Below are 72089 nucleotides of genomic sequence, written 5' to 3'. Positions count from 1 at the left end.
AAATATTTTTTCTAAACACCTTATTAAATATATTTAATTTTAGAAAAAAGATGTAGAAGAAATGGAAAAAATTGAAATTCAAAGAAGTATTGAAATGGCAAGTGAGCTGCCTGATGAGCTTTTTAAATTAGATACTTTCCCAAATTTTGAGTTTTAACAGTACTTGTTTTACGTTTGGTTTTTTTAATAACTAAAAGCAGCTTGTTAAGTTTTATTAAGTATAACTTTTTTTTTACATATACTATTTTTGTGTCTTAAGTTTTTTTATGTTATAACTTGACTTATAGTCTGCAATACTTATTTTCTATCTGAAAAGAACTCCTTTTTTGTTATATTTGTCATACCCTAGATTAGCTCAATAAATTTTAGGTTTCTCAAACTAAATGTACATGATTCTATTTGACTAATTTGTGTACTTTTTAATGGAGTTGTTTTTTTTTTTATATCTATAATAAAAAGTTAAAAAATAAAGTTTTATTATAGTTTAATGAAGTTCAAATTTTATTGCTTATGATTTTTTTTGAGCATCTTTCTTATTATTTTTATATTAAATTTGGTACTTAAAAGAGTAAAACAGTACTTTTGAATTTTCAAGGAAAGAACTTATTTGATTCAGATTAGTTTTAAAGTTTTATTTTTTTTATTGTTGAAATTGTTCATGAAGTGTAGACTTTATGTAAGAATAAATTTTTAAAACTTCAACGAGTTATAATGAGTTGCAAAACACTTATAAGCCAGGAAGGAAGTTCCAAATAAACTTAATCATAATAATTGACAAAGTTAATAAATTACATTGAAAAGTTTAAACTATTAAAACCTAACTTGAAGCAATGAAAAATAATAAATACACATATTATAATATAATTTTTCAAAATATAGATTTAATCATTTGCTAACAAAAGATCCTAGTGAAACAAACTCACTGGAATATATATAAAAACAAATTGTACAGTAATCTTCCTTTATTGTGCCAACATATGCTTCTGTGTGTTGATTCGTTAACACACAGAAACATATGTTGGTACAACAAAGGAAGATTACTGTATAATTAGTTTTTATTCATATTATAATATAGCATTTTGTATATATCAGCTAACTTAATAGATACAGGGTAGCTGTGATTAATGCGTAAAAATAACCTAACGTTCCTTTTTTTCTATAAAGTAGTTTATATAATTTTTGATATGTAGAGATAACAAAAAAAAGCCCTTCTAAGCGAAAAAATAAACTACAGCTTTAAGTTCAAATATATCTTTGTTTTATGCACAACCCTTTATAAAAATATACATTTTTGCAGTTTTTGTACAAATTATAATAAAATTCAGAGTTTTTTACTTTTAATTTAATGTAAAAGTTTATATAAAAATTTAAAAGCTTTACAAACTTATCAAATAATTGAAGCGTAATAGTAAATAAATGCGAACATGTAACGTTTAATGACAATTTAAAAAGGCGAAACACCGCAACTCTAAGTTGAACATTCATTAAAACTAAAGAGAATAAATGTTGGTTCTTTCTGTTCGAATCTTGCGGTCTATACTTTATAGCCTAGATTGGCCACTGATCAGTACACTAAAAACATTTTTTTTCAGAAAAAATTAAATAATATTTTTGCTTATGTATATTGCTTGAACAAAAAAAAAAGCGCTCAAAAATTTAGTCCAAGGACCTAGTTTACGAAAAAACCTTTCGGTTATTGAAGTTAGTTTATTTTTTAACTATAAGTATATAAGTTAGTATATTTTTTGTGGAAAGTTACTTTTTACTTCACCAAATTAACTTGATATTGATTTAATAAATCAAAGAAGTTTCAACGAAAGTTAGGACAATTTGACTGAAAATATTTATGGGAACGGGTCACAAATGCACGGAGTATTTTTTGTAAGAAGCGTCATTTTTGTACGAGCTCCAATAGTTCTAATTTAGAACTTTTACAACTTGAAACATTTTTCTTTAAAACGTTCTTTTCCAATAAATAAAAATTAGTTTTTAGGTCTTAAAACTTCACTTTTTAAAATAAAATAAAGTGCTAAAGTGTTTATCCGTGCAAAAGTGACGCTTATTTCTGGCACCTGCACATTCTATATCTGGGAACGGGTCTAAATTGCACTAAGACAAAATTGCACGAGTGCACAAATTTGCACGAAGCGTAATTTACACGAGGGAACAAAATTGACGTAGACGATTATGCACAAAGGGTTAATTTTTGCACGAGAGTAAAAAAATACAGAAAAATAAAACAAAAAAAAAATTAAATAGAAAAAAAAAGTAATGACCGAGTATAAGGGTTAGGGGTAACAGTGATAGTAAAATATGATAAAAAATTGAAAAATAAAACAAAAGTTTCAAAAAAAACTTACCGACCGAGGGTAAAGGTTAGGAGTAACAGTGATGGCAAAAGAAAGAAACTAAATTGAAAAAAAACAATAAAAAAAAACATTTAACCCGTGCAAACCGTTATGGTGCAAAATTGACCCTTCTTTCAAAAGTATCTTCGTGCAATTTTATGCCCTCGTGCAAAATTGTCTTCGTGCAAAAATATATTCGTGCAATTTTTTGCATACGTGCAAGTTTTACAGTTACCCTCTATATATATTTGACATCAACTTAAAAGAATGGATGTCGATTTGTGTGCAACTAAAAGATTTTTCGATTTTGTTGAAATGTTTTCTGTATGACTGCTTAAGTTGACTATAAAAAACTACTCAACTGACTGTGTAAAAACCTTAGTTAAATAATAATAAAAGTATAGAAGTATTTTCAAATTTAGTCAGTTTTATAACAAAAATATACTTTTCTCTCCACTATGTATTTTACCCTCAGCCAGAGCATGCTACGCTTGCTTGGTCATGTTCTGAGGATGGGCAACGAGCAAATCCAAAAGTTTCTGTTTCACAACAAGCTGGTCGTTGGCAGACGCAACCGTGGTCGGCCGACTTTGTTTTGAGGCGTCTGTAAGCACGAACTAAAAGAGTTTAAAATTTGTCACTCATGAATGGGAGTATATTACAACTGGCTGTCTTCTACCAACAAAAGACTTAATAAAAGAGAAAATAAATACATTAAGAAATTCAAAAAGATAGAACAATAATAACAAATACTATATTATTTTTGTTTATGTTTAATATTTTACTATTACGGAACGGATCTAAAGTCAAAACATCAGTATAAAAATTTTTATTCAGTCGGTTAAAGTTAAAAAATACTGTTGAAATTAGACTTCTACGTCTACGCATAAAGACAAGCTTTTTTATATTTTAGCGAACTCTGTTGTGCTTTTGAAAATAATATATTATATACAATGCGTAACTTAAAAAATTACTGCGGCGGAGTTTTATTTTATTAACACTATCTTAGCGTATTAGATGGGAACATACTATTTTTTTTTTAATATAGAAAAACCAAGTTAAATAAAGATTATCAAAAATAGTAGTTTTAACTGTTTAAAAGTTGTAGCATTCAGTCACGTTTATCAATATAGTTTCATTTAAAAGGTTAATTCTAACACTTTATAAATAAGTTAGAAAATGTACAACAAACATAATCAATTCTGAAAATATGAAATGCTACTATGTTATTGTTTCAACACAATTTTATAGAGTAAGTTTTTGAAAAGTTTTATTTTTGACAGCCGTAAGTAATAGTACAACCAAGTGAAATTCAAAGAAAAGTCCAGTCAAAATTTTTAAGTCAAAGTATTAACATTTAACTGTTTAATATAAAGGTTTATAGTTACTTTTTCGTTTTTTTTTTCTTAAAAATATTCATTTAATTTGTTTTGGTTATTCTCTGACTATCAAAGTGGCATACACAGGAGGTAGATAAAAAACTGTAAGCAAACATATCTTCAAAGGTTAGATCAGGGATCGGCAGCCTTTTGTGAATCGCGGGCCAATTTTTTAAGAATAAATCGCTCTTGGGCCACACTCTTTAGAGAAAAGTCTTTGAGGGTCGGACTTATTTTAAATAGTTGTAATAATTCTTATAAAATTACTGTTTCAAATAAAAAATAAGATAAAATAAGCAAAAATAAAGCACAAGTAAAAAGCATTTATTGAATTAAAAGCCTAATTCTAAGTTTTATTATAAAACCTTTTATATTTATCGCCCGCGGGCTGCAGTTTGCTGACCCCCGTATTAGATGAATACAAGAATATCTCACAAAATATTTGCTTATATTTTACTTTGGCTTGTAATTTTTAGTTTTTATGTTTAACAAAAATAACTACTTATAAATATAGTATAAAGTACTTTTACTAATTAAAATACTAAAATGACTTAAAAACTTGAATTAAGTTTAGTTCTTTACAAAGTTTAAACCAAATTTATGCTTTAAACCTAACTAAACAAATAAAACATTACCATAAAGTTAAATATATGCTACAAAAAAATATATATCTGAAAAAAGGTTCAAAATTTTCCTTAAGTTAAAAATTTTTGGTAGGATTTTTGAGATAAAATATAATAAATAGGCCCTAATAAATAATGAAATTTATACTACATATAAACATTTCCTATTTTTAAGAGTTAAGAAATGTATTTTTTGAGAAGATAAAAGTTTCTTAAGTAATATTTAAAACATTTTTAACATATATACTTTTATTGTCCTGGACAAGACCTTAAAAGGTATCCAAGTGGTGTACGACTCATTCACCGAAGGTTTTTTTCGTGCACCAGATCTTAGAACCAATTATTTTGTGCTCTTTTTTTTTTTGTTGTTCAATAAACAATAATATTCAAAAGAAATTATCAAAGCTATAGTTAATCGTTGTTATTTATATATAACTTACTTATTTAGCCTAATGACGTTAAAACTAATGATAAATTTAACCAATTTTTTTGATAACTGCAAACACTATCTTAAGTTTTTAATAGAGTTTAGTAGGAAATTAAGTAGAAATTCCGTATACTTTTATTATTTATGTACTACTGTATACAACTAAACTTAAAGAACAACATTATTATTTTTTAAATATTAATTATTGATACGTCACTATAAGTTTAAGTTGGTATTTGAAACAGTATTAAAGTTTTATATGTTGTGATTATTCGAAAACTAATAAAATTATTTCAACTTCTAGAGGAAAAATTATATTAATCAAATTCTTTCAAGATATTTTGAAGCAGACTTAGTTTCGGTCAAAGACCTCTTCAGTTCATATTTAAAAAATTCTAGAAAGTCATGGAAACAGTGCTGAAACAAAAAAAAAAAAACAAATAGTATTTACTTAAAAACAAATCTTTACTTATGAAACAAAACTAATTAAATTTTTATTTAACGGTTGAACGTATGTTACAGTTTGAATTTATAATTCAAAATGCTAATAAAACAGTATGGTTAAAAAGTTGTTAACAAATACAGTGTGGCTAAAATCTTATTAAAATTTTGTGAAGAAAACTTTTTAAGCACAACTAAGTATGTAATTAAAAGCTCTAAATGAAATATGTTTACAAGAAAATAAAAATAAAAAAATTACAAGTTTAAAAACATACAAACTTCTTAACTAGCTTAAAAAACTATAAAAACCTGTGAAGTTCTTAAAGATTATTTGAAAATAAGATCCGGAACCTAATAAAAAACAGATGGATTCTGATATTATGAATCCAAAAGATTACTGAGTTTACTTTACTCGTTTCAGCTCCTTACAATTTTCAAAACTATGTTTTTGTTACTAAGTATATTATCACTAAGAAAATTCGAGAAGGTTAAAGCTTTTACAGCTCTTTGGCGTCTTATTAGTTGATAACAATTCATTTAAGATAATTGTATCTTACAGTTTTAAAAATAGAAAACTTTAAACATTTTCTTTAAAATAATATATTTCCACACTTTCACCTTCTTAGTATTCTGAAAGATTGTATTTTGAAACTGTTAACTTGTAAAGATAAACAAATGCTGCCAAAGACCAGCGAAAAATTTTTAATTCTCCACCACATCTTGAAAAAACTAGAACATTTTTTTGTAAATTAAGAGTGTAGATATGTCTTTTGGAATCGTAGTACATATTTAAAAAGTTTTCCAGATAATTCTTTCCCGTTTTTTTTGTAATAATTAAAGTTGAATGTAAGTTTTTTCTTGTTACAATTGTACATACTTTTCTATTTTTATGATGGGTCCATTATTTTCACTTGTACTTCGTTTTACTAATCTAAACAGTTGTGATAGTTAATGTTTTATTTGGCTTTTGTAACTGTAAAAGTTTACTTTTACAACTGAAATTGTATTGTTATTGTTAAATTTTCTACGTACTTTGTTTTATTTTTAAAGCAGTTGTCAAAGTCGAAATATAGGTTATTTTATTTTACAGCATACAAATAAAAAATTACAAGTTTATGTAAATTTAAATTGTTATCATAGCAAAAAAATTAAACTGAGATTTATGTATGTAGCTTAAATTTTTCTCCATAGCGTAACGTATAATTTTTGTTCGTTATTCTAGTACACTTAGGTGATACATATCCTTTAGTTAAAATGATAAGAAATTAGCTTAAAACTCGATTAAAAAGTAAAGTAATATAAAAAACCACTACAATATATAGTTTATATATGTATTTATAATACAAAAAAACAACTAATTTTCGTATTGTTTACTTAGTTTCAACGATACGTATCTTTAGAACGAAATAAAGTACATACATAGCAAAATTTTTAAAGAACCATACAAAAAAACCACATAATGACGTTTCAAATAAAATTGAATAATTTTAGTTAGCCTATTTTGAAAACAACATGTGTACAAGTCAACTTTTTTTTTTTCTTTGTTTGTTTTTAGTTTTATTTAATTGCTATTTGTTGTTATTGATTAGTGACTTTTGTTGTTTTAAAATACATGTTTTGATTGTGGAGACAGGGCTGCTGCCTTTCTTAACTTTTATTTAGTGATAAATCTTTTTAAATTTTTCCAGTTTCGTACTTTTCTAAGCAACACAAATGGCATGTTTTGTTGTTTTTCGGTTTTGTTTTAGTTCTGCAGAGTATTTACCATATTAAATTATAGTCTTTATTTGCGTCTTTTAAATCCCATATATAGTTCGATAATTCGGTATTGTGTCTTTTTAATTTGTTAGTAAAGCTTGCCTTATGGTTGCTATATCTGTTTTTAAATGTTGTACTAGTTGAGCCTACGTAAAAATTTGTTATATTATCTGTTTTTATAGTAGCTCGGTAGATTTTTTTTTGATAGGCAGTTATTGTGTAAAGGGCTTTTTTTTCCTGCAGTTGCAGGTTTTTTCTTGTTGTTTGAAGTTTAGGTTGTTTAATATTTTGTTATTGTGTTTAAGAATTTTTGTTTTGAAATTTCCCATACAACTATAAGGAATTTTGAGTGTGTTCATGTTAGAAATTTTGTGGTATTGGTGTATTGTGTCGAAGTGTTTATTTACCAAGTTTAAGAATTCTTTGCCTATTTTAGTTGCTACAATTAGGGAAAAAGGTAGGTTGAAATAAAAAACCTTTTTTTTTTCCTTTATTGTTGTTTCATTTGCTTTTTGGTATGTTAGATTGAAATTGTAGTCAGCGGATTTTAGTGCTGATTGATAATTATGTTTTATATGGTTAGATCAGGGGTCGGCAAACTGCGGCCCGCGGGCCAATTGCGGCCCGCGAAGGGTAAATCTGCGGCCCGCGAGCACGTTATTTTTTTGAATGGAATGCGGCCCGCGAAAGAAAATTTTGTGGCCCGCGAGCATGTAAAAGTGGCCCGCTGAGCAAAAATATATTTCAAGTAAAATTTTTTTCGGTAATTCGATTTAATTTGATTATTTTGGTTTTAAGTCTCTGTATAACATTTAAAAATAATTAGAAGAAGTTACTACTTTAGTTTAAACATGTGAAAAAGACAGATTAGCATTCTAACAGGATATTTTTCTGAGTTTTATAATAACTTCTTCTTACAACAACAAGTAGTTATCTGAAAAAAGGGTTTAAAGAGTGCTTGAATTTTATAAGTTAGTTATGTTATACCTATTTATTAAATAAACTAAATGCAAATGTTTTCCATTTTGTACAAAAGTAATGCACAGTAATTAACTAAAGTGTCATTTCTTTTTAGCTTAGATATTCTTTTCAATATTTTTTATACCTAAGTTTCTTTTATATATTTTTTATTTGTAAATGTAATGTTTTAGTGTAAAAACATTTGAAATAACAAAGTAATAAAAAAAAAAGGTTTATTTAAGTTTTGTTTTGACACATTTTAATTTTTTAGAAGTTTTCTTTGCACTTAAATTAATTTATATGCACTCCAACTTAAAAAGATGCTCAGTATTTAAAGCACTATTTATAAAATACTTAAGTAAGTTTAAGTTTAGTTTATACATAATTTTCTAAGTTTGTTTTTTCTACATGTAATATCTAAATTTGTACAGACACATTTAAAACAGTATATATGACATAAACTAATATAGCTTTTGTTAAGTATACATTTTTCAAACATTTATTTTTTCAAACTAAGTTAACTTTTATGCTTTGCATATCAATACACACATTTGCTGTTTTTTGGAGCTACCTATTTAATATAAACTAGACTAGGGGTGGTTTATAAACATTGACACACACTCAGAATATCACTATTTGAAGACTTCAAATCTCAGGCCAACTAAGTCATTTTATAAGTTTTTGGCTAGAATTGTTTTTTGTATACAAAAATATCAGGAATGTTTTTATTAACTCAGGCTGGCTTTTTTGCTTGAAAAAGTGGCAAATTAAATTTATGATGTAAGTTTTGCTCAACCCAAAGTATTAGTTTCAGTTATGATGTATGTTAAACTTAAAAGACTTGCAGCTGATATAATTCAGAATATTATTTGTATTATTGTGTACATTTAAGTGTAAGCAATCAGTGTTACCAAAAAACATGAATCTCGGAAAAGCTTTAAACTTGAAAATTTATGCTTAAAAATTTTAGAAAAAAACTTGAATTTGAGAATTTTTGAAAAAGCCTAAAGTTTCAAACAATTTTTCATGTAAAGTAGTGAAATTTCGATTTGACACAAAAAATTTAGCAAATAAACATTTCTTTATTAAAAAATATAATAAAGTAGCTTAACAGTGTTTTTTAATATTGATATACTTTATAAGACACTTTTTAAACTTTAATTAAACTTTATACTAAAAATAAAAGAAGGAATTGTACTTCTAAAAACTTTACTTGTAAAATTTTACCGATTGTTGTGCTTCGTGTTTGAACTAAACCAATAAATTATACTAAAGTGTCAAAGTTAAAAAAACATCTCTAACAAAAATTCTCAGATGAGCAATAGTTTTTCTATCAGTGCTCTCATTTTAACATATTGATTAAATTCATAATTTGATTTATGCGACTTTATAATCTTAATGCATTTCCTAGTTAGGACTTTTTGTTGTCATTGAAGAAATAAACAAAAGTTTTTCATTACTGCCAACAAAAATTCTTTAAAAAAGTTTTCAATCATAAACGTTATCTCATTTTTAACAATAGACTTTGCTACTTTATAACTTGCCTTAACAACTTTTTTCTGATAATTCTGTAGTTACTGAAGATAATCATGTGCTTTGTTGGAACTGACTTTGGTGATTTGTTTTTTTATCGTTTCTCGCAATAACTCCTAACTAACGTTTTATTTTTGAGGCTCGTATTTTATTTTACAACTAATATTTTTAAATGCTTTATTCTATTTGCAGATAAAGAATTGCTGTAACGCTTAATAAAAAATTAGTTTTTCTCTTCGCTATAATTCAATAAAGTTTTGTTTCGTTAAAAACGTTTAAGAAAGTTAATTGTCCATTCCAGCTGACTTATATTTTTTAGCATGTAATTTGTTTACTGTTAATAAGTTTCGTTATTTCTTTATGTTGTGATCTTTGTTTTAACTGGGTTGCTACACAAACAGGCTATTTTAAAAGCTTGAAAACTCAGATGTGTGTGAAACATTTTTATTTCAAAAACTTTAAATAAATCTTAGAATTCCCAGAAGTTTTTATGACTGTAGTGTAATTTACTAATTGTAGTTTTTTCTTGTTTTCTTACACTTTGTGTACTTTTTAATGATGATGATATTCTTACTAGGTACTTAAGCTTGATATTCAACGATTTACTAGCTTTTTAAACTTTTAATGAACTTAGGCTGGTTTGATACTACTCAGACTTTTTTGCTTTTTAAGTGACAACCATGTAAAAAACTAGTTACTAATAAGATATTTTATTTAAGTATTCGAAAATTAATTATGTTAAAGAATTTGTTCTAGCTTTCTATAATACAAACAGGTATTAATTTTATTAAATTAACTAATTACTAAATTTTTTATTGAATGTAAACTATTAAACACGCAAAAACTTTTTTTTGAAGTTAATATTCTTAGAAATATGAAAAAAGGGGTTAATAATATAACAAGTATATAAAAGTAACTAATAAATTGTCTTTCAAGTTTTGTTTTTATAGAGAGTTAAATTGTATGTAAAATTACAAAAGTATTAAAATTAACTTATTAAGTGCTTATGAAAGTACATAGTTTATTAACACATAAGTATATTAGTCAATGTAAATTTTATTCAAATTTAATTTAACTTAATTTAAGTAGTCATTCAATGTATAGCTAAAAGTAATTTAAAATGATAAGGTGAATAAAAGTAAAACTTTTCTCTAGTGTGACTAAAACTAAAACAAAAAGATTATTCAAATGTCACTAAAACTAAAACTGCGGCCCGCGAAGACATTGTAAACTTGAAATTTGGCCCGCGACCACCAACTGCCTGCCGACCCCTGGGTTAGATGAATCTTCGTTACTTGATAAATTGTTTAGTCTTTCGTTAATAATTATAGGTTATTGTTTTAATATTTGATTAGGGTGGTTTGATTGGTTGCTCAAATAAAGGATATCCAAATTTGTTTTTCTAAATGGGATGTATGTACTGTAGGGTAAGTTTAATTCGATATCTAAAATGTCCGTTTGGATTAGATCTGCATCTACTGTTATTTTAAAACCCCATTAGTCAAAAATTTTGTGTAGTTCTTTTGTTGTGTTTTTAATTCTAGTTTATATACATATACAGTTTATTGAACTATGAAAAAACGCTCAAAATATTTGGTCCTAAGATCTGGTGCACGAAGAACCTTTCGGTTACCGAGTCGTGCACCACAGATACCTTTTAATGTCCTGTCCAGGACAATAAGAACACAAAAACCCCTCTATTTATATAATTTTAAGTAATACACATCTCATTGTTTTAAAAAGTTTGGTTTGAGAGTTTTAAGGAAGATTTAATTTTTCCAATTGAGTTCCTTAGAAGTTAGAACTCGCAAGCCGAATATTTGTAAACAATGTGATCTCGGTATAATATTTACAATTCAGTCTTTATGAAAAACTGTTTTTTACTAAACTTTTGGAAAATTATCATACCTAATTGAAATTTTATTATACTAATGTCAGAATTTATTATTTTTTCTGTTGAGTGCTAAAGGAACTAACTAATTTAACTTTTTTAGCTTTCAAAAAAAGTAAGAAGTATAAACATTATCTAATAAATATCAGTACCAAGACAATTTTTTTTAAAGCTAATATTATTATACTTGAAGTTGAGTTAGATAAAGTGGCAGTTGATATGTGTGCAGTGCATTAAAAAAAATCCTGATAAACTGAAATAATAATACAATAAAGTATTTATCGTTATTTTTATATAAAATTAGTAGAAAATAAATGTTAAGTAATTTCTGTAAACGTTTACTATGATAATAAAGTTTATATTTCTATTAATAGCATTTTTAAAATTCTAGACAACAGTTATTTTTTTATCTCATAATCTATTAAAATTTAACTATACATGATATAGTTTTATGCTTAAATGAAAAATGAATGCTAATAAATATCAAAATTGATTTTTATATATCTTATTAATTTCTTTTCCATTAAGTTTTATATAGCAGTTCAAACAAAGACTTCTCTCTACTGAGTTTTTCTTATTATAAAGTTGTTAATTTTTATATTGATATCAAATTGTAAGTTGAACAGTTCTAAAATATGTTTTGATGTTATCAATTTTCAATAAACGAAAGTCTTTGTTTCGTAATCGTAAAATATTTTTTTATAAACGAAATTAGTATTATATTTTGTAGATATGTTTGTATTTTAAGTTTGCCACTTTTCCTTGGCCTAACAGTATATGATTCTTTTTAGTAAACATGTTTGGGTTTTAAGTATACCATTCGATTACGCTATAAAACAGGTGTCGGTATTTTTTGTAAGTAACCGACTACTGACCGTATACAACAGAAAAGTGTCTTACGCAGGCCGCCATAATTTCGAAACTAAACTAATAACAAAGTAAGCTTATTAAAATCCAAAATTTAACTTGGTTTTAATCTAGTTAGCACCACTTACAATTGAATTAACCGATGCATTTTTATAATCTAAACTTTAGTTGAATTTTAACTCATTTTTTGATTCTACGATACTTCGGAGGCAAGGTGTTTCTGTTTGCAAGAATAAATTAGCCCTGAGGGTCGTATTTTTTCAATCAATGCTTTAAAATACCAAGATAATTGAAATGTATACTACAGTTACTGTTTTTATCAAATTAGACTAAAAAAAGAAAACAATTAAAGATAAGATATAAGGTTATATTCAGTAAATATTAAAAGCTATTGAGCAACTTTTTTAAATTGGATTTTTTTTATGTGTTTAATTAAGCAAAAAAAAAAAGGATATCTTAAAATTTCCCATATTTAAAAATTTTAAAAGATATTTTATAAAACACCTCTTGGCTAGACTATATTAGTTAAAACTAGTTATGCAACATACAAGTAAAAATATACATTGATCATTCTATCAATAAGTAGAGTAAGTAAGATAAGTATTGATTAATAACAGTACTTTTAGGCTATATTCGTTTAGTTTAAAACAATTTTAAATCAAAAGAATCTTAGTAAACAAAAACAGATGAATTAAAACGTGTTTGCTTAATTCACATAGACATACTAAAATAGTACATTTTAACTAACTAGGAATTTTTAAGCATTTTTATTGTTTTCACTTTTTTAACTTAAAAACAAAGTGATTGCAGCAGCTAGCAACCTTTTCAAAATAGAAACTAAAATAAAATTTTGTTTATTTTTAACAGCGGTTTAACGTATAAAGCTTATTTTTAAATATTTAATGTCAAATTAACTTTAGTAAATCAGTATTCAAATGAACTAAAACGTTATTTGTAATCGTTTTTTTACAGAGTAACTTTATATTAAATTACGATGTATAAATATAAGTTCTCAAGTAAACAAAAATCTTTAAATGTAGCAGCAGCAACTTTCCAAGAAATATTTTTAAGTATCGAATTTACACTTTGTTACGTCCAAAAATTTAATCTTAAAGTAAATCAAAATTAAAAATTTTAAGTTTTGTTTCTCTATTTTAAAATCATATTTTAGCTTATCTATGATCGAATGGCTTTGTTTGATTTGTACCTTTTATTACTTTTATTTTTATTACTTTTTTTTTATTACTTCACGCAGTTGGTGTATCGAATTAAAGTACAGTAGCTTGTTCTAAACATAAAACGTTTATGAAAACAAATAAAAAATAAAACATGCTTAGTTTGAATTGAAGTTTTATTTAATTAACTATTAGAAACTAAAATCTTAATTTTTGAAACTGCTATCAAAACAATATGCATTTAAATATTACTGAAATAAATGGTTTAAAAACTAATATAGTAATTATATTCTTTATCACAGTTTTTCTTTTGTATAATAAATACTTTTTCATAAAATTAAAATAGTTAAGTTAATTTTTTACTGTAAGTAGGGTATAAATGCAATAATAGTTTGTTGTAGCAAAACAGTGCAATTTTCTATTCAGTTGTGCAAACTACTTTGATGAAATAGATATTTTGAAAAATAAGTAGAAACTGCTTTAGAATATTACGTAGATAAAGTAGTAACTACTGGTTTTGATAGTTCTTTTTTACTCTGACATTTGTAGGGAGCTAGAAAAAAACTTAAAAGCCTCCGGTTTGTAGGCTAAAAAAGATTAAAAAATTATCAAAAAATGTTTGACTTATTAAAACAAAAAACAAACAAACAAAATAAACAAAAAATACTTAGAAATGTTTAAAATATGTTTAGTCATTCTAGAATTAAAACTGTTTATAAGCTAAAAAATTTTTTTTAATTGATTCTTATTTCACAGAAATGTATAACAAGAACAAAAAAGTAGTAGTCATTACTATGTTTACGTAAATTTTTGGTTTGTCAAGTTTTATTCTATGAAAATTATTCCAAGGTTTTGTAGCTATTCTCGAGAAATGTACAAAATTTAATAAAATACAGATAAAATATTATCGTTCATAAAGTTATTAATAATTTTTTTTTTATAGAGTTATTTTTCAATTATAATTACAAATTGTTAGCTTTAATAACAGAAAAATGTTTTTATTTATCACAAGTTATTCAAAAAAAAATTAATCAAGTACACGTAGTGTGGTAATCAAAGCACATAGACTCAATTTTTTTATATAAAATAAATAAAAACAACTAATGATATAATAATCTCTAATTAATAACTCTTAGTTTTTTTTAAAGATTTAGGACAGTAAAAATAAGCTTATGTGTAAGTTTTTTCAGTTTATAAACGTAAAATATACAATATAATGATACTATCAGCATACTAAACATGTTATTAATATTCTTCTTTAGTTCAAAATTTTAGCAGCTGCATATAAAACTTTAAAGTTGAGTTTTATTTTTAAATGTTTAAGTGTTAAGTTATACATTTTTCAAAATATTACTTCTTTCATTTTGTATTTTATACCTTGTTTTAAGTTATTTAATTTTAATACATTAATCAATTGTAACTAAACATAAACGATTTAATATACTCAACTAAAGTTTCTTACACTACTGTTTTATTTTAAGCTTACATAGTTTCTTTAACTTAATTTAGTTTGTATAAAAAATTGTATTTAAAACACAAATACTTTATCACACTATTAATATCTAAGTAAAAAATATAAAGTTTTCAGTATTAAAAATGTTAGTTTTAGTAAAATTATTAGAATTTTAAGCTTTATTTTAGACTATTAGTAAATTATTTTAGAAATAAGTAGTATAGTTTATAAACTGATTAACCTAATAATTAAAATGATTTTTTAGTTTACAGAATGTTTCATTACGGGAAAAAGTAATTAGGTTATTCAAAAAAACTCTTTAGGCTATTATAAAAATATAAACTATGAAACTTGTAATTTTTTTCTATATTCAACAACTTTTTGTATAAATATTAGGCTTAATTGTGTTTATTTTATTGTATTAAACATCTCAGAAGTAACATAAAGTATCAATGATTGTTACAAGCACAAATAATTATCATTAACTCATCTTTTGGTTTCTTGTTTTATGAAAGTATACTAAAAAATTATTTATCCTTTTTTTTCTTAAACAAATACTTAAACAAACCTCTATAAAATGTAAATAAACAATAACTAAAAATAATTATAGATTTATATAAATTACCGTAAATATAATTAAATGTTTACTTAAAATATCTTAATTTATAAATAATTTTTAAGCTAATTCAAAATTATCTTTTATTTATTAATATAAGTTAATTTTAAAAAACTAAAAATATTTTTACAAACGTAATAACAGTTTTACGCACTAACATAGCTTAACTTTCACATTATGACATTGATACTTTCTAAGTTTATTTAAAATAAACAAACTGAACCAACTCGATACTTTTCATCATCACTTAACACATAGTAGTCTTTTATAAATAAATATAATTTTTTTGCTTAATTCGAAAGTTTTATTTTTAACCTTAAAATATACGTAAAAACTAATACCTCGTTTTAAATAAAACTAATACAAATAAACTAATAGAAAATGATCAAGTTTTTTTATAAGTTACAAGATTAGTTTTAATTTTAAAACGTTTTAACAAAAAAATTTAAATGGTTTTATGTTTATATTTTGAAATATGTATTTTGAAATTTTATTATGAAGATTAAATAAATAAGTTTGAAAATTTAGTTTCATTCTACTTTAAGAATTTTATTATTCATATTGTTTACAGAAACACAAAAGTTTAAGATAAGTTTGCGATACTAATAATCTCTTAAAGTTATCAAAACTTTTATTAAAGCTTATGATGTATAGGAGTCATTACTTAAGATACGGATAATGTAAATGATTAATAACCTTTTTAAATAAATAGTGCTAAATTACACTCAAAATATAGTTTTGTTAAAGTCCATTTTTAACTTCAAGCTAATAATTAGATAGACAATATCTGGTTTATTAATTTTTACTTTAATCATTTTTTATAGAATATTAGTCGGAAAATACGACTCGTGGTCAGATCCTACCGTTTTTTTTTTCTTTTAATTTTTAGCAATCAATAATGCTAGATTAGGGGTGGGCAACGTACGGCCCGCGGGCCGGATCCGGCCCCCGGAGTCAAAATGACCGGCCCCCAAACCTTTTTTAAATTTAAACTGAATCCGGCCCGCTAGGCATTTTCAAAGCTTGTATGAAATCCTACAAGCCAATGTAAATATTACAAAATTTGTACAAAACCTTTTTTAAATAAATTTCACAAAATAAACTTTAATACTTAAACCTGAAAACGTTTTTAAAAATGGCTTTAAACTTTTGCAGTAATAAAAACACTCTTTTGTTATAGTACCTTGTTCTGTTTCAAGTTAGTTGAATTAATTCTTTCTCAAATTATCCAAAAAAATTGTTTGCTGAACTAACTTTGATGATCTTACCTATCATAATAATTTTCATAAAAATTACATGTAAAAAATTGATGTCTTTCCCAGATGTGTAGTGAGTTGTTCTTATAAATGTTAAGAAAAGTAGTTTTTAATAACATTGACACCTACTTTAAGTAAAACTGCTCAACTTTACATTTTAGTAGAATATTCCAATTAGAGACTGCAGTTTGCACTCTTTTCTGCTATTGATATTTTAATTAAGAAATTTTTGATTCATTAAATGGTTAAGTTTAATGATGATCAACTGATGCCAATATTTCAAAACAATATCTCATTAATTATGATTTGTTCAGGAAATTTATTTGTGTATGTTTGTAATAACAGTTTACAACCTAACAAAATTTTGAATGAATTTTTATAAATTTTTCTAAATAAAAAGATAGTAGTTTAATATTGGAATGTTTGTTAACTTCTGAGAATATTACTAATGTAGCCTCGAGCCAAGAATTACCAAAATTAGATAACTTCGAATAGTTAAAATTTTTTAATGTTTTAGTTTGAAATCTTAGGCTCGAGTAACTTTTAGTAAGTAAATTATTGTTTTTATAAGACTAACTAGTATTAATTCGGTCCAGAGTTGTAATAAATACAGAATTATGAGTACTTAAAAAAAAATAACTTAAAATTTTATACTTGAGAACTTTGGTAATTAATAAATTGATTAAAAATTTTAAAACACCAGATCAATTAGCATCCAGCCGGATCCAAGTATTTTGAAGTTAGTTCTTTTCGGATACGAACCTTGTCTAAAATTAGTATTTAGCTGGATCCGGATAACATTTTTTAATAAAGATCCGGATCTAAAAAAGAATCCAACTGAATCCCGTAGATCACTTACTCGAAATGCTCCGGCCCGCTGAGGACTAATTTTTTTTTGGATCCGGCCAGTCAATTATTTACGTTGCCCACCCCTCTGCTAGATTAATATTTGTTATATTTGAATTTCTTTTTTGAGAGTTTTGATTATATTTTAGTACAGCTTTACGAAATTACGATAACTTTTTAAAGCTGTTTTTAACATAACTGTGCGCAAAATATTTTTTTATAATGTGTGATCATTTGTTTATATAAGATTGTCGACAAATTTTATAGAAAACTGAGAACAGTACAAGTTAATAAAATCAAAAATAAACAAAAATAGTTTTAGTGTTTTATGCAAAGAAGGAAGCGAAATGAATTTGAATATTATTTATATTATTATATTATTTTTATTGGTCCAATTTGAAAGATTGTGCGATATAAGGTAGAAGATAAGTTAACTTTTTGATATGTTTATTTAATTCTTTTTTCTAAAGCAAATAAAATATCTACAATTTTTTTTATATATTTACGGTATAGGTTAATTAATAACTATAAAATTAGCATATTTTGTAGACATGCTTATGCTAAATGATGTGCTTAGAGTTTGTTTATTTTTGATATTAAGTTAGTGTGGATATTTTTCAAATTGAATCTTTTGTTTTGTTTGTACAATCAAAAACTTTTTAGTAATATGAAATGGTATCCGGCTGGAAGCAGATCTGTTTTTTAGTTCAACTACGGCCAGATCTGGTAAATCAATAACTAAAACTTTGTTCATATTGAGCAAGTAAAGTATTTTAAACATTTATCAAAAACAAAAGAATTAATTTATAAGCAACATTTTACTGTTTTGTGTTTTGCTAATTTTATTTTTTGAATGCTCCTTGTATTTACAAAGACTGTATACTGACTTTTCTAATAATGTTTCATAGCGGCTTAGCTGTTGGCTACTGTGTGCGGCAATGAATCGCAATGCTAGCCTCTCAACTGATGATAGGAAACAGTTTATCGCATCCGTTTATTAAATTTAGTATAGTTCATTGAACACAGTTTTACTACATTTCCTTCGTCCTCTTCGATCTGCTAAGTAGCTTTTTTCATCTTTAATTCAGTTTTTTGCTGGTCAAAGAGGGTCAAATGTTGTGATAAATTGTTAATTTTTCTCACTAACAAAAATTAAAAAAAAGTTTTTTTGGTTACTATAAGCAGTAGTTTTTATATTTCGTATGACTCTGAAGAATTCACGTTTATAATTTGTTTATATATTTTGATTATTTATAAAATATTTAAATCTATTATTTAATTAACTTAATGGTTTTGTTGTACTTTTAAAACGGTCTAACTAAGTAGTCTTAGTAAAGGCTTTCTAAAGTATTTCTATTTAAAAAAAAGTTTAAAAATATTGTAGGTTCAAAAAAACAAACGCTTTAATTCTTTTAAAAATAATATCATTTAGTATCTGTTTCATAAGTTACAAGTTTAATTAGTTATTAAATAGTTATCAGTTTTCTTCTTATGATCTACTAAAACTCAACATTGTTTGTTTAAACACTTTAATTATAATTCAAAAATATTTCACTTTTTATAAACAAACACAGCTTTACGAATGTTTACTTAAGTTAATGTTCTACACTTAATTAAAGTAATTTTATATTAACCATAATACTTCGCTACTCATATGCTTGAGTGGTCAAAAATAATTTCAAAGTTTATGTGAACTATTATAAGCATCAATAAAGTAAAAAACTAATAGTGTCAAAAGTATGTATTGATACATTTGATACCTACAAAAACTACTAAAAATTTTAATGTCAATTCTTTTTTTAATTTGAAAAAACTAACTAAAGTTATAAAAGTGAGTGTAAGAATAATTGCCACTTGTTGAGTTTTTATGAATCATTGAGTTGCATGCGCATATATAACTTAGTTATAAGTACTTTTTACAATACAAAAGCGAAGTTTTTAGCTTTTTTAGTTTTTAGTTAACATAAAGCAACAATTTCAATCAAGTTAGCACAATTTTTCCAATGGCTTTAGTTTAGTCTTTAATGTTTTTTTTTGTTCTTTTTGCTATGACTAACTTTACGTTTGATCGTTTCGTTATAGTTTTCAATAAAATTCACGAATGTTCTTTGATTTATACCTTTATTAACAGTTTTTTAACGTGCTTTTTTTTACACTGTATGTTCTTAAATATGTTCCTTTTCAAGATGTTATATCTCCAAATTTTAATTAGTTTTGTTTTAAAAAACAAAAAAAACTTAAAAACTTTTATATTTAATAACTTTTATATGTTCCTTTTCAAGATGTAATATCTCCAAATTTTAATTAGTTTTGTTTTAAAAAACAAAAAACGACTTAAAAACTTTTATATTTAATAACTTTAAATATTTTTTATATATTCTTTTAATGTTAAATGATAGTACTGTATTAAAATAGGTTATAAAAATGTTTTCAGAAAACAGAAGCCTGCAAAAACATGCAAAAAAAAGCCAAAGTTTCTTGTAGACCTTAATTAAAATATAGTTAAAAGTTAAAACTATTAATAACAACAAATATTTGGTTTAAAAATGCTTTGTAAAAACACTATGCATGAAAAAAAACTTAAAACTTTTTTCAAGTAAGAATACAGTTTTTTTAATAGTTACTTAAGAAAAAAAATTATTTACCACCAAAACATGATATTTTAAGCCGACTTTTTTAGGAAAATTCTCACCGATGATCACAATATAATCAAAAAAAAATTAAAGAATTTTTTTTCAGAGAGATCATAATGTGAACTAGAAAGTAATAAACATTTTACTTTTAAAAATATAGTATTTGTATTGCAAAAACATTGCAACAAACAAACAAGCGAAGAAACCAAGAAAATATTATAAAACAAAATTTCTACAACAGTAGCTCTTGTCGTTTTTATTAATTTAAATTAAGCATTGAGCATATTAAAAAGTACATAATAGTTAATATGCTTTATTTCTATATATTGTTTAATTGGATTTTTTTTTTCAAACTAAACAATCTATAAGCTGCGTAAAAATACAACTAATGTTAAAACAGCTTAGAGAATTGGTTTTGGTATATCTTGTTTTGTTTCTGTTTCACTTTCAGACAGAATAAAACTTGATAAAAAGTATGCTTCTTGTTGTTTAATTTATTGAATTTTTAAAATGCTTATTAATGTCAATAAACTAAAAAATAATAATTTTAGCTAAAAGTTAAAAAAATTGTTTTACGTTAATAAGATTGTTTATTATTTTAGTAGTTACTTAAATTACAACCATAAAATAAACATAGTTTATGAAACTTAACTGACACTGTTTAAAAGATTTATAACTATTATGTTTGGATTGCAACTGTTTATGCAACTTACAAACGAGCTATTTTAATATTTATACTAGATAAATATTTTTTATTGGACAAGTTTTACATTTGAGTTAACGATTTTAAATTTATTTAAACACGTAAAATTTATTTTTATTTGTTGAAGTTAGGGTCGGCTGTAGTGTTAAGGTTTTTATTTTTTTCTATTTTATAATGTTATGCAACTGATATAAGGTAACAGGACAGCAGTACATTAATAATGTTTAAACTTTTATACCGAACCTACTTAAACCAAAGTTTTAAATCTAAACCGTTACCATTAAACGTAAAAAGTTTTAATGAAAAAATTATAAATTAAAGTTTGAAATATACAGAAATCAACTTTTAGCTAACCAGAAGCGCCTTGATTTTGCAGCCTATAATTTTAGTTATAATAAAAAAACAACTTAACCTCAGTTGCATTATAAATAGTTTTAAATAGCTTTTTTATAGTATAATAATGAAATAGATCTAGAAGAATTCATTCTACTTTAAAAAAAATAAACAAATAAAATAAGGTTATACTTTAGAACTGCTGTTAAACTTCAGGCACTATAGAAGCTTTATATAAACACGTAAAACTTTGAAATACTGACAAGTAATCTTTTATATTTGCAGATTGTACAGTTATTTTAAATTGTAACGAAAGTATAAACAAACTAATATTTGAATTAACACTTTTTGTTATAGAACATCGTAGACTATAAATATAGTACAAAAATTCTACTTTATTTAAAGTGTTGTTTAGTTGTTTAGCTATACTTAAAGTATCTCAAAAATATCTAAACTTTGATATAACTTCATTTTGTTACAAGCAAAAATATAATTTAATTTACAAAAGTTGCAATCAAAATAAAGTTAAGTACAAATAATAAAATTTATGGTGTTTTATGTTAGTTTTATTAAGTCGTAAAAACCTTTATTTAGTTTTGTTTGAAACTTGAAAAGTATAAGTACGAGTGAATTTTTTTCTTTGCAAGTTTCACTGCAATGAAGAAGAAAAATAATATGCTATTTGCTATTGAAATGATTTGAACAGGTAAGCTGCAATCAATACTTAAAATCTAAAATATTGAAAACATAAAAACAAAAATTGCAGTGCTCTAGTCCAGAGTTTCCCAAAGTTATTAATAACTAGTGAAGCTATAAAAAAGTAAACGGGTGCTTTACTAGTAAAAGGGCGATGTTTAAGAAATGTTGGCGATTGTTTTTTAAATTTCTTTCAAGGGGCGATTATGAAAAAGAGTTAAAAAAAAAAACATGTTTTGAAATTTTATTATTTTATTATAAGCTACATAGTTTAAAAAACAAACTGTTGCATATTTTATTTCAGTTCGAAATTTTGAGTTCAGCAAATGATAATCAAGCTGTCCAATCAATCATTTTTTACTTAGTAAACCTAAAAACAAAAACAATTCAATAGACACTTACATTCAGATTTTCCTTAAACGTGTTAAATACAAAAAATTATTTGCATAAAGCTATTTTTAAACCCTATGCAATTAATATTTTTCAATCAAAAAACTGCAGACAAAAATTAAAAGCTTTAGTCGTGAAAGGGAAGGGTTAAAAGAAGCATCAAGTGTTTGTCGTGTGAAAATAATAAGAACAATCGGTTGACATTCGATATAAGATTTCCTTTCAATATCTCCTGCAGATAGCTTTGTACTTTGATTGACAAGTTGTGTTGGGGAATAAAGTGTAAACTTTAAACAGATATTTAAAAAAGTTAAAATTGTTTTCCGTGTGTTATGTTTATCAAAAATCTAAATTGAAGGTTTTTAGCAAGATTTTTGTGTCCAAAAGTTTTCAAAACTAATGCTTTGCATTCAAGTATTATGATGAAGTATGTAAGTGTTGTTATTTCAATTCTTAAAAAACTAGTTGGTTTAATTTTTTTTAATTAGTTGTAAAGCGTAGCATACGTTTTAAACAAAAAAAATTATATAAGTAAATATGTTTGAAATAATTTGTGTAATCAGTATTACACTTTTCTATAAGATATAAATTAAATGTTCAAGCTGAATATGAAAAACGATTTTGCTTCTAAAATTTATACCATCATTTGTGCTTAAAAAATCAACAAATTATGTTGTAGTATACTATATTTGATTATTATTTCAATTTTCTAAAAAAAAGCTATAAATTTGTTTTTGTTTTAACTTTTAATTATGTTTTTGACATTAGTTTTGCAAGTATGAAGCAACGTTTTTTCATTATAGATATGTTTTTTTTTATTTATTGCTGGATTAAAAGTAGTTTGTTATGAGTTATAAATATATTAAAGTTACTTATATTTTAATAAAAAATTGTAAAAAATTAACGTGATTTACTCAAATGATTTAAAAAGTTATATACATCTAATATATTAAAACATTGACATTTCATAATGCTTATTTTGTATTTTTTATAAACTTTATTTATTAAACAGCTTCACAATAAAAAATAAGGTTAAATTATTAAAATAAATAAAAACTTAGATTAAAATAAACTTTGGTTATAAAGTAAAAAGTTTTTTTTTAAAGTAGTTTTTCTTTTGTTTACTTGGTTGCTCTAAAGTTTTAATCAGATAACTTTCTGTAATTTTCAGTACGCTTAAGTACAACAAACATTTATCAAGCATATGAGTTTAGGTAACATATACTTCAGTATGTTTCAAAAACTGTGAAACAACATTAATTTGAAAAAACTTTATTCATAAACGTAGAAAGCAAGTTATTAACACAAGTAAGCTGAACTTTATCATGTAAAAATAAAAGAATTATAAGTATACTTCCAAAAATTGTTGCATTAATCTCAAAAAATTATTTATTTTAATTTGAAATAATTATATATTTCAATTAATAAATAAGTACGTTATATATTGTCTTCTTGACATTTTTTATTGATCCTTATACAAAAATATTAAAGTAAATTTTGTCTGAAAATGGTACTTTGAAAGTTTAAAAGATTTCATAAAAGTTAAATAGTGGTATGTGATGATAATAATTAAGTAAGCCAATGACAATATTATTCTAGATATTACAAGTAAGTAACTTTTTGTCATAAATAATTAGAAAGAGAGAAGTAAGCATTAAAATTTATTATTTAAATGGGTTTTAATCTTTTAGTTTTATTTTAATTTTAAACTATTAATTTCTAACAGCTTTATTTAATGTTTTTAGAATTTATCTAAAGCATGTAATAATTTCTGAAAATTTCATTTTATTATTTAAGAAACAAAAGTAAGAAAAAAAAAGTATTGAATTTAATTTTTGTTATACCAACTTGAAACGTATTATATTACACTAATGGCCTCCACATAAGTATAATTAAAAAGTAGCAAAAAAGTAATTTTCTGACCTATGCATAAAAGTACTTATAAATTTTAATGTAGAGTTGAACAATGAATAAAACTATTAGTCTTTTTATTACTTTTTTTTTTCAATTCAGTATGTATTTATAAACATTTTAGACTAAATTAATTTTAGGCTCACACCGAACTAATGTTTTTTGTTAGCAGTTTGGTTGATAGAGTATTACTATGAAAAACTGTAAACCGATAAACGAATGTTTGACACCTTTAAAACTAAACGTTCTATGTATACGCTTCAAAAGTATTTTGTAACATTTTATCCATTTTCATAGTACGACGTATATTGTTAATAGTTTAAATTTATTTTAATTACCCATGCGGCAGAAATCTTTTAAAACACTTGTATAAGCAAGCTTGAGTTAAAAATATCTAGACTAACTTTTACAGTAGATAAAAAATGTTCCTTATAAAAGCTACGTCGGTATTAATTTTTAAAAGTTAAAGTGTGAAGCTTTTTCTTTGGACAAACTTTTTTTTTTAATCTGTTGACACAAAAACTTTTAACTGAAGATCATACAATTACTTGTTTAGAAATGTATACTCACCACTAACTAAAAAAAAATAAAATAAAAAAGTTTTAAAACAAAATATTATTTTAAATACAAAAGAATACTATTAAATAACATAAAACTGTTAACATTTCACAAAAATCACTTGTTTGTTACTTTGTTATATTTTTTGTAAATAGTTTATAATTTTTAACACGTCTAGATGGTATTAACTTAATTAGTTAATTGATTTTTGATAAAAGTAACAGTTTGTTTGAAAAATAATTTAGAATCTTTGTTCTACTGTTTTGTATAAAGACATATATTTCAATTACTTAAAGTATATGATTTCTTCTTAAGTCAACTAATATTTAAGAGCTACGGTAGATTTTTTTTTTTTTGCAATAATATTAAAACTAGTATTTTAATAATCGAGTTGTTTTAAACAAAATCCTTAGAGCTGTAAAAAAGTTACAACTTTTTTATAACTTAAGTTATGTGCTTAAGTACTCTAATAATTTTCTAAAAGAAATTTAAGTACATAGTAATATAATTTCCTTATACATTTATAGTAGTAGTTTTTATAGTAAAACTCCATAAACACTAATTTCTACTTTTTTTCTAGTAATATCTAAATTTAATTAAAACACTAAAAAATTGAATTTATAAAAAACATAATTACAAACAGTATCGTTTATAATAAATGTATTTCAACGATAATAAGTAGCAGCAAAAACTAAAACAAAAACAAAAAAAGTTCAATTCCGTTTATATTTATATTGAGCACTCAAAAAAAAAACATAGAGATGAGAAACATAGAAACATAGTACATAATTTTGGTTAGTTTTTACATCGTTTAAGTTCCACTTAAGTCTATCGTCGCAAGTTGTCTAGTTCATTCAAAAAAGCAGACTATAAAACGACATAATCAAAGCTGCTATACATTAAAAAAGTTATATCAAGTTAACCAGTGAATGATTTTTCAGCAAACATAAGTTTAGGTTGGTTAAAAGTTAGCACTTATTAACATATTTAGATAAACTAGTAAAAACACATGGATAGTTACAATAAATAATGAAAAATACTTTAAAAATGTTAGGCCCGGCTAAAATAAAGTTGGCTTAAAGCTAAAAGATACGTAAAAGAGCTAAAAAAAGAATAAAAATTAAATTACACAAATAAAAAAAATTAAAAACAAAAGAAAAAACATTTGACAAGCAATAATACTATGGTTAAAAACAGTTAACAAATGGCTGCAAAAATGTGCAAAAAGTCTATGACAAACATCTAAGAAGGTAGTTATAGAAGAAAAAACATTTTCAAACAGACATCAACAAATTATGTGCAACCTTTTGTACAGTTTATGTTTAAAAGGATTTAAATTAACTAGTTTTTGGCACTAAAGAAAAATTCTAATAGCGAATATTTTTCATATTTTAGGTTACAATACGTGTAAGTCGTAACTCTTTTTTAAATTGACAACATGTTTGTTCTAAATATTACTTTATCAATATAATACATTACTATCAATATTGGTCATTAGAATTTGTTTACTTAAGTAAAAAAAATCAAACTCAGTTTGACCAGGAGTATTTTCATTAAATACTTTTTTTTACTAATCATTCATATCTATAAAAGTTTATCCGACTTTGTTAGTTTCACTTATAATTTATATTGTTAAGTACTATAGATTTTTTCCGCAAGTATAACTCAATATTTGTTGAATAAAAGACGGTGTTCAACAAAAAATATAAAGGTATTTTTAAGATGTTTACCTATTGTTAATGAACTGGTAGACTACTTTTAATGAGCTATAACATTTATATATTAACAGTCTTTTGTTAATCTTGTTTAAGTTCATTGTAATTACTTTTTTTAGTACTACTAAATAACAAAGGGAACTAAAAGTACCGTATCAATACCTAGCAATTTAACAAATGTTTTCATTAGTTTGTTTCTTCTTATAACAATTATTTAGACTCAGCTTATTATTTTGTTATACAACAAAGTGTTTAACAAATATAAAAATAAGTTTTATGTTAAAATTAGACAATGTAAAAGTTAAAGTCAGTTTTAGACTTCCATCATAAACACCAATTACGTAATTTTGTTTTAAAACTGATCGTTTTGAACCGCAAAAGCTTTAAAAACTATCACATTAAACGTGTTATCTAAATTATATCAATAAAACTTTTTAATGTTTGATAATCTAAAGTTAAAAGTCTTCTTAAAACATAAGATTCTAAAGTATCAGACTTTTGTATAATTTCAAAACGATGAGTTGCCGAACAGGGATATCTCCTGGCTGTGATGGGTAGTACAGGGTTCCGCATACTGATGCCCAAAGTGGCTGCCGTGCAAACTCGGCAAAGTCTGCGAGCTCCAGGGCGTCATCACGTGGCCGAAGTCGTGATGTCCAAAAATAGATGACGTCACGTTCGATGAGTGGGAATCACCCTGCTGTGAAGAATGAACGGGAATGAGCTGGGACGCGGTCGAAGCCTTCAGTTGGCTGATTTCTGGTTGAGGTGTCTGTTGGTTAAGTAAATACTAGTTAAAGAGATGCTTTATTTAGTTTTTTTTTTGTAAAAAAATTTAAACTAAATGTTTTTATACATAATCATGAACACTGTTTTAGTAACTTTGTTTAAGATGACTATTATCAGGTAATATAAACTATTTAAAAGTAGCCTTGAAACTTTGGCATAACACTGATCTTAAGTACTTTTTTCTTAATAAGTTCACAGGTTATGCAGTTAAGTTGTAAAGTCTTACTACAAAGTATTTAAGACTATTGTAATGTTGAAAAAAAAGAAACAATCCAAAGTTTCAATTTATACAACATTTAAACAGTGTTGTAAAATGTAAGCAATTATGTCCATTGCTATATTTAACATTCGTTTCAAAATATGTCATTAAATTTAGCATTTCGAGTGAGTTAACAGTAAATCATTCAAAGTTCTTGGTAAATTTTTACTGTTCTACCCAAAATAAGCTCAGTATAATCACAACTAAATTCCAACTTACTTGCTGTTTGGGTTTCCTCTTGCCTCTGCTCACCCCTCTTCCCCTCCCCCTCGTCCCCTTCACCTTGTCGTGGATCCTCTCGTGCCTCTTGCACTCGTCGCTCCTGGCAAACCGCTTCCCGCACTTGGGACACTCGTGCGGCTTCTCGCCCGTGTGAGTGCGCATGTGCGTCCTCAAGTGGTCGGAACGGGAGAAGCGCCGCTTGCACTCCATGCACATGAACGGCTTCTCGCCTGTGGTTGGACGAAGGTTGATTACAAATACGTATTTTAGTTATTTTCTATTGTGATCGAGAATCTGTTAAGTATACGTGACAGAATAAAAAAAAGTAGTACTAGGTAGCACCACATGTTTTACTAAAAATGTATAGTGTACCGTGACATTATTCGTATAAAACAAAACAATTCTTTACAAACTTAAGCCTTACAAAATGTCTAAGAGCTGTAAAATATAAGCTATTTGCCGAACAGGGATATTTCCTTGTTGTGATGGGAAGTGCAGGGCTCCGCATACTGATGCCCAATGTGGCTGCCGTGCAAACTCGGCAAAGTCTGCGAGCTCCAGGGCGTCATCACGTGGTCAAATACTTTTACAATAAAGTTTTTTTTTATTTTGTAAATTGTTCTCACATATCATTGCAAAGAAGTTCATTTTCACAAATAGATATAAATTTATATGTAATAATTTACAAACATAAATAAAGTTTTTTAAATATCTGTTTAAAATTTTGTTACGTAACACCTAATTTTCTGTTACAGTTTTGTTCTTCTGTTTGTAATTTACTTTGCTGACGACGCGTGTTATACGCTGAAATAGTTTTACAAAGTTTAAAGCTAAATATTATGTACTTAATTTTTATATATCTATGTGTGAAGATGAACTTCTATGCAGTGATATGTGAAAACAATGAACAAAAAAAATAAATTTATTGTAAAAGAAACAGTAAAAAAAGTTATAGATATACTGTACAAATTTGAAATACATAAAGGTTTCAAAGTATTATAAAAGATATATGCTATTGTCTTACGTTCAGGTGGAAGCAGTGACGTTTAAATTCCCACACGTTTCCGAGTATACAGTGCAGAAAAAATTTAATTAAAAATAATTCAACTGTTTTAATATTCGTGCTGCTATCTTTTTGCTGGTTCTTTTTTAAGGTGCAATGGGCACGTTTGAAAAACGGATTCTGAATATAGTTTTTGAGTGCGAAAGTATCCAATAATTTCATTTTACTTTAAATTGTCCTTACAGTTTTTGAAAAGTAAATTGTTTGCTAAACACTAACTATAATATTTAAAGTAAAACTAATAATTACAAAAAGAGTTTTAAGTGTTTGATTTGTACTTTAATTTCAGTATAAAATAAAAAATAAGTTTTTTGTTGAAATGTTTTTTTTTGTTTTCATCTTGATAGCCATATGCATTATACACAAACAAATAAAAATACCGAACTACTACTTATTTACTTGGTCTCTAAAAGCTCTAGTTATAAAACTTTTCATTACTTTTGATCTAGAAAAATGTATATTGGTGGGGGTACAAAAACAGTTATAAAAAAGACTGTTTTGATTTAGGTATAAACCTTATATTGTTTACTAAAAAAGCTGCTAGTAAGTCACCCACGTTTTAGTTTCTGTGAACTTATGTGGACCAGTATGTGTAGTGTGGGAAAAATTGCAGCGATGCTAATAGGTTTTAACTGGAATAGCTAAAATATTTACACAACAATCTGACTTTATTAAAATATTAGTGAACAGGTATATATAACTTAAACGTTTATGAGTGGGTTTGACTAGATAAGTTTTACTAAAATATTTAAAAGAAATCTTTAAAAAATCTAAGAACAGTTTTCATGCATTAAAATTTACTAAAACTAACCGGGCATCAAACGTATATGTGGGAAAATATACTTTTTGGTAATTACATAACTTTTTTTCAGTTTAAATGAAACTGCTACTCACAATAATAACGCCTCTTATACATGTATTTATATGATAGCTTTAAAATCAGTAATGAATAAAGGCAAAAATACATTATTTAGAAGTAACAAAATATTTACGCCTCGTGTCAAAAAAATAAGAAAAACTTTTGCTTGTTGTCTTTTTCAAAACAACTGCTAGAAAACTTAAATATTAAAATGGCTAAACTTTACGTTTTCGGCTCTTTCTTGTTAAAATTACATGTTGAAGTGTTCGTAAAAGTACTAATTCAAGTGTAGTTTACAATAATTTAAAATGCTAATAAAGATCCTCGTTTCTAAACAAATAAAACATTAAGTCTCAGTTTAAAATGCTCCTACTTTTAGTATGTTTTTTTTTTTTGAATTTTATTTATAATGGTTTTACATCTAACATTAGTTGTCAAAAATAAATTAGAACGCTTTAAATATTAGTACAGTGCTTCCTCGCTAATCCGGTCCTCGCTAATCCGGTTCCTCGCTAATCCGGCCAGTTTTAGTCGAGAAGTCGACTTATTTACTTTAGCATTTAATTTCATTTTACTTCGAAAAAGTATTCAATTTACGTTTTATATGTATGCAAGCAATATATTGTTACGTCATAATAAAGTATCATTTGTATAATCTTAAGTTTTTTTTCATACTTTTCCCGCTCAGTTGTAACAAACTTGTTTATTATTCATTTGCAATGTTTCTCTCTTTGCTAAGCAAGTTACACTTTAATATACTACAATCAACATATCTTGTTAAAAAATGGATATGACAGCAAAGAAACGAAAACGCGTTCAACTAACAATTGAAAACAAGTTAAAAGTTTGCGAAATGGCAAACAATAATGTGCCTAAAGCTGTTATAATGAGCCAGTTTAACATTGGTAAGTCAACTTTAAATGACATTTTGAGAGGCTTAGAAAAGTTCAAAAAGTTTAAAGCCGAAAAGGAGGAGCTGGGACTAATTGGAGCTGCTAAAACGTGAATAAAGTAAAATATATTAAATTAACAGAAATTTTATAGTACGTTTTGTTATATACATTCATTATATAACTAAGGTAGATAATTTGTAAAAAAAGCAATATTTTGTTCTTATCCGGCCAAAGGCAAATCCGGCCGTATTTTCAAAAAAATCTTGCCAACTTGGCCGGATTAGCGAGGAAGCACTGTATGACCAATAACACATATTTTATACAATTTTATAGTGTATGCTTTTTTTATATAATTTTTACTTAACTTGACTTAATTGAAAATAAAACTAATAAAAAATAAATTAACCGGTGTGTATTCTTATATGCCTGTTGAGCTCATCCGTTCTTGAAAACTTTTTACCACAGTTCGCAACCGGGCACATGTAGGGTCGCTCACTTGGGTTTGTCTTCCCACCCCTACCTTTCCTCTTGGTTACTTTTTTCTTGGTTACCTTGGGAACCGACATGCTTGGGTGGTTGTGCAGACCGACTAGCATGTCGGCTGCTGTGCTGCTTGACGAAGACAGAAGTCCTGTTACAAGTTTGTCCTCGCGTGAACTTATTGTTTTCGTCTCAAGATATAAAAATTCAAAAAGTGAGGTGTAAAATAAGTTTTTAGGTAGTATAAAGCATTTTTAGCGTATCAAACTTTCATTTGTTTCATTTAGTTAACGTATTGTGTTGACTTAAAAAATAAGTGTTAGCTTATTTGTGGTTTACAAACCTTGAAAACTGCCTAATGACGTCGACGGAAAAATTCCCCCGCCATGAGGTTGCTGTTGTGGGAAAGCCCCAAGGTCCTTTGTGAAGTCGATCTGGTCACCGAACATGCTTCGCTCTTGGGCGAACCTTGCGGTGGGCTGAGGTACTTTGAACGCTGAGCTGTGCGAAGAGCTGGGTAAGTTTGCTTTTATGGCTTCATAGTCGGCGTGGTCGTAGCAAAGAGGGTTCCCAATGTTTGATGGTGTGGAAGTGTAGATGCTCGATTGACTGCCGTACTTTGCGTAGTTTTCAATTGGCCTAAAAATAAAATGTTAGTTGCTAACATTTTATTTTTGATACTGGTATAACCTAATGATAATAAAACTTTTACAATAATATGTTTCAATTTTTAGCATAATCTACCTGGAGGCTTCGTAGCTTTGAAGATACTGCTGATCATTGTAGCTGTGGTGCTGCAGATAAGTGTGCAGATCTTGATTTTGATGATGATATGGCGAAACTCCTAGACCCAACATTTGATGCTTGTTCTGCCCCAGACCGGAAAAGGGTTGCATCTGGTCGAAAAAACTGAAGTCCTGGCCGTAGAAGGGATCCTGGAGCGCGTGGTCGTGCGCCACCGCTTGAGAGTACGTTGGAGGCTTTAACGTTTTTTTGACTTTTTTTAATGCTGCGGTTTCGCTTTGTAGTGCTAATGACGGGGAAACAGGCTCTTTCTTTACGTTATTCGAGCCGAGGTTTTTCAGTTTGTTTTGTTGTTGCTGTTGATATAAAGACTGCATGTCGTTGTTAAAAAAAGACTGTAGGTCGGCTTGTTTATTTTTATCTTGCTCTTGATAATTATCAGACCCTTGCAACAGTTGAGACCACTGATCGTTCTGTCTTGACACTCCGGGCAGCCCTGAAGACGTTTGACTCATTTGCCCTTGGTAAACTTGAGCGCTTTGGCTTGGCACGGCAAGGTCTTCAAGGACCGCATTCTGAAGCTCCTGGACGATCTGGCTGTCGTGACTGTTCATTTGCGAGAAGTTGAGAGGTTGGTTCTGAGGTGGGGACATACCCAGAGTTGAAAACATGAAGTGTTCGTCACTCAGGCACAGCTGAAGATCCGAAGCTGTTTCTTGCTGGGTTCTGAGGTTTGTTTGGTTGGAGTCTAGTGTGTTGTGGGTGCGAAGGTCTGTCGGCATTACGTCATTGGTCAACGGCGTCGCTTCGTTGCTAAGAGGCTGTTGCTCGTACGGGTAGACCATGTTTGTATCTGATAAAATAATTATTCAAACTATTATAAAGATTTCGTGTTTTTTTTTTAATTATCGAGTCTATAAGTGAACAACGTGTGTTTAAAAATTAAGCATACTAAAAGTAGTCGATTATAAAATGTTTTAGGTTTTCTAGATGTACTTAAAGAAATGCATTATTTATACAAAAACTTGAACTAAAAACATACTTGAATTTATTTTAGTTCTCAGCAATGGACTTTGACAACTTAGATATTATTTTTAACTACTTTTAAAAAACAACAATGTGAAATTAAAAAAATAATAAGCTGCTATATTTTTGGTTTCTTATTCAGGTTATTAGCTATGCACGAAAATGAACCACTACCAGGCTGATTATACTATAGCCGAAAACTTAAAAATGGATACAATATTCAGCTAGCTTAAATTTGCAGCTTATTGTTTAAGATAAATTCAGTTGATACGGCGAAGTTTACTAATTTACGTGGTTATTAAGTTGTTTTTAATTTTTAAATTGCTATAGTTATTCGTGCATAAGTCATACTTAAAGTTTTAAAACTACGTATACAATTCTTTGTTTAATTTAGTTAAAACGTTAGTGATTAAGGTTAATTTTTTGAAGTAATCAAATAAAAATTTGTTCTTGTATTTTCCGAATTAACTTGTTTTTTTTACATTTTCATAATAAAAGTCTGATTTTTTACAAAAATAAAAACTATAATTGATACCTCAACACTATAACAGTATCACTGTATATGAAATGTTGATTTTAGTTTCAGGCTCATTTCATATAACAATACAAAGGAGCAGAGCTATGTGAAACGTTGTATGAACGTTAGCGTATCATTCAAAAACATTTTTTTTCTAAAAACTAGGATCGCTTCCACAATTAGCTTTTAATAATGTATGATATTTTATATTTTTTTTGCAAAATGATCTTTTCAATTGTTACTCTTACATCTTGCTCGATCGACATTTAGAAAATATACAAAAACTAGTAGAGTCTTGTATGAGGCTGATATTTCAGCAGTTTATGTAACAGAGGTTTGAATACTTGGCTCAACCGGCTGCCGAATATCTGATACTTCCGCAGTATTCAATTAAAACGTGATTTAGCTGCATTTGGCTTTAATGAAGACTTTAATTTTTGATTGATTTGTGCAATAAGACAATTTGCACGTTCAATAGAGTCCATTACGGCGTACTTATATTGTCTTATAAAAAATGTGGAAGAATCATAAGTGAAGATATCACAGTCAAGTATCTTAAACAGACTATAGACAATGTTTTTGATTATCATTTGTATTACAAATAGAATGTTGTGTGCTAATGTTCAATATATTTTTAAATTTATGTTTTTAGTGTTTATAGTTGACTGTGAAAATTTACTTGAATTTATCTATAACAAAAACTAAACTAGTTTAACTTAAATGTTTTCTGAAAAGAATTTAGAGAAGAATTGCAACAAGTTTATCAAAGAAAGTAAACTGTTTAAAAAAATTTTTTTTTTTATATTTCTTAAAAAACTTTAGTAAAAAAACGTTCTCATTAAGTTTAGATTGTCTTAAGCCATTAAAAATATATATTATATTTATTTGATTACTTATATCAGTATTGTATTTGTTTCCTGGCATTAATACACAAACATAACAATTCTATAACTTATCTTATACTGGTGTAATTTATTAAGTTGTTAGTCTAAACTTATTATATTTATTGTATAATAAACAAAATACTGTAATTAAGATGTATAAACTTAAAGCGTAGTTGGTAGTACTGTATCTATCTTACAACTTAAACATATAATTTTGTAACCTATCAAACAAAAATTGTTCATTAAATGAATTTTGTACATATTTCTTTTTTAATCATAATTTTTACTTTTGGTAAACCTTTGCTTTTAGATGTCTTTAAACTTAATTTACACTAAAAATCTAAATAAACTAACTTAGAAAACTGTTATGAACCAGGTAATTTAATCTTGTAATTTTTATAAGAAAAGTCCAAAAGCTTACTATTAAATTTTTGTAACATTAAAAAAAAGTTTGTTTGAAAAGCTTATAGTACTCATGAAACTCATTAATGAATTATAACTGACCTTCACTGTTTGGGGGAATTCCCAGGCTTCCCTGTTGGAACGAGGGAACATCGAAAGGGTTCTGCATCGTTGTTGCCATGGTGAGTTCTTTATTGAGAGCCGAGGGGCCACTTTCCATCAACTGATCGAACTTCTTTGAAAGGTACCTCTTCGCAGGGGTTTCGTTACCTTGGTAACTTGAATGGGTGGGATTGTTGCTTCGGTAGAACTTGTTCGAAGCTGAGACGGGAGTGAAGCGGTTATTCAAACGACCTGTTTGGCTGAACGAACTCGATTTCTGCAACGTCGTGTAGCTCGGGCAGTTTGAGTCTGAACTTTGCTGGTTGCTAAGCTGAAGCGAGCTGCTTTTATTGAACGTGCTTTGGCGGTTTAGAGTTGGAAGAGAAATTTCAAACTTGTTCTGCTTTCCAGCTCCTACGCAGTGATTGCTATTTAGAGATTCAGTTTGCGAGGTGGGAAAGCGGTTGTAGTTCAAGTGCTGCTGGTTTTCAACCTGGTATGCGTTGTCTTTTCGCGACTGATTCTTGCTTGCTGTGCGAGCTTCTGTTTGTGAGAAGGCCACCTGTTGAGATGAGCTGCCCACGCACAGTGAGCTGCTCGCTGCTTGCTGACAGGAAATCTCATTTTGTGGTGGCAAAACTGAAGCGAAGATATGACAGTTGTTGCTGTTGAGTATCTTTCCGTTGTTATGACACTTGTTGGCTTTATCTTGTTCGTAACTCTGACTTTGGAAAGTGTTACAAGGAAACTCTTTTCTGTTATCGTTGAAGCTATATTTCTGAAAACTATCACGAGTTTCAGCTTCAAAACTATAGCTATTCAGTATCGTTTCGTCAGTTTTGAAACTGCAGTTGTGCAATAATTCACTACTATTATCACTTTTTTTATAAAGTACTGACTCGCAACAGTTGCTACTGATTGTTTCAATATTTTTTTCATGCAAGCTATGTCCAGTATTTTTGTTACTGTCGCTGTTTGTCGCTACAGAAATGCTTGCATGAGCATTATTTAGACAGTCATTGTCGCGATTCTTACCACAAGAATAGTTTTTCATGTCTCTACCTTCTTCTTCACATGATGACTGCCACACGCTAAAGTCTCCGAAACTCAGTTTGTTTTGAAAGAAGCTATCTGGAGGTGATAATGAATCCAAATTGTAGCTGTTTCTGCTGTGAATGCTAGTTGTTAAGTTTATGTCCAACATTTAAGTAGTAGCTTGTGTTTAACTTGGAAGATTCTACAAAAAACTACTACTAGCAGATACAATCTAAAATTATATACATTTATTTTTTACAAAATATTGGTAGTTGTACTATTAATATTAATAAAATTTTTAGAGTTATTAAAAAATTTTAAATTAAGCTGTCTGTTAAAGTAAAACTAAATGTGTTTAATAAATTTGATCGAAGTTAAAAATTAAATATTTTTCTGATACTGTATGGCTAAACGAAAATTTTAAAGTCTTAAAAGTTTTTACCACATATCTTTAAACCGCCATACGTTTATTTTTTTTTAAACATAAATACTTTATATCTCATTAGTATTTTTGAATAGCAATACTAAACAATTTTTATAGAAACATACGTAAAATATAGTAAAAATTTTAGGCATTTTCTAAGTATTGAAAAGGTTTAAAATTTTGTTGAATAAAAGGGTCTTTTGGATACAAGATTATTTAAGTATTGAGTTTGTAACTTAGTTTTAAAAATATCTTAAGATGAAGAGCTGTTAAAAGTTAAGTTAAAATAATTATGTAAACCCTATTATATAGACAACTAATTTAAGAAAAAATGAATTTGTGTAAAGTGAAAATATAAAATTCACAACTTTAAAAAATATTTTATACAAAAACAAACCCTCTAAACAAATTTCTTAACCTTCGCACACGTGCAAAATTAAAGTCTCGTGCATTTACAAAAACAATATGTATATGATAAATAATACATTCCAAAACTTAGATCTCTTTGACTCTTTATTAGCTATAATAGTTAAATGTACATCTAGACTTTAACTTTCAGAAAACTAAAAACAGCTTGCTACTTTCAGCTTTGCACTGCGCAAAGGTACGCACCTTACAAGAGCGTGTGCATTATGTAGTCGCTAATCAACGCGCGTTTTTATATCACACCACTAGACGTCAAAATCTCACGTTACGAGGCGTAAAAAACCGTTTTACAGCCTTTTTCTATAATCAGTGTGTTTCTCGTTTCTACTTGAAAAAGATTACATAAAGTGTTATTCCATAGATTAACATTTTTAAAAAGTAATATTTCTTTGAAAATCTTAAATTTTATATGTTTAGCTGCTGGCTGCGCATTTTTCTTAACCATAACTCGAACCTCTCAAAAAATGTTTTATAGAGATAATCACACTACAATTGTTTATTATTCAATACTCTTTTTTGACTATATTTTTTCGATAAAATTATATAAATATATTTTAAAATTACTTTAAAAATCAAAAAATTGAAATAAATTTTTATTTTTTGATAAATAATAAGTCTTTAGATCAAACGATTATAAAGTAAAAATTTACTTTTATAGTTGGAATATTAATACTTAAATAAATTATTTTTAGTAACTTTAGCTACTACATGTAACAAGCTTTCATCAATTAATGTTGATTGTTTTTTTTTGTTTTTTTTTTGTTTATAGTTTAACTATTTTTATAAATACAAAATTTGCCTTGGTAAATTTTTCAACAGTACTAGTTATACTTAAAAGTTTATCAAGAAAATGTTATTACATCACTCAAAACTTGTTTTTAGGTAGGTTTTTCGTGTGTAGACAAAAAATAGATGTTTATTTTGTTAAAAAACAACTGTTTAAAACGGTACTCTAAATTTTAACCACTATCGTAACTTAGTTTAACAAACTAGAGTAGACCTTGCTTAAAAAGCTATGTGACAAACAATTATCAGACTTTTTGAAACTTTGTACATTTCGAACCTGAACTTCACTTTAATGATATGTCTACAAAATACCTCTAAAAACAATTTTATGCTCTTTTTTAAATTTTTATTTCTTCTTTCTCATTACAAGCGTCAGGAATTTTTTATATGGAGAATTCCGACTTCTTCGTTCCACTAGAATGATCACAAAGCACGTTTCTCCGCAGATTTAAATTTCTCTCTTTGTCGGCTATTTTTGTAATGCGACATTTTCTCTTAATGAGCGCCGTATATTACCCTTACACATATCTTTTGCCTCGAAAATAGCATTGTTTATTTTGACTGCTATTTATAGAATGCGTCATATATTGCGCCAGCTTCAAAATTTTTATTGTCATCAATTGTTTTTGTAATTTATGTTTTTATTAACACTTAATTTTAAGTTTTTCAAACTTGAATTTTTTTGTTTTATGCAGTAAAACTTAAATACTTTAAAAGCAATGAGCGATTTATGAGTTTATTTTAAGACTAGTAATAACATAAAACAACTTTGATTTTTAACATAGTTTTAGCAATACTTTTGTACTTAATTTTAGCCAAAACTTTTAGAAAAGTAATAAAAAACTAACGTTTTTTTTTAATTATGTATTTTTTTTTATTTTATAGACCTAAAATTATTTCAAAGCTACTTAATTTTGCATAGTAATATTCTTGTTATAAATAGTACAGCTGAATACTAACCAAGTTTTAGTGGAAAACAACAAATATTGAATTTTGTTAAGTTAGTTAAGTAAAAACGCAGAATAATAGTAGCTAGTGTAATAAATTTTAAGGTCACTTAGGTTGGGCTTAAAATAAAATTACGTACAGGTTTAAATTCTTATTTACGAAATTTTGCTACAACTAAAATATGCAGAACCACTTTAAAATTTTGGTTTGTTACTTAACCAATTTAGTTTGTATAACAAAAGTTGCAAAAATTACATATATTAAAATATTTAGATTTGCAAAATTATAAATTATAATAAAGTTAAATTATTATTTTTTTGTTTTAGATGTAATATATTGTGAAACTTCTTTGTTGTTTTTTAAACGAAACTATCTTAATTTTTTTTTCTAGTGATAATTTTTCTTTTCAGTTTTTGACTTAAGTTTTAAGATCATAAATTATGTTTTCTATATTTAAAACAGCGACACTGCAGTTACTATGTTTAATAAAATTATCAGAAAAAACAAATCTGCTGACTTGTTTTTAATTAAAAATCATTAATAAAGCAACAAAGGAAAATACTCGTTTAAAAGTTTTAAACCGTTTCAAAAATAAAAATTAAGTTTTTTAAACTTGAAAATAACTTATCACAGAAAAAAAAAAATTTTGAATCAAACATGAAAAAATACAATTGTACGAGTCTTAAATTTTGCTCATTAGCATCAAATAAAATTCTTTTTAATTTTATTATAAGACTAAATAAAATTTCCTTTTCAAACTTTAAACATGTGTTTTCTTTTTTTAGATCTGTAACTTTAACTTTCTAAAATGTATAATGTTGTTTTTAATACTAATTGAAAAAGTGTTTATACAAGATTGATTTGCTAAAATATATATTTTTAATAACACTGTGTCTAAAAACTTTTACTTTTATTAATAGCTTTGTGTATTTTTAAGACTGTTTTAGAATCATTGGTATAGAAACTATAAAATCAAGATGTATTAAATACATAAAACCTATATATTATAAAAGAATTGATTAATTGTTAAAATACACTGTTTAATTTATAAATGTCATGTTTATGTATGATATTGCGGAGGTTCAGTTGTAACCAGAAGCAATTGCATTGTATTCCTATGTACGTTTCACCGCAAAGTTCAAAATAATGCCGCAATTGTGCAACAAGCCGCTGTGTATTGCTCGGATATTCGAATAATTCGACAAAAATTTGATTTGCGTGACGCTCTCTAGCCTTACATGCGGACTTTATACCAGCTGAAAACATAACTGCATGCTTTAAATGAGAAAACGCCATTACATATGGTTAAATTCGATGAACTGTGTATATATTTTTTAATTTCTGACGTAAACGTCATTCCATTTTGACTAAAAATACGCTAAGTTCAAGTCTAAAGTTTAAGCTTTGACACAATTTAGTTCAAGATGTGTGACTCGCAATACTTCTATAAAAACAACACAGAAAACAGGTGTTTCAAAACATAGAAAATGTCGGAATTGAGAAAATCCTGCGCATTACCAGCGTTTAATCGGCAGCTTGATTGATGAACAAAAGTGACCTTTTTTGCCCGATTTAAGAATATGTCGAATATTTTAAATTGTCAATTTTAATTACTAAATATAGTAATTCGTTAAATTTTATTATGGATTGATTTGTATTAGATCTAAGTATACTATGTTTGTTGTTACACTTAATTTAAGTGTCTACTTAAAACACTTATTTTTACAAACAAAAACAAGGCAATGATATTAAAACATTAAATAACAATAAAGTTAGAAATAAATACCATCTAACTTTCAATTCTAAGAAATTATATTTCTAGAGTTTAGTATACTTTTTTACAGCACAAAATTATTTTTCAATTCTATGGTAAAAATTAAAAAGAAAAAAGTCTTAAATTTTTTATATAAATGATTAATTTTAAGATAATAAGCGACACTATTAAACCAATTTACATTACAGTAGTTTTATTACAAAACATGTTTTCTATAAATATAAATTTTTTGTAAGTTTTAGTCCTTTAATTATAAACATTAATCTAAACAAATAAATATATATATTATAAATCGTTTTCGATTAATATGCGTTTTTAGTAATAAACTATCAAAGAATAGTATTTAGACTAAAAATTTATCAAAAAACATTTTTGTTTTTATCAAGCTAAAGCCGGTACTAAACAAATTTTGTATTTGAATAAAAATAGAACTTTTGAAATAAAGAACTGAACATTATTCATGTTTTGTTAATTTTACATAAAACGTTTTCAAGTCATAAAATCTATATTGCATATTTTATTGATGTAATACTTTACAGCTTTGTTTTTTGTTTAAATGTTTCTAATTTATAAACAAACCAAAAATAATTCCTTTCTCACTATCTGTAGTCTTAAAGAACTAACAAAATCTAAGTTTTAAATGAATAGTAACTATTGCTGAAAATCTTCAGAGTACATCATAATGTTGTTTAAATTTTTCTCTAATTTTTTTAAAAATAGAACCAAATGCTATTGAAAAATATAAACGAAACATTTTCAGTTTGTGAAAATAAATTGATACCGTAACCTTTTCTTAAGAAAACAAATCACATTTTATTAATCATTTTTTCAGCATAACTAGTCTACATAAACTAAAACAGTTTTACTACTCATATGTACAATCATTTAAAAACATCATAATGTGATTTCTTATTACAAATGTGCTATATTATTTATACTTTACTTAGCTTTAATAAGTTTCTTCACCTTAAATAACAATTCATTCCTATAAATTACTGATAGACATCCATAAACTATTTTGAAATAACTTTAAAGAAACTGTTAACTACAAAATTTATAAAAAAAACTTTTTGATAGTGTTTCAGCCGAAATATTCATTATCACTCAAAAATAATGATTTTTAAATTGAAAAAACACAGTTTAGTTGTATAAATCTTATTTCTTTAATTTTTAATCTTTTTAGCAAAGTAAAAGCTTAGAAAAAGCTAATTACGACAACTAGGTATTAAGTTAGGTATCTCAAAAATGGTGAAGTTTAGTTGTAACAGAAAATTGTAATGTTACGTTTCTGCATTAACATTTCAGAGCTAAGCCTTCTGCGAAGCCAAACAAAACACCTAAAAGTTATCTCTGTGTATCTAATCCAAGGTAAAAGAAATAAGTGCAAATGTAGAATACCAGACGCTTATATACCGTAGAATTCGAAGAAAAATTCGTAAAAGGAGAAAAAAATGTTTTTTCTCTCATGAGCTCACCATTCGAATTTCGCAGCGTGTTGACTTGTATAGAAGTTTATTTTTAGTACTTGAACAACTATTTCAACAAAAAATACGTTTTTAACACATAAATATTTTAAAACTCTATTATTAATGTATATCTATATTTTTAGGAAAACTAGTTTTTATTTTTAAATAGAATATAAATCTTTTAAATTTTTTATAATGTTTACTTAATTATATATAACACAAGAATAAGTGTGAATTTAGTTGCAGTATTATTTATTATAATTGTAAGTTTATTGTCCATATGATGGACCTAAGCATAAAAACCCAGGCCACTTAAACAGAAAGACACATAACGAAATAAACCAAAAAAAAAATAACAAAAAAAGTTTATTGCTTAAAACAAAAGTGAAAATATAACATGTGTATACATTTATTTGAAACAGTAAAATTTACAGCTAATATGTGGTATACCTCTGTAAAAAAACTTCTAAAGTGCTTTCTTACTTTTTTTCACTATATCCAAATTACTTAACGCATTTCTAGTTAAGTTTAAGTAACTATTACTTTTAGAATGAAAGTTTTTAGTTAAAAATAATCCCATTCTATTACAAAATAGTGTTTATGCTTACAGAATGATGTTTTTAAAATAAGCTTACTTTAGTTTGTTTTAAATACGGTTACTAAATAGCAATAAAATAACTTAAGCTTAATTATTTTAACACTTTTTGATAATTGCTTTGAGAACATTTTATATTATATTCCAAAAAGTTTTTTTCTAATTACAAATTCTCTTAAAGGTTTTAAAGGTTTAATGTTTAATAATTAACCTTTTTTTATTTAACTGTTTTGTGATCTGTTTTATTAATAAAAGATATAATCAGTGAAAAATTTAAAGTTTAATATTAATGATTTTATTTCTGTATTGAACATTAACTATAAATTAAAAATACTTAAATTTTTCTAGTTTAAATTTCTTTTTGTCCAGTGAGAAAGCATTTTTATAAACTTTATGTTTTTTTGACGAATTTGTTCCTTTGTTAGTATAGATTGTTTTTATCAAAGTACAGTAAAGAAGCCGGTAACAATTCTGTTCTGCTTTTATTAAATAAAAAACATTTCAGTTAATTTAAAACCAAGAAATTCAGTTATTAACGTTTTTGTTTTTCTAATTTTGCTATAAATATTATTTAAAAATTTATTTCGATAAATATTAACTCTATTATAAATGATTTTAGAAATAACAGCTTTGTCTTTATTACTAATTTTAGTTTATACTTTTAAGCAGTAAAATCAGTAATGCTAATTTGTTTTATTCATTGGTTATTTAACAACAATATTGTATTTGTTTATCGTTTATATTAATTCCGTTTTAGTTTAATATTTAAACAAGACAAATAGTGAAAATTACCAAAAATTTCATGAATATATATAAAAAAAAGAAGTTTTATTTTCATTTAAGCATAATACTTTACAAATAAATAACTTTTAAAAGAATAATTTTAGAATTATGCATGGTAACAAACAAATGCTGTGTATTGTGAAACCTTTAAATTTATTTTTTGAAATATATTAGTTCGCAAGTATTTATTTTAATGAGTTACTTTTTTTGAAAGCTCTGTTTTCAAGACCTTGCACAAAAATGTTTAACTTATTTATAAAAACTAATCGTGGGATTTTTATTTAAAAATTTTAAAAACTGGTTTAGCACCTAAAAGTTTATAGCGCTTTTGATTATTTAACTCTCATTTTTAATAAGGTCTGATTATAAACAAACTAAACCTAAAAAACTCTAACTAATTTTTTAAAAATAAGTTGATAGTTAAAGAACGTTTTTGTTGATAAGTAGTTGACAAAGATATTCGAATGATTTTTTTTATTCTAGCTAAGTCGTAAGCGTGGTTTAGTAAGGTTTTTATGTTTAGTAAAAACAAAATTTTAGATTTTATGAATTATGATTTTTACTGATAAGGTAGAGTAATTCGTTTGGCTAATAATAGTTATTAAAATTAAATATGTAAATCTTTATCAGAACTATTTTAGTACATTGTTTAAAAAAGACTATAATTTTAGAAATTCTTAGTAATCAGTATTTTTTAGTTATGACTACTACCAAAATAAGTTGTTAAAAAATTATTTTCAAACAATTCAAAGTTCAAACAATGTCTTATATAGTTTTTTAGGCTAAAAATGAACTAAATAGACTTTTATTGGACTCTATTATAGTAAACTGTACCATATTTATATATTATTGTTTACTATATATATGTATATATATATATGTTTAGAAAAAATAACTGTTTATAGCTTTAAAATATAAAAAAAAGTCATATTCAGAAAATAATCTTGAAATCTTAATACTTACTTTTAAGTTATACTAACTATATGAAGAGAAAATCAAAGAAATATTTTTTAGCCCTTTAAGGTATAAAAAAAAGTCTTTAGACATAGGTTGTTCTTGTATAGTTGCTATAAAGTTTAAAATATCATCATTAATATGTACGATATTGAAAATAATTTAAACTGTTAAAACTGTGATGTAATCTCAATTTTTGTTGTTTTTAATATTTTTGCACCAACTAGTTTATTTCAAAAATTTTTGTTTTTTAAATTTTAGACTAACTTAAAGAACAATTTAGTATAAAAAATTATACAATTTAATATAAAATTCAGTTTAGACTGTCAGTAAATAACAAAAAAGACTTGTTTTATCGAAACTTTTAAGACATTTTAATCTGCAAAGTTTTCACATCAAAAAAAAAAATGTTAAAGTTGTAAATGAAAAAACATTAAATTTTTTTAAAGAACTGTTTTACAGAAAAACAAAATGTTACGCATAACCATTAAACACTTTAAAATAATAAAGTATCAAATTCGGTTTTGAAACATTTTGTTCGATTAACCTTAGTCGAACTGTTTAACAAAAATATTACAAGATTTACTTTTGTTTCAACAACTTTAGATTTCGTACTTAAACTTAAAAAAAAATATTATTAAACACCATGTTTCATTATTGATGTTTTAGACAAATGACTATATCTGTATCTAATTTATAAAAAAACTGAAACTCTTTATACTATTTTAGCTGAAGTTTTTGTAGGTATTAATTATATATGTTGCTTTGCTTTGCTCTAAAAAGTATAAAGTATTTCAAGCATAATTTAAATAAAACGACAAATAATATTTCTAGTATAAAGTTTAAAGTATGTTTAAAGTGTTTTTTTTTCAAAATTCTAAAAGGGTTATGATTATATTAAAACTAAGATGTTAAAGTAATTTTGCTAACTTACAACGTGTGAAAACTAAAGTTATTTTAGTATTTTAGGCAAGTATTTTTATCTTGCTAGCTGTTATTGTTTTTAAACTTTATATAGTTAGTATCGTTATTTTTTATTAAAAGATATTTGTTTCTTAACGTAGAATACGTTAAAAAATATATAATTTACGTAAAGTTAGAATTTATAGCTATTTTTGGTTTTTTTTTTTAGCGTTCATTTTGAACTTACTTACCTTTTACTTAAAAGTTTTTGCATTAAACTTATACCCAATCTACGTATCTAAATCTCACTACGTATCAGATGAAACTATGTAACATGATCAAAACCTTTTTTTAATAAATTAAGATTTTGAATAGTGTTTCATTTTGAATATTAATATTTTTATTAAACTAATATAGGTTTTACAAAATTACTTAAACAAAGTTGCTTTTCATATCCACGAGCTAGAAATTGTCTAAACATATATTGTAACTAAAACTTTTTTTTTAGTATTTGTTTAAGATATTCTCATTTAGATGTTACTAAATGAATATTTTTTTGCTTAATACAAAGATGATTTTGGTGTTAATCTGTTTTTCTTCCAAAAAAGTTTATTTAAATTTATAACTTTTACAGCTATACGTTTAGCTTATAACTTAATTTAAATTCTAAGTATTTAAACCGACTAAAGTTAAGGTATGTTTTTTTTAACTAAACAGACAACTTAAATTAAAAATAATTCATATATTTAATAATGTTTAACTACCCTTTAGATTAGAAGTAGGGTACGTACGGCCTGCATGCTTGATTTAGTTCTCAGAATAAAAATGACCGGCCCGCCATAATTTACAAAGTTTAAGTTGAATCTAATCTGCAAAAGGTAAAACTACGGTCATAGTTCATGTGAATCTAAAACGCCAAATCTATTTTTGAACTTATATTATACGCTCCGGGGTTTAAAAACATGAGTAAAAAAAGTTTTGGGTAAAACTTACGAGATATTAGAAGCTTAAACTAAATAAAGTAAAAAAAAGTTACATAGAATTAGTGGTTTGTCAAAATAAATTAAACAATAATTTTTTTTTTGAATTAAATGATATTTAGTGCATCAATACGCCAAGAACTTTTTTTTACATCTGGCCCGCCGATTAAAAATAAGTAAATATATAGTTGCTTATACACTATAGTTTGCTATTGTATTTGTTTTACAAAGAACCCTTTTTGACTCTACTTACTTTTATGTTTATGTATTTCTTTGCACAACAATTTGTGGTTTTAGTGCATTAATTTTCAATGCTTAACAGTTTACTAAAGATGAGTTTAATTTTTATTGTTTTATTATATTTTGTTTTTAAATTAACTACGAACAGTTTTTTTTTCACTTAAATTTTTTTTTTGTTATTGCTTCAGACTTTTTTTTAATCATAAAGCTAAAGATTTTATAAAAATAACTATATATCACTTTTGTTAATTTCATTTTAGCGACTTTTTTAATCTTTATATTTATTTTTAGTTATTTAATATAAAGACTGTATAAATTTAAAGTTGAACAGTAAATATTTAAGTTTTCAAATTGAAATTTTTTGATACTTTAATTTAATATAAATATTAAAATTTTGTTTTAGTTCGGAGTTGCTATTAAACTTTCTTTACTATGTATTCCTAATATTTTTTTTAATTAAAAAACTTAAAAAAATTGATACAATTGTTAGCTATCGAACTATTACTAGAAAAAAATATATTTGCATATTTTATGATTTTAAAGTTATAAATTTTAATTCTGACTTTTTTTTATATTTTTCCTAACATTAGATTACGATAAATAAATGTTAAGGTATAAACTTTTTTATATGAAAATAATCAAAAATTATCAATCAAAATTAAAAACATAAGTTATCCAGGAAAAATAAGTGTATATATTCTTATTTATTGTTGATCAGTTATTGTTACTCATAAAAAAATATAGTAAATTTCTTAAAATAAGTTGTGTACTTTAAAATATTAAATTTAATTGTTATAAAAACAATTAGCCCTATTAGGCTCATTAGTTATTTCTAAAGGAAACTTAAGATAGCTTATAAAAAGGAAGTTTTAACACAATACACAGTACAGAATGATTTATAAAAAGTTTTCAGCCCTAATTGGTTTATATTCACTGTAGATATAAAACATGTGTTAATATAACTGAGCATAATTTCATATTTGACATTTTGAAAAAAATTAAGCTATAATAACCGATAGTATTAGGTTATTGTTAGTTTCAAGTTTTCTCTAGATATACTATCAAAATCCACCCGCGTTCAAAATCCACCCGATTTTTTTATATTTATTTATTAATTTATTTTATATATTTTAAGCATTATTTTAATATATTTTTTATTTACTTTTCCCTATCACTGTTTCCCCTTACGCTTACCCTCGATCGGTAAGCGGTTCTCGAATTTGACTCGGTGGATTTTGATCGGAATGATTTTGAACGCGGGTGGATTTTGAACGTGATCCATTCTCTAGCTGTAACGTACTTTTAAACATGATATGTTAGTAGTTATGTTTTAGTTAGTAACAAAAACTGTTATTAAATAAAATAATAAATCTAGAACTATTTATTGCTTTGATTTCGTAAAAGTTAACTTTAGTTAATATTTGAAGAAATTGTTAAATGAAGAACGATGACTGAAATAACATTTGTTACACTGAAAAGATAAAGTTTAGTTTGAATAATAAAAACTAAATTGTTCATATACATAAATAACAAGACTATTTATTAGGTTAACTATTTTTTTAATCGATAAGTTGTTTAAAACTAAATAATTTCTATACTAAGATTAAGTTGTATCAAAAAGCTACTTCATTGAAAAAGTCTTTCGTATATCGGTATAGCATTTGGTATATTAGCATGTTGATGTATGGATTGGGTTTCTTTTTAAAAATAGACTTCTATCTTAATTGGAGTTTGAATTGAAAAAAATATTACTTCACATCTTAATAGTTTAAATTGTATATTTTTATTAACTGTTAGTTAAACTATGCTAAAAAAATTGTTTTAAGTTACGGTTAAATATTTAAGTTCTTAGATTAAAGTAAAACAAGACACTAAAATTTTAAACTTATTTTAGTTTGTTCGTATGTAGACATATAAGCATTTCATAAAACGTTCTAGAAAAAGCTGTATTGAATACATTCATAATGATTATCTATAGTTATTTGGTATTGTTATATTATACGGTAGTTAATTTTACTTATTATTCTTGTAACTTATACTTAATTTATACTGTACTAAACATAAAAATTAAATAACTGAAAAAGTAAAACGTTTAAAAATTAATAACATAGTTTTTGTTTGTTTGTAAGAGTATTTTCTAAAGTTTTGAAGATATAAATAACTATATAACTAAATAACTTTTTTAGCTTAAACAAAAAAAATAGTTTTGTAAACAACAACTTTTTTTGTAGTACTTAAGTAAACCAATGAAAGACATCGGTTTAAATATTTTTACTAGACAAAAACTTATATTAAAAATTTTAAAACTAAAGTTAATTTAAAGAAATTTAATTTTTTTAATCAAACATAAATTTTACTTAAGCTATAAAGTTTTCAAAAACATTTTAAGAAATAACATGAAAGACTTTTAAAAAAATAGTATAAAAATTCTTGATTAGTATATAGAAATAAACCTATATAATAAAAGGAAGTAATTAAATTATTAGAATAAACATAACTTGTGTTTGATTTTTTTCTGATTGTTTTTTAGTTGTATTTTTTAATACACATAAGATTTTAATCATTGATTGTATGTTTTAAATATAAAATATAAATATTATAAAAGGAGTTTATTAGAGCTTATTGTTTTAATTAAAATACTAAAAGTAGGAGAAAGTAAGCTAAAAGAAAATTTTTAATTTGAAATTTTTAATAACTAGTTAGTTTATATACTTTGTGTAAATGTAGAAGTAATAAGATTTAAATGAAAATAAAATAAAACTTTATGTTTGTCTTTTTTAGTTTAAGCATTAATATATTTTTTGTATTTTTTAAGTCTAAAAAGTTTTGTTTTTAATTTTATTATTTTAAGTTGCAATTTTAATTCATAAGATATTTTCTTTAACTAAGAGCTTAGAATTTTGTTAAAAATACTTGATTTTGTAAGTATACACTTTTTGGTTATAAATATATGTAAACGTTATAGTTTTATTAGTAAAACTAAACAAAAATATGTTGTGTATAAACATTATTCTGGTTTTACAAAGGCTAAAAATCCAAAAATTACTAATTAACTTTGTTTAAGTTTTCTCACTTTTTTACACATAAAATATGTTTTCAAATATTAACTTGCTTAAAATGACACATATATATAAAAATGTTTTTAATTTTGTTTTCTGTCAATGTTATTTCGGTTATTTTTTAATACTTCATCAAAAATTAAAACACAGGGTACGTAAAAGTATTCGTAGATGATAGAAAACGACATTTCAATATATCTTAGATTATTAGTAATTTTTATTGCACTACTTATAAAATATGTTTTTTTTTTCATTAATCTAATACTCAATATGCCTTATAACGTAAAAGATACATGCCATAAACTTTTTGAACAAATCAACTTACTTTTAAAGTTTTAAAATATTTGTCTCTATTTAATTTATTTTTAAAATAAATAATTTTATAAATATTATATATATATAAATACAATATACAAAACAAACATTAGTAATAGTAGAAATAAATAGACAATCAAAATTATACAAGTAGTAATCACAAAAAAAAGGTAATTAAAACAGTTTAATTGAAAATTGGAATATCTAAAAAAAAGTAAATGAAAAATTTATTTTTAGTTTATTTCAGATGTTTTATAATATTTCAATAAATTTTTTAAATAAAAATAAAGTAGATAGCGCAAAAAATAGCTTTGAAATATTTATAAAGTTAACTTACCAATACTTTTAGAAGGTTTTGAACTGTACCTAAAAATTAATAAATAAAGTTTTAATATGTTTTCTTAAGCTACTTTTTTAATAATCAACTTTTATTCAGTTTTATTTTAGTATTAAAAGTATCATTATGTTATATAGTTTGCAAAAGTGTAAACTGCTTTATTTGTTTAACTTTCAATGATGAAATTTAAAAAGCAAAAGATTGTTGTTTGTAAAAAAATATTTACTAAAGTACCCAAAAAAAACTAGCTAAATGTAAAAATGAGGCAAAAAAAATAAACCATACAATTAAAAAAAGGAAACTTTTAAATAAGCATATAAAAATTTTTAGTAACACAGTTAATAAAATTAATCTTTTAATGATTGCTTTTAAAAAAGTCTGTGTAAATGATAAATTTAATTTTGTTTTTAAGCAATACTTTTATATTTATTCTACAGGCATATAAGTTAAGCATTAAAGTATTGAATTATCGAAAAACAAATAAAAATTTTTGTTTACTGCAAATTTTTTTAGTACCATTAAAAATAGTTTTGAATTTAATTAACGCAGAAGCTGCACAACAAAAATCTATTTAAAAAAAATATTTAAAGCTAAATTGTTACGATTACACACTAAACTGTTGTTTTTATAAAGTAGTTTAGTTTTAAAAACATTTTCTGGTGCAGTAAAATCAATAAAATGTTACCTTTTAATGTTATGAACAGTTTTTTATTTAAATAACTTTGCAACTGTGTATTGCACTACTTATGAAATATGTTTTTTTTTTTTCATTAATCTAATACTCAATATGCCTTATAACGTAAAAGATACATGCCAGTTTAAACTTTTTAAACAAATCAACTTACTTTTAAAGTTTTAAAATATTTGTCTCTATTTAATTTATTTTTAAAATAAATAATTTTATAAATATTATATATATAAATACAATATACAAAACAAACATTAGTAAAAGTAGAAATAAATATTACTAATATAAAAAACTATTACAACTGTGATTGTGTAAACTAGCCAAAGGCATAAATATTGTTAGTTTGAACAAGCTAATTTAAAAAATAAGCCTTTATTAAAATTGCTTACTAATTAAAACATCCTGAGAATTAAGTTGTTAGGAAGCAGTTTTTCTTAAACTAATAAATTACTCAAAATTCAAATACATATTAACCAGTTTATACATTTATTAAGTTTATCAAATTATTTTGTACCTTTTCTCAATTTCTTAGTTTTAATAAATTGATTTATACCTTTTTAAAGTCCGGGCGTAAATAGAAAATATTTTTGGTCGTTATAAAACAGAAATGTTAGTTTTTGTTTTACGCAAAATATTTTTTGTAGACTATAATAAACATGTCAAATTTCACATGTACTTTTTTTACAAAATGTGTTCTTCACCCGCTAATTATGTAAAGTTTTAAGTACAAAAAATTGAACTTTGATGTTCAATAAACAAATGAAAATATTTAAAGCCATATTTTAAGTTGAGCTTTTTTTAAATATGACTAAAAGCTAGTTTGGGTTAATATTAGTATTAAGTAAGGTAAATTATGTTATAGACTTTTAACACATAAGTTATAATAGCTTTTTTACAAACAATGATAGAAAAAATTACACTTCTAGATTTAAAAAAATAAAAAAGTTCAAAAAATGCATTGTGAGATATAAATTGTTAATAATTTAATGTAGAAATTTTTAGAAGTAATAGCTTTTTTGTGAATAAAATTTATTAGGTTTTTTAAAACGTCACGAAATTTTAACATAAATAGAAAGTATTTCTAATTAAAATATAGAAAAACTAACATTACTCTCTTTATACTGTGGCAACTAGTTTTGTCATCATTTTTTTAATTTAAGTTTTAAGAAAGTTGAAAAATTTTCTTATTTATTTTGTTACGTTACTTTTTACTTACAAAGCACTGAAATATTTTTGTGGTCTTTTTAAATACATTGCAAATTACTTTATTTGTATGATTTACAGCATACTAACTATCAATTTATTCTTTCAAGACTTTATTTTACAAGCTAAGTTTCGGTCAAAGAGACTTCGTCATTGCTTAAATAAATCTTATGCAAATAGAATAAGACATACTAATACTAACTAATTAAATTGATGTAATCAGTCATACCTACAGTTTCAAACAGTTTTAGATAAAATTGATAATCAGAAACTTTGGTAAGCTGCATTAGTCGCAGCTCTTGACATGTTTAAAAGATATACATTTCCTTAGGAAAATTTTTTAACATTAAAGCTTTATATAACGCTTTATATAAGCTTCAAAAATAATTAAATCCTAATAGTTTTAACAGTAGCTTGTTTTCTAAGGTTAACTTTATCAAAGCCATAAAATTTTAGTAAAGTAAATTATTAAAGTAAACGTATAGAAATATTTTCATTGCACATTAGTGGTAAATAAATAAACAATTAAGTTTTGTACTTCAACATTTCATTTATCTAATAAAACTTTTTTTAAGTACTTGGCTAACAAAGACGTTTTCATAACTTGAAAGTCTTTACCGCAAAATATTTTTATGGTAAACTTATCTGAATACACTAAAAAAAATTAACTCTTGTTTTAAAACGTACAAAGATAATAATTTAAAACATTTTAAGTATTTTGTTAAAACATTTTGTTGTTGTCAATAAATACTAATATCGGAAAACACGGCTTTGCTAAATGAACCTATACAGATGTTGTCAAATTTTGTTATGATTAATTAGTTGACAACTGAGTTGAACTGAACTAAATGTTGATAATTTAATAAAATTTATATAGCTTTTTATTTTTTAATTGTTGAATAAATTGTATCAGTTGAAAACATTTAAAACGTATGTAAGGAAGGATAATTTTTTTGACGTTTTTAGTTATTTTATGAATATTAGAATAGAGATTTGACGTCTAAACATGTTGTCAATATAATTAGTGTCTTGTTATACGACTTAGTTAAACGACCTAACTTAATTATTTTATTACATTTATTTAAAATGTTTGACATAATATATAAAAATTTATTTAATAACGATTCTTAATTTAAGATTTAATTTTTATTATACATATCATTTAAGTAGCTATTCGTTAATGTCCAACTAAATATATGAAGTTTTGCTAATAGGAATAAAGTTTGTTTCAAAGGTACAATATTGACTTAACAACTATAATAAACCTGATAGAGTAAAATCCAAACGTAAAATAAAGTTAATTTATTTCAACGCCAGTTTATTAAATAACAGTTTTTATATAAGATAAAGTTTATATGAAGTTCTTTGTTGTAAATGTTTACTAAAATATTGTATATTAAAATAAATTAATCAGCTGAATATTATCAGTTATTTGAATATACAATTTTATACTACACTTAACAGTTTTAAACTGTTGGCACAGTAAAACTGTCTTCAAAATATTGAAAGAAAACTCAACAAAGATATTTTTTTACATTTTAGGGCAGTAAGCTTACAAAAAGTAAGTATTTAAAAAGTTTAATGTGTTTCAATTGCATAAATACATGTACTTTTCTAAAGTAAATAGAGTTTTGTAATAAATTGAATATTTTAACGATGTGAACTAGCTGTCGTTAAAAAATATAATACTTAATAGAAATATTTTTTTAATCAAGCTTCTTAAAATTTTCTAAAATAGATACACAAAACTCACATTAGTTTTCTTTTATTATTTAGTTAGTATTTTTTAAATAATAAGCAAATACGATTTGTACTGTGAATAAACTGTTGAAATTGTATAAATAATAGTTATAAAAGTGTCGTAAAGCAATAACTTTGTTAAAGTCTTATAAATACAAATTATAAATAAAAAGTAAACTAATTGTTTACAAAATATAACTTTTTTACGTTAAGTTAAACAGCTTATTATGTAATTTTTTACTGCATTCTTTTGTACATAGATAGTGATGTTATTAACTATTGCGATTTAATATGTTACTTTGAAACATTTTTTATTTAAAAGCTATTTCTGATAAAATAACATTTTGTATCTTTCTTAAATCATTGTTTTATTTATTTTTTTTATTATTATTCGAACACAAGTTGTAATCAGTTTGAAAAAAAGTATAAAACATAGTAGTTTTGAAATTTGTAAAATTGTTTGTTTTAGTTTAAACCAATCTTAAAGTATACAAACTATGTTTAATAAGGGACTATCTAATCTAAGACTATTATACATGAAAATTAGCATGAAAAGTAGTTTTGCATAGTTGTTTTGGTTTCTTTTAAATAATCGTTTTTTTTTTCATAAACTTGTATTAATACACTAAAAATATAGTTATAAGTTTTTCGTATGTTTTTTTCTTATTTCTGACATGAAAAAAATTTGTTATCGATGTATATCTGTACCTTTTTACAACTTATGTAATCGTCAAATGAACTTATTAAAGTTAATTCATTTATTTAAAATAAAACTACATTTAGTATTAGTTATATAGTTAGTATTAATGGTTTGAAATACAGTCGAGTATCTTAAATACCGTTTATTTTTATTTTTAAAATTTAATTTTATACATAAAATAGATAAAAAGGCTCAATTTAAGTTTTATTTTGTTTGTTACATGCCAGAAGTGTGTTTCTCAAATGTGCATCTCTAAAAATTGTTTATGCATCGAACTTATTTTGCATTTACACAGAAAACATCGTTAGGTAAAAATATTTTTAGGTACAAATATACTTTTTTGTGCGATTCAAAATCATTTTTGAAAACTGTTAACAAGTTATAAAACGTTGTATACCAAAAAAAAAGCGAACAAATCATAAAATGTAATTTTTGTCATTAAAAACTTTAAATTAAATGACTTACTTTATAAATTATACTTTATGTGATAAACTGTGCACAGTTTTTGTACATGTGAAAATCTAGTGTGTTAAACTACAGTGATTACAAAAAACTTGTCAATTAATTATATGCACATCCAAAAACAAAAGTTTCTAATATCTGATTTAGATTATACTTGAAAAGCAGTAAATTTTAAAGTTATTTTTTTAAAGAGGTTTGTTTTGGTCGTTTAAATTTTATTTCTTAAGAACAAATAAAATTTTTAGTCACTACTAAAATTAATTTATACTTAATACTGCAAATATATAATTCCGAGAACAAGTATAATTGTACAAACTAATAGTTTTATTTATACACTTTACGTAAGTAGAATCAAAATTTTTAAGCTCGAATTCAATTTAGTTTAAAAATCTAAATTTATTTTTGTTAAAGTAAATGCTTAAGTTTCTAACGAATGAAATCATCACACTAGAAAACTAGTTTATACTATTCTTTGATAAATTTATGATTTACAGTACAAATTAAGTACTGTGAAATTTAACTGTCTTGATAAGAAACTAATGCTCTTAAAACATTACAAAACAATTAAGTCGAAAAGTGTATAAAATATATAAAACCAAAAAACTTTAGACTAGTTCAGTTTAAAGATATTTAACTCATTTTCGTCGAAATAAATAACTATTTTTAAGTTAAAAAATAAATAACTTATTTTAGTATTCTTTAAAAGGCTTTCTATGTATGTTTAGTAAACAATGAACTTTACCGCAAGATCAACAACAACAGCATCCGAGACAATCATACGACCGGTTTCGTCCTGATTAGGACTCATCAGGCAGGAATAGTCGCGAGAAACCGCTGTTGTTATCTTAATCAGGCGGGCTTAAGTACAAAGTACTGAAGCGACCGATTGTGGGTAAAGTTGAAAAAATTAGTTCTAATTAGGACGAAACCGGTCGTAGGATTGTCTCGGATGCTGTTGTTGTTGGTCTTGCGGTAAAGTTCATTAATTATTATCAATGGCATAAAACATCTCAACTTAGTTGATGATGGCCGAAATAAATACGTGCTATGTATGTTTAGGAATAACAAAAATAACAATAATAAGAAATTTAAATAAAAAAAGTTATTAACATAAGCTAAAAAAGAAACGATTTTAACACATCGTACCAGGGACGTAGCTAGCTCAAAAAAGTTACGAATCTGCAAAAATTAAAACATCTGAAATAACTCGTGATAACGTCCAAGAGGGAACACATCAATTTAAACTACCTCTAATGTTATTGAATTTAGTCTGAAAAAGTTCAGTTATGTTAATATATCAAAAATGGAATGTTGAGGTACGAGTGATAACTGTATACAAGGCAATTTAATTTGCTCCACACCCCCTATGACTCTTTATGTCTTGCCACTTGTGTGAACCAAGAAAACATTCATTAAACCGTAGGAATTTTTATAGGTAGTTTTAAATATTGGGTACTTTCAATTGCAGCAAATTTGCAAAAAAAAAAAAAGTACCAAATATTTTGAAGACGTCATTAACTTTACTTTGGGTAGTTTTGAAGCTTAAACTTGTAAAAAAAACAAAATTGCTGTCTAAGCCTATGACAAATTCACTTTTTTAATTTTCTAAAATATGAAAATAATCATATCTGAAATAAAACAATAGAATAATACTTAACATTTCCCTATGTTAACAAAATTATACAAAATTATAGAAATATTTTTTGTTAACATAAAGTTACAATTTTAAATTCAAACACAAATTTAAAAAAATGATTTTAAAAAATTTTCTTTTATAGTTTATTGATGAATTTAATTCATAAAAGATTTTGAACTAATTATACATGAGTTATGTACTTCAATAAAAGCTACCTTTTTACAGTTTGAAATAAAGTTAACAGGGTGGCCATCAAACCTAAATGCTTATGGGAATCTTGGAATGTTATATAAAAACCTAGAATGACTTGAAATTCTGATCACTTATGTCGTCTAGAAAAGTAAATAAGACTTGAATTCAAAAAAACTTTAGGAGCCACCTTGGGTACAGGGAGGGTGTAGATCACTTTTATTACAAGTTGATGTCACTTTATGAAATTTAATCTAAACTACAAGTATCTTTATACAGATTTTATATACCAAAACAAATTTTTGATATAAAACATTAAAATAGGAGAGTACAGTAGGTTTTAATTGTCATCTTTTACTATTTTTTAAATATTGAAAGGAATACTTCGTTAAAATTTGAGCAGGGTTGCCAAAACACCTGGAATCCAAGAACTTGACAGTTTAAACAAAAACTGGAAAAACCTTGAACTTTTGAAATTGAAAATTTGAAATAATCTAGTGCTTAAAAAAAATCATCAAAAAATCTGTAAATTTTAAACTACTTCTACATGTAAAACAATGAAATTTTAAAAAAATATGATGACTTAAAGTCATAAATAATCTATAAAAGAAAAATTTTCAATGTCAATAGCTTAATTTGTGGGTGAATTTAAAATTTTAACTTACACAAAAAATATCAAGGTTGAAAGTTATATTTCCTTAATTTTGTTAACATAGTGAAATGTTTAGTATTGTTTTATTTCAGATACAAATATTTTTATATTTAGAAAAATAAACAAAGTGAATTTATTATAGGCCTAGACAGCAAATTTATTTTTTTACAAAGTTTAACCTTAATAACTACATAAAGTAAAGTTAATGACATCATCAAAATTTTGGGTACTTTTTTTTTGCAAAATTGAGGCAATTAAAAGTACTCAATACTTAAAACTACCCATAAAAAGTTAAAAAGTCCTACCCTTAATTAAAAATAAGTATAAAAATAACCATTTAACTTAAAAACACTTATACTGTTTTGAAATCAAACATTTAACGTAATCAATGGTAACAACAAGTTATGCAAATTTTTGTAACATAAAATTGTATGATTTTGATTTTTGAAGCTACAGCTTCCTTTAGAATCAATTTTGCATTGCAGCTTTTTGACAAAATAAAGCTTTAACGCCCTAAATGTTACAATTTGGATGTATTTAATTCGTTCAATATTTTTACGACATTAAAAATGCTAAAGAGTCATATATGTCAAAATTATCTCTCAGGAGTGCAAAATTAAGCATAAATGAATACTAAAAGCTAAGACTGCAGAGTCTTTTCAAGCTGAAATAAAAGCAAGTTTTTTCGCATATAAGTATACGTTTCTGTAGATTTGCAGAAACCTACCAAGCTACGTCCCTGCATCGTACAATATAGTAGTATTAAAAGTGTATGCTATACAGCAGGGGCGTGTTTTGACTGGTTTCCTGTGAACCCCATTGAAAAGATTTGAAAAGAAAAAAAGATTCTTAGAATGTCACTAAAAACGTTGTTTATTGACTTTGTTTTGGTTATTTGATAAACTTTTGATAATGAATGTTGAATTTATAACACTGATAGATTAAAAAGTTTCCTTTACAAAAAATGCTCGTTTTTGCCACGAGCATAAAGTTAATTTTATAGGCAAATTTATAAATTTTTCAAAAAACATAAAACTTTAATGTCAATTATTTTCCTTATCTTAAAAGCTATCTAAAAAATTTTTTTTTATCTTAGAGAACGAACCATTGTCTTTAATTTAAGAAAAAAAAATTTGGTTTGGGGTTTAAATTATTTCATGGGGTCCCTCCAAAAATAAAAGTTTTTTTTTGTTTTTTCTATTAAAATTGCTTTATAACCAAAAATAATTTTTTTTTTTAATTTTTTTTTTTGATTTCGCTTAGTTTGCATTATATTTAAACTCTTAAATAGTTATTTTATAAATAATGTTAATATCTTTTACGATTTGGCCCCAAAACAAAATGATATATATTACACTATTATTTGCCTTGGCCATTTCCTAGATAAAAAATTGATAAAAGGAAAAAAACAATTAATAAGAATGTAAATTACAACAAATTTAATTAAAATATAATAATTTGATTACATTTGTTGTAATTCACATTCTTAGAAATAGAATTTCAGCACCCAGCTGAAATAGATTTTAAATAAAATTTTAATTATGACGTCATAATAGGTAATAGTTTTAAAGTAGCATTTCTTTTCTAGGAAACTTTTTGCTAAGATGCTCTTAGTACCTATTGTAAATTGTTACTTTGTTTAAATAACCTTTTATTAAGTATTGTTTTTGAACTAATAAGTACAATTTTACTTAAAAAATGTCAAATATAATTACTTAATTTATATTTCACTTAGTTATTGTATATAATAATGTTGTGTGAAGGTTTTGTGTTTTGTTGTTATTTAAAATGTTGTGTTTGTACTTAAACATTTATTTTTTTTTGTTTATGTGTCAACCAACTTGGTTCAAACTTTGAAAAGTTCAATTCAGAGAGTTTTCAAAATCATCTTTAGACAACTACACCACCTAGCAATTTATTCTTTTATCATTTAAAGGTATTTTAATATAATTATTTTAGTTGTTTTCTTTTTGTATATCTGTTTGCCACAAAGTTGTATGAGACTTGTAAAATTGTGTAAGTCTAAATATTTTTTATAAGTGGGATTTAAGTTTTTATTTAAGTTGTTTTAATTATGTAAATGTGTTGGCCACAAAGTTAGTTCTTGGTTTTTTGAAATTTTCAACTCAGTGATCCTAACACCAACATTATAATACTTGCACCATAAGGCAAACATTTAATTATAACTTAAAGATATTTTAATTTTATTGTGTTAGTCTAAACATTTTTTTAGTGAAATTTTTATTTTTATAGGTTATATTACTTGGAAAAAAACATTTCTATTATAATTAGATATATAAATGTAAAGAGTTTAAAACTAGTAAGAACTCCATCTATACTAACATTTAAATAAAATTTTTTTATAAAAATTTATTATAGTTTTAAATATTTTATAATATTGTTTCCTGATGAAAAAGTTAGTTTTTGTAGAATAAGTTAACTATGTCTGCAATATTTTGGTTATAAATAACATATTTGAAATTTGATATGCAATTTGTAAGTTCATAAATTTTTTCTAGATCTTGTAGTTTTTCTATCTAAATTAAATACAGTATAATAAAAAAAAATTTAATATTTTTTTGTTACTACTTATATGTTTTTTTTATTTCTGAGCAGAAAAAAAACACATAGTTTTTCGGTTAAATATTGCCTACTTAAGTGGCAGTGCATACCTAAAAAGTTCATACTTAGCGGCAAACTAAAAACAAAAAAAATTGTGAACCCCCTTTGAAAAAAGTCTAGACACGCCCCTGCTATACAGTTTATAAGAATTTTAGATTGTTGTAATTAACTGATACCTTCCTAAAGTTAGAGCTACATATAATTGAAGTAAACAAAAGTGAATAGTCAAATATCAAATAAAAGCTATTTTATGCTTCTTTGATCTATTTAATTCTTTTCTTTATAATATATACAGCTGTAATCTTCAACTAATTGATAAGACCATGTTCTTTACTTACTTACTTACATGTTTACAGAAAGTTTTATTTAAAACCTTATGTTAAGCTTGTGTTAAATTTAATATACCAGCAACAATTTAGTAAGCAAATATTTTTGTAAACACACTTTTAAGTATTCTTGAACACTTTCCTTTAGTTATAAAAAAAGTAACATCACAGTTAAGAAATTGTTTATTTGGAAACCTTTATTCAAATCACAGATAAACCGTGCTTTTTTACTGACTACACCTAATAAATCGGTGAGAGGATTTTTTACTGCAGGTTTATACTTAGCCATAAGCCCCTTGTTATTTAACATTTTTAATTTTTGCATTCATACTAAACATAAGTTGATAAAATATTATGTATTTAAAACATCTGTATAAGATCTATTTAACTAAAATACCCGACTGTTCTTTTCTAAAGTAAACATTAATAGTCTTACTTAGTATGTAATGTATATGCACTTTAATTCGTGGTGTTTTTAAGAACGGTGTTGTGTTTTAGTAATTTGTCAGGGCTTCGAATGCTTAATAAACATTTTATTTTTGTGCTTTGATGTCTTTCGGGTCTGCGTGTAATAAGTTTAATTTTCTATTTGTTATTTTTCATTGTATCTTACTTTACTTATGCTATAATTCATATTTAATCATTATTAACATTTTATAGATGTGTATTACCCTAGTTTCTATAGCTTTAATTAACTTAAACTATAATTAAATGATAAATATACATTATGGGTGGGCAACGTTTTTTAATCAACGGGCCGGATCCGGAAAAATTAAGTCTTTTGCGGGCCAGAGCATTTTGAATCAGTGATTTACCGGATCAAGTATCTGGATCCAGCCGAAAAATGACTTTTTAGATCCGAATCCGACTGGATACTAATTTTAAGTCGAGATCCGGATCCGGTCAGATTTTAATTTAAATAATAGTTTTGGATCCTGCCGGAATCTAAATTTATGGATACAGTTGATCACTTTTTTGAATCCTTCAAATTCACAAAATTTTCTAAAGTATGACAACTTACGATGTAGATTAGGGGTGGGTAACGTACTGCCCGCGGGCCAGATCCGGCCCGCAGAGTGAAAATGACCGGCCCTTGACTGTTTTTTAAACTTTAATGGGATCCGGCCCGAAACTGAAAATGACCGGCCTGCGAGCGAAGTGCAAGGCCCCGCGAAGGGTCAATATTACAAAAAATTTATAAAACTTTTTATAATACTTTTACAAAACAAAACTGTAAAAATTTGACTTTAAAAAGATGCTAAAAAATGAATTCATAAATTAATGTGTACTAATAAATACATCATTTTGTCCTAATATCTTGTAGTGTTCTAACTTAGTTGGAATATCTTTTTGCCAAATTACCCCAAGCAAAGTGTTTTTTTTAAGTACGATGCTTTGCTTGGGATACACTTTGCAAAAGGATATTCCAACTAAGTTAGAACACTATAAGATACTAGGACAAAATGGTGTATTTATTAGTACACATTAATTTATGAAGTCATTTTATAGCACCTTTTTAAAGTCAAATTTTTACAGTTTTTTTTTGTAAAAGTATTATAAAAAGTTTTATAAATTTTTTGTAATATTGACACTTCGTTGGCCTTGCACTTCGCTCGCGGGCCGGTCATTTTCATTTTCGGGCCGGATCCCATTAAAGTTTAAAAAACGGTCAGGGGCCGGTCATTTTCACTCTGCGGGCCGGATCTGGCCCGCGGGCCGTACGTTGCCCACCCCTAGTATACATCATTTCGTGGCACTTCAATTTAAATTTATTTATTTATTAATTCAGTAGTTTGTGTTTGTTGCTTAATTCTTTTATTTTTAATAAATAGATTTAATAACACATTTTCTGAACTTATTATGTATTTAAAATAATTATGAAAAACTATGTTTAATTAAAGTGCCTGGCTCTTTTTTTCTACATATATACCATAGATTATCTACCTTACAATACAAGGTAAAGAAATTTTTAAACGTTATTAGAACATAATATTGTGACACAACTATTAATCAATTTTTTCGAACACTTAACAACCATTTAGTCTTATGAATTAGTATTTTTTAAACTTTTATGTAAGTAGCTTATATTTTGGTTTGAAGTTTACTTTGTATTTTACTTTACTTTATAAAAACTTAGATTTAATAAGTTAAAATATTATATGGAAACGGGTCAAAATTGCACGAAGGGTCAATTTAGCACGAGGGGACAAAATTGCACAAAGACAATTTTGCACCAAGGGTAAATTTTGGAAGAGGTACAATTTTGCTCGGAGGGTCATTTTTGCACGAGAGTAAAAAAACAGATAACAAAATATATAAAAAACAAAAAAAAAAAACTAAAAGTTAAATTTATAAAAAAAAACGATACGAAAAAAAAAATTACTGTCCAAGGGTAAGGGGTAACAGTGATAATAAAAATAGAAAACATAAAATAATCAATAAAAACTATTATAAAAAAAAGATGAATAAATAAATACTAATTAACTAAAAAGAAAAAAAGTTACCGGGTGAGGGTTAGGGTTAACAGTGATAGTAAAAAAAAAGTAATAATTATATAAAAATATAAAAATCAATAAAAAAAATAATAAGTTATCGACCGAGGGTAAGGGGTAGCAGTGATAGTAAAAAAAATAAAACTCAATTTAAAAAGAATTAAAATTAAAAAAAATATATAAAAAACAAAAACCTGTGAAAAAATATCTCCGTGCAAAAGTGTTTTCGTGCAAAAGTATCTTCGTCCAACTTAGTCCCCACGTGCAATTTTGTCCGCTTGTGCAAATTTGACACCTACCATAAATTATAATATATAGTTTTATAACAGTTTAATTTAACATTTTAAATTGTATCTAAAATTAACCATTAATCAATAGTAATTATTTTTATTTTCATTACACACATATATACCTACACCTACTTTAGCTTATTTTCTTTTCTTACAGTATTTATTTTTTACAGAGCTCTTTTGAAGTTTGTAAATAATTAACACACAGAAACATTTGTTTGCTTAATAAAGAAAGACTACTGTGTAAATTTGTTATAATACCTCTTATCTTTTAATAACTATTATGACGTTTTAGAAACAATTTTATACTGTTTAACATATGAAATTGACGTTCACCTTAAACGATTTAACAAAAACATTTACTGAACTTTTGATATCATTATTAGTTCTATAAGTAAACATTGTAGAACTCAACTAACAAATGAGTTTTAAATTTATAAGTTTTAAAAAGTCACTTACAAACAGAACTCTATACATATTTTAAAAGTAAAATATAACAACTCATTTATTGGTCTTACAGTAACCTCTCGCTTATTTACGCCCATTGTGTCCACAGAAAAAGTGCGTAAAGATATGAGAGATCGTAAAGAAACGAGAGGTACCAAATATACTCACTAAAATGGCTGTTTTTTAATATTGCTTCTAGTTAAAAGCAGACTGGGAACTTTCCCACTTTTAACAATTTGATTACTTTATTTATAAATATGAAAACAACAGATAAAACTATACATATATTAAAAAAAAGGATTCGAATTTCTATAAAATAATAATACGAGTAGAAATAATTTTACTATTTTAATAATAAGCAGAAATTATCTTTATCTTTATTTATATGTGATATTTATATTCTATTCTACTTAGCAAATTCAATTTATAATTAAGCATTTCTTTACAATTATAAAATGGTGTTTATTAATATATAATGCAAGACTGCTGTATTATTTCTTTGTGTTTTAAACTCTCATTATTTCATTATACTTTCATTATTAAAAACAGTCATGCTTATTTCAGAATTTTGATTTAATCTCTTATTGTTTACAAAATTTCTGATATACTGAGGTATAACTAAATGTTTATCAATTAGTCAAGGAACATAAATTTACAAAGATATAGAGAGGTGTGTTAACATTCAAAAACATATTTTAATTTAAAAATATATATTAAACCTAATTTGTGCAATAATAAAAAAAAATATTTTTATTTTCTGAATTTTATAGAATTCTGAAATGCGTAACTAAACGAGAGTGCGTAACGTCACGAGTGCGTAAAGATCCGAGAGGTTACTGTATTTGAAAAGTATTTAGTTGTATAGACACAATTAAAACAATTGTCGGTATTTTTTCGTAACACCACGAGATTTATTCCTTTTAATTTTTTCTAAAAAGTGTTATACAAAAAGTAAATTGGCACTGTGAAATTCTGACTCCACTTGGTTGAGGCATTTTTTACAACTAAATTATTGGTTAGTGTTGTAATTTAGTTCTATTTTATGTGGTATTACTTTACAACGAATACTTGGGTGGTTTTCCATTATGCTCCTTGTCTAGCATCATATGCTTCATGACCTTCATTTGTAGCTGTGATTTATCAGAAAGACTTATTATGCATTAGATTAAATCCTAGCGTTTTCAAGTACGTAGAAGTTAAAAATAAAAATTTAAATACTTCAAAGACAGTGCGCTTAATGGTCTTATAGTTATTTTTCCCTGGAGATAATGAAGAACCTTAACGGTTAAATTTTATATCGTATTTTAGTTCTACGTCTTTAATGTTAAGAAAGTTTGGTTGGCAATCAAAGTTCTGTCTTTAGATAGCATTTACTTAGTCAAAAATATGTAGTTTCCATTGCAAAATTAATGTGCGCTGCAAGTCTGTACCAGAGTGATCAGAGTTTATTTAATATTTAAGATTAGTTTTATGTTTTCTTAATTCTATTGAACTGTTGTCAAAATAGTATCATATGTTTACTTGTTTGAGGTATAAACTCGCCTATCATAGAAATATTCGGGAAGGTAATTTTAAAAATGTTGAAACAGTTCAGCATATTGCTTTACACCGTTTTTGATATCTATTAGGTGTAAAAGACTACTTTAGTATTTTACCTAACCTTGTTTGTTTTAATTTAAATGCAGTTAGTTTCTTTGAAAATTTGGATTAAGTACACGGTTAAGAAATGTTTTCTAAAGAGTTTAATGTTCTGGGCCAGGGGTCGGCAGGCAGTTGGTGCTCGCGGGCCAAATTTCAAGTTCTCAAAATCTTCGCGGGCCACAGTTTTAGTTTAAGTGATGTTTGAGTAATTTTTTGGCTTTAGCTTTGGTCACATCAGAGATAGTTTTACTTTTATTAACTTTATTACTTTAAATGACTTTTAGCTACACATAGAATGCCTATTTGATATATAAATATCTATTGAAATAGAATTTACATTACTTAATATACTTAAGTCTTAATAAAATATGTACTTTCCTAAAAACTTAATAAGTTAAACTTAAAAAAGTATTTTCATCATTTTACTTACAACCTAACTCTCTATAAAAACCGAGCTTGAAAAACATTTATGGGTCACTTTTATACATTTTTATATTATGAACCACCTTTTAATATTTTGAAAAATGTTAACTTTTAAAAATAGTTTTTGCGTCCTAAACAGTTCGCATTCTTTAGAAAATTCAGTAATTAGTTAATTAAATAAAATTAATAACTATTTATACTGTAGATAAGCTAAATCAAATCTTTTAACATAGTTAATGCTGGAATACTTTAATAAAATACCTTATTAGTAACTAATTAGTCTTTTACGCGGTTGCCACTTTAAAAGCAAAATTGTCTGAATTATTTTAAAAGTTTACTAAAAGTTAAAATAGCTAAAAACTTTCTGTTAATCAATCTTAAAAACATAACTAAAATATCATTATTATAAAAAAGCACAATATGTAAATAGACAAAAAAATACAATTAGGAAACTAAACTACACAGTCATAAAAACTATTCTGAAAATTCAAACATTTATTCAAAGTGTTTGAAATAAAAGTTTCAGATACACCTGAGTTTTATGAAAATTTCTTAAACAGCTTTAACCTAGTCTAAATTAAAAAAAAAACTAGCCTGTTTTTTGGCAACCCTGTTTAAAATAAAGTTCACAAAATAAAGAAATACCGAAGTTTATAAACAGTGAATTAATTATATAACTCAAAAAATTATTATAGTTCAGCTTGAATGGACAATTAGGTTTTTAAATATTTTTAACAAATGTATAAAAAATTATTAAGCTATTAATGAATTAGAAAATAATTATTGAGCATTATAGCAATTCGTTATCTGCAATAAAAATATTGCATTTAAAATGAGCAAATATGAATTATAAGAAGAGCTATAACAACTATGTTACGATAGTTTGGATTTATTGCGAGAAACAAAAAAAAACAAATCGCTTAAGTCAGTTTCAACAATGTACATGATTATTTTCAGTAACTACAGACTGATCAGAAAAAACTGTTAAGGCAAGTTATAAAGTAGCAAAAGTAATTACTTGAAAAAGATACCGTTTAGAGTTGAAAACTTATTTAAATAATTTGTGTTATGGTTAGTAAAATATTTTTGTTTATTTCTTCAATATCAACAAGAAGTTGTGTTTAAGAAATGTCTGAAGATTATAAAGCCGCATAAACCAAATTAGGACTTAAATCAGTCTGTTAAGATGTGAGAACTGATACAACAGATATTGCTTATTTTAGAATTTTTATTACAGTAGGCTTTACTAGTTTTGACATTTTAGAATAATTTCTAGGTTTTTTTTCAATACAAAGCACAACAATAGGTTAAGACATTTTAAAAGCAAAAGTGCAATGCACCAATATAAAGTTTTTAAAAGCGCAACTTTTAGCTTCTATTTTTAGTATATAGTTAAGTTAGAGGTGAATAAATAAATACTATAGAAAAATTTAAAAGATACTGTTAAGCTACTTTAAATGTGGTCTTTAAAAAAAAATATTTATACGGTAGATTTTTTGTGTCAAACCGAAATTTCAATACTTTACATGTAAAAATTGGTTAAAGCTCTTGGTTTTTTTTTTGATAATTCTCAATTTCAAGGCTTTTACAGATTTTATAAGTATAAATTGTCAAATTCCAAGTTTTCAGGTATTTTTTGGCAACACTAATTGTTCACACTTATATGTACACAATTAACTAAAATAATAATTCAAATTATATCACCTGCAAGGTTTGAAATTTAAAATATATTTTAATTCAAACCAACATAAACTGTGCGTTGAACAAAACATACATCATAAATTTAATTTGCCACTCTTTAAAGCAAAAAAGTTAGTCCGGGTGACCAAAACTAGCCTGAAATTTTAGCATACAAAAAACAATTTAAGCCAAAAACTGAAAAATGACTAAATTGGCCTGAAATTTGAAAAGTCTTCAAATAGTCATAGTCTGAGTGTTTGTCAATTTTTATTTGTTTATTTGATCGAATTTGAATTATTTTCATTAAAAATGTACGCACTTAATAAATTACAATTTCTCAAACTAGTTTGTATTAAATGGGTAGTTCCAAAAAACAGCAACTGTTTATATTAGTATGCAACGCATAAAAATTAACTTATTTTGCCAAAAAACATTGTTTGAAAAATCAAAAAGTATACCTAACAAAAACTATTTTAATTTATGTCATATATATCGTTTTAAATGTGTCAGTATACACTTAGATATTACATGTAGAAACAATAGTGTTAGAAAATTATGCATAAACTAAAATTTGTCTCGTTAAGTATTAAATAAAAAGTGGTTTGAAATTTGAGCATCTTTGTTCATTGGTTGCAAAGAATTAATTTAAAATGCAAAGAAAACCTTTAAAAAATCAAAGGTGTCCAAACCAAAATAAAATTAACCTTATTTTTTCTTCTTCTTATTGTTATTGTTATTACTATTACTATTACTATTACTATTACTATTACTATTACTATTACTATTACTATTACTATTACTATTACTATTACTATTACTATTACTATTACTATTACTATTACTATTACTATTACTATTACTATTACTATTACTATTACTATTACTATTACTATTACTATTACTATTACTATTACTATTACTATTACTATTACTATTACTATTACTATTACTATTACTATTACTATTACTATTACTATTACTATTACTATTACTATTACTATTACTATTACTATTACTATTACTATTACTATTACTATTATTATTATTTTTATTTTTATTTTTATTATTATTATTATTATTATTATTATTATTATTATTATTATTATTATTATTATTATTATTATTATTATTATTATTGTTATTGTTATTATTATTATGTTGTCTTAAATGTTTTTGTGCACACTAGAATATAACATTTAGTAATGAAACATCTGTAACAGAAACTTAGGTATAAAAAACGTGTAAAAAAACTTAACTGTAAAGAAATGACATTTTATTTAATTACTGAGCATTACTTTTGTACAAAACGGAAAACATTTGCATTTAATAACTATCTTACTAATTCAAAGCACTTTTTACACTCTTTTTTCAAAAATAATTTGCAGTTGTATGAAGAAATTTATAATGAAATTGAGAAAAAAAACCTGGCGGAATGCTGACCTGTGTTTTTCTCATTTTAAAGTTTAATTAGTTAAGTATTTTAAAAGTTTTAAAAGTTATACAGGAACTTAAGACTAATTAAATCAAACGAATTTAACTTGAAATTTTTTTTTTTTTCAGCGGGCCACATTTACATGCTTGCGGGCCGCAAAATTTTCTTTTACGGGCCGCATTCCATTCGAAAAAATAACGTGCTCGCGGGCCGCAGTTTGCCGACCCCTGCTTAGGCAAAACATTTTATGGTATCATGGAGAACGACTCTATAACCGAAAGAATTTTTCGTACACCAGGTCGTTGGACAAAACTTTTTCAGCATTTTTGTTGTTCAAAAAACAATAAAGTCTGAAAAGTAACCTGTTGTTATAAAAAGATATTAAAATAGTCTAATTAATCTTTTCACAAAAATCTACAAAAATTTTTCAATAAAAACATTATAAAATCGGAAACTTTTTAATTTCTAATTTTATTTTATTTGCAACAAAATTAATATTTTATGGAATGACAAAAAAAGCACTCAAAAATGTTTGGTCCAATGACCTAGTGTACGAAAAAACCTTTCGGTTATCGAGTCGTACATTACTTGGATATATTTTAATTAAAGTCTTGTCTAATGCTATATTTAAATTGCAAAAATTCTACTGTCTTTTACTAAGAGTATTATACCTGTTTACAAACTGTAAACAAATTATACATAATTTTTAATCATAATATACTTTTTTTTCTTCTTTCTAATTTACTTTTATTTTATATTTTATTATTTATATATGTTAAAAAACACCTATTTTTACTGAGATTATTGACAAAAAGAGCAAAAATATTAAAAAGTTTTTGAAGTTTAATGTGTAATAATAATTTTTTTTTTGAACATTAGATTATTCTTTTATTTGATATTGTAAAAATAATTTCAAAACAACGTTGAGTCGTTGACTGTGTCCTGGACAGATTTAAGTGTTATTTTTATAAATAAAGCTTGTCTATTATCAAAAAAAAAAAACTGTTATAAAAAGTTCGAGGCGGACAACGTTTAGCCCGTTTAATAGCTTTATTAATTGATTTTTGATTAAAAAAAAAGCGCTCAAAATAACTGATCCTAGGACCTGGTGTACAAAAAAAACTTTCGGTTATCGAGTCGTACACCTCTTTGATCGTCTTGTCCAGGACTAATTAGTATAACAAGTGAAAGTTTTGTACAAAAGTAAAAGTAAGCTGTGATAAAAAATATTTTAACCATTAAAATAGGTTTACATTAATATTTTTGTACATTAGTGTTTAAAAACTAAAGTTTAGACTTTTAATTTAAGTGTTTCTTTTTTTTTTTGGCTTATTATAGTTTTGATTAAAGTGTGGTGTACGACACGATAACCGAAAGGTATTTTCGTACATCCAGGATCTTAGTCCGTTTTTTTTTTTTTTGAGGTTGTTCGTTTTATGGTTTTGTTCTATAAACTATGAACTTATTTGATGATCATTAAACACAACTTGCTTTAAGAGTTTTTTTTTTACTTAAAGCATAACTTTCAAAGTTACATGGTGTGCGAAGATTATTATTAATAATTTTGGCCTGATGAATGCTTTTTCTGGTAAACTTATCCCGCAATATGAAGGGAGTAAACTAAATTAAGTTTGTACTCTTCAGTTCCATAAATTAAGACTGACTAGCTAATAAGATTGTTTAAAGTTTTTCATAAACTTAAAATGAAATAAGCCATAAAGTAAGACCATGAAATATGATAAGATTGCCTCTGGTACAAAGCATGGAACTTTTGTGACAAGAGTTATGTAATATTTATAATTCTGCTTGATATATAAATAAAATGTTATTTGACAATAACAACTTAGTCTTGTGAAGTTATTTTAACTATTTATTTTAATTAGCTTTAAAAATAATAATAAATTTAACTTAAATGTGTTTATTCAAAATATTTTTATGTATCAAAATTTAGATGTAAAAATAATTAAAATTAAAAAAAGTTGCATTAAGAGTTTTACAACCAGTTTTTCTTATCGTTTTCTTTTGCAATTGAATTTTTATTGCAGTTTATCTCAAACAAGTTTTACTGCTTTTGAAAGTTCTAATATAACATTTGAGATGTAGATGATATAATTCTGTGATTTCAATAGGTTCCTGACAGAAAAGCAAACTGAAAATGTAAAAAAAAATGTTAACAAAATTCTACATTTTCAATTTAAGATCAAAGTAAATCCTCTTAAATGTTATGTACAATAAGCTCAAATTTTAATAAACCTTCTTTAGATTTTTATAGCTAGTTTACAACCAGTATTTGATTAACTTCCTGAAAGAAAATTTTTACTTGAAAAAATATTGAAAGTTCTTAATTAACTTGAGTTTTGAGCAAAGATCTTATAAAAACTTGGACTTCTGAACACATTTTGAATGTAATACAATTAAATCAAGACTAGATAAGAAACGGCCGTTGTAATAGATATTTTAGTAATTACCTAGGATGATGTCACACTGATATAAAACTAAATATACTATAACCTTATTTTTTGGCTAAAAATTTTATTTTTATAAAAACAGAAATAAAATTAAACTTATTTATCATAAACTAATAAAATCTAATTATTTAATCTCTTTTACTTGACAATTAGAGCAATTATATCAATACAATAGTTTATATTGATTACGGTGTTGGTAAATAAAGTCGATTAAATATTTTAGTATATTATTATATTAGTATATTATAAATAAATTAAATTATTACTATGTATTAAATCACTGACTCTTTTCCCTGTACCTCAAACCAGGCAAAACTGTTATAGTAGTTTCTGGGACTATTAGTACAAGAGCTTTGAGAGGTGTTAGAACTCAAACTAGTTTGTTTCCCAATAGTTGAAAAATGTGAGTTAAAATTATTTACAATCTCTACTGGACTGGTTAAGAATTTGTCATTAACTTGAAGTTTTTGGGGAAAGTCAAAGCTTTATTTCTTTCTGTTTGTAATATCATTAATTACCGTCAAGGTATCTTCTAAACTTTTGTTACAATTTTGTAACTTTTTTTCAAAATAAAATTATTTAGAAATAGTTTTGATTTTAGTTATTTTGTTTTGGTAAGTTTTGAACTCTTTTTTTGTGTTACTAAAGTTGTTTTTGCAGAGCATTTGTAAAGCTTGTTTTCATACCTAATTGACTTAAGAATACCTTTGGTTATTCAAGGTTTTAGCTTTAATTTTTGTTTATATTTTGACAACTTAATGAGGGGAACATTTTTGTCAGTGATCTCTTTGATTTTTTCTATCATGCACTCAAACTTTGAATCTACTGAACCCTTGGAATTAATAATTTTGTAAACTAAGTTTTTTTTAGAATTTTAAGAGTATCAGTTGAGAGTTTGTTAGTACTAATCTTAGAATGATCTTGATATAACTGATTTTTAGTGTTTACATGAGTCTTTGTCAGGTTACAATTTTAGAGTCTAATTTATAATGGAAAGTGATCAGAAATGTCAGATAAAAGGACATTTGCTTATATCATTGTTATAGCAACCCCTTCGTTATAAGGTGCAAAGCAACATAAACCACTATGAAATTAGTTATCTCTCATACTAAAATATTAAATCCTTAGTTTTGTTTTGAATTTTTTAACATATCTGCAAGTTTTAGTGAAAAACACAAAAAAAATTGAACTAGTTTAACTTAGTAAAACTTTTTATTCACC

At 25.2% G+C, this 72089-nt stretch overlaps 1 protein-coding gene across 1 annotated transcript; it reads right to left on the bottom strand.

Moving 5' to 3' along the window:
* Positions 1-27020: 27020 nt before the first annotated feature.
* On the bottom strand, positions 27021-31526 carry LOC145838853 (uncharacterized). The gene is made up of 4 exons (XM_082946475.1): positions 31421-31526; positions 31004-31228; positions 27780-28012; positions 27021-27284 (listed from the first exon to the last, which is right to left on the bottom strand). Exons 1-4 carry the CDS (start codon positions 31524-31526, stop codon positions 27021-27023), a joined length of 828 nt encoding a protein of 275 aa, XP_082802601.1.
* Positions 31527-72089: the final 40563 nt, after the last annotated feature.

This window comes from Thalia democratica, chromosome 6 (genome assembly GCF_965202585.1).
Source record: "Thalia democratica chromosome 6, ktThaDemo2.hap1.1, whole genome shotgun sequence".
Classification (NCBI taxonomy): domain Eukaryota; kingdom Metazoa; phylum Chordata; class Thaliacea; order Salpida; family Salpidae; genus Thalia; species Thalia democratica.
The sequence above is the reverse complement of the archived record's forward strand: the minus strand, read 5'-3'. Positions and strand labels throughout refer to the sequence as shown.

Excerpts from the sequence above, each read along its gene's own strand:
- LOC145838853 (XM_082946475.1), bottom strand. The coding sequence starts at position 31,526 with ATGTTCGGTGACCAGATCGACTTCACAAAGGACCTTGGGGCTTTCCCA. Across the intron at positions 28,013-31,003 it reads GCATATAAGAATACACACCG|GCGAGAAGCCGTTCATGTGC; the intron begins GTTAATTTATTT and ends GTCCAACCACAG. Across the intron at positions 27,285-27,779 it reads AGAGGAAACCCAAACAGCAA|ACACCTCAACCAGAAATCAG; the intron begins GTAAGTTGGAAT and ends CTTAACCAACAG.